At 48.7% G+C, this 62,614-nt stretch overlaps 1 protein-coding gene across 3 annotated transcripts; it reads right to left on the reverse strand.

Annotated features, from left to right (window-relative positions):
- Positions 1–1,265: 1,265 nt before the first annotated feature.
- On the reverse strand, positions 1,266–58,977 carry Eef2k (eukaryotic elongation factor 2 kinase). Of its 3 annotated transcripts, none has more exons than XM_021635673.2 (18): positions 58,671–58,975; positions 40,863–41,181; positions 27,261–27,361; positions 24,399–24,459; positions 21,686–21,723; positions 21,094–21,265; positions 16,950–17,099; positions 16,048–16,180; positions 15,641–15,768; positions 14,788–14,989; positions 13,490–13,557; positions 12,268–12,345; positions 11,287–11,349; positions 9,732–9,866; positions 9,402–9,590; positions 7,415–7,539; positions 5,145–5,323; positions 1,266–1,499 (listed from the first exon to the last, which is right to left on the reverse strand). In XM_021635673.2, exons 2-18 carry the CDS (start codon positions 41,103–41,105, stop codon positions 1,390–1,392), a joined length of 2,175 nt encoding a protein of 724 aa, XP_021491348.1. In that variant the 5' UTR covers positions 41,106–41,181; positions 58,671–58,975; the 3' UTR covers positions 1,266–1,389. The 3 variants fall into 3 exon arrangements, with proteins under 3 accessions (XP_021491348.1, XP_060222899.1, XP_060222900.1); XM_060366916.1 differs by lacking the exon at positions 58,671–58,975 and adding an exon at positions 48,319–48,449; XM_060366917.1 differs by lacking the exon at positions 9,732–9,866 and having other exon boundaries at positions 58,671–58,977.
- Positions 58,978–62,614: the final 3,637 nt, after the last annotated feature.

The raw sequence follows: 62,614 nt of genomic DNA on the forward strand, positions 1-62,614 counted from the left end.
TGAGATCCTTGAAAAGAAATGTCTTAATGAACAGGTAAGAATGTCTTGTTTGTCACTCTGCTTTTCTGTTTGTGTTGCAGGTAGGGTTTCTCTGTGTAGCCTTGGCTGGCCTAGACTTGCTTTGTAGACCAGGCTGGCTTTGAACTCTTACAAGCCCACCTGCTTCTGCCTCCCCGAGTGCTGGATTACATACAGGCTGCCGGAGCCCAGCCTCTGTCTTTTAAACAAAGTAGGGGGGTGCTCTACCATTCTTGGCAGATCAAAGTGGCCATTTCCTTGGCTGTTTGGGACACCAACTGAAATCACACTCCTGTTAAATCTGAACTTCTTTTAAGAGAAAGCTCGTTAAAGTCGGAGCCTGGCCTGGGGAAATGCCCAGTACCAGTGTGTGTTTACAGTCTTTATTTGCCCCACCCCCACCCCCGGTTCTCAAACATCTTCGACAAATCCTAGGGGGCTGCAGCTGAAAGCCACTTGCTGCAGATGACCACTGAAACCCAGCTTCAAGCGGAAAACGCCCAGGACAGCAGGCTGAGCCCAGGATCTTCAAAACGCCACAGTAAGAAACAACCATGGAATTTTGCACAGGAATGCTTCAGCCCTATATTGGGTGTGCCACAGCATGCAGAGGGCACTTCCGTTTGCAGGAAGGTCGCCCAGCTCCTAAGCCATGGTCTCTCTGTGAAAGCTTTGAGGTATATCTGCTTCCAAAGCCGGTGATGCAGGACTCAGAGGTAGTAAATACACCAGGTGTAAAGACCAAACCTGTTCTGTAAAATCTACAGTAGGAAGCGTGCTTAAACAAACAAACAAACAAACAAACAAAAAAAGGAATTTGGCTGTATGCCAAGAAATCAGGTGCACAGTGGTGGAACATTATAAAAAATTTACACAATAATTTCCCCATAATATAAAGGAGCCTAGCTGCTGAACAATCTCACATCCACTGAGTAAAAAAAATACCACCCACCCCTCTTGAAACTTAAAGAAAGACTCGTTATGGAGAGTTAATGGAAAGGTCTTCATTCTCCATCTGGATTCCCAACACATGGCTCGGAGACCCTGAGACGCGAGTCCAGCCTGCAAAGGCTGGGCAAGATAAGCCCTGACGCTGTCTGTTCCTCCAGGCAGAAAGATACTTCCTTACCTCTCAGGACAAAGAAAGAAAAATGGAACCTCAACAAACAAACAGAACAAGATACTGCCCCTAAAGGGCAGTAATAATGTCTCTGCCAATCGCAAAGACTTTGACAAGAGGCAAAAAATGAAATACAAAAGTGAATTTATAGTTTTGTAAAACTATCTGCCCCCTCCCAGAAGAAATGAGTCTCTCTCCCCTCTCCCCAGCCCTTCTCCTTGGGACCAGCTGGCAGTGATCTAATGGGAGCATCATTCCTCCATCTGAGCCCAGGCCTCTTCTGCTTTCTCATAGTATTGGTTGGCTAGCCGGCCCTTCATGGCCTCCATCGCTGCCTCGGCTGCCTGGGTGTACAAGTCTCCTGAAAGAGAGCAAAGCAGGGCACAAAGAGGTGAGCCACTTGTTTTCATCAAGCTAGCAAACCTCATCTCACCCAAAAGAGCATCTGAGGTGTCTATAGCAACCCAACCTGTATGTTATGATCCAAGTCTCTGGGGGGTAGCCTATGAGCAAACCTGGCCAGCCAGAGCAGTTTTCTATTCCCTCGTGTTGCTGTGGAAGGCAAGCGCTTGTAGGACACCCGAGAGTTCTACCACTGAGCCACACCCCAACCTGAAAAAAGAATTTCTGTTGTCCATAGCAACCAGTCTATATGGCAGCTCAAAACTGGAAGACGTATCTAATGGTGGGGGCTAGAGAGACAGATGGCTCGGCAATTAAGACTGCTTGCTTCCCTTCAAGGGACCCAAGCTCAGTTCCCAGTGTCCACATTGGGCAGCTCATCACTGCCTATAACTCCAGTTTTCAGGACCCAGAACCCTCTTCTGGCCTCCACAAGTATGTCTAAACACTCAGCAAACATTCACATATACACATACATTAAAGATAATTAAAATTTTTAAAGTTTAAAAGATATCTAACATGTCCATCAGATTACAGTAGTTAAAATGTGGTATAGTCACCGAGTGGCATATTATGTAGTAAAGGAATAACAGTAACAAAAGACAGAAATTACTAAATAATAGAATAAAAGTAATAAAAGAAAAGAAGTCAGCGTGCAAAGACAGATGTGCTGCCAGCTTGAGGCCCTGAGCTGAATCCCTGGGGCAGGGTAGAAGGAGAACAAATCCCCACAGGCTGCCCTCTGATATCCCCTTACACGTGCGTGCGCACACACACACACACACACACACACACACACACACATACACACACACACATACACACACACACACACCCACAGATGAGAAAAACGTTTTCTTTTACAAAAGGAATGAGCCAGGTAAGGAAGTGCATGCCTGTAGCTACGGCATAAGCTGAGGTATGTTTGTAACCAGCTGGATTACACAGACCTTGCCTCAAAACAGAGAGCAAGGAAGCCAGACACAAAAGGCCACATATTGTGTGATTCCGCCTGTAAAGTGAGTCCAGAACAGGCACATCCTTAAAGACAGAGAGTAGATCAGTGATTGCTGAGAAGTGGGGAAGGATGCTGAAAGCGATTGCTGACACAGGATTTCTTTCAGGGTGTGTACAGTTAGATAATCGTGATGAGAGACGAAATGTTATGAAGAGTTCAGCTGGTTGAGGGTTGGCCTGGTGCTATGTGGTTTGATGTTAAGTACTGGCCAACTAAGATCTTGTCCCTACTCAGCTGAGCACATTCTCATGTAAACCCGTCCTTGTGTAAACCTTGTTCCACCTAATTTAAAGCTGATTGGTTGATTAAAACAAACAAACAAACAAACAAAAACTGCTGAAATTTGGGATCTGGCAGAAGAAAGGGAGGTGGAGTTTGGGGTTCGCAGAAGGGGGTTGAGGGACCACCAGTAGAGAGGAGAAGGCAAGATAGGAGGAGAAGGCAATGGACTGGCACCATGGGTTAGCGTGGGAAAGGAGCACATGGCAGGATCAGCGTGGATGGAGGAGATGGAGAACATTAATAAGCTTTTTGGGACCATAGATGGGAGGTAGCTCAAGAATGGGGCTGGGAGGTAAAGTTAGTTTAGAGGGTTAACATCTGCAGTGCCCCAGGTAAAAGCTAGTTTATCAAATACAACAGGTGTCTGTGCCTTCATTTGATTGCTGGCGGGTTAGATAATACCGCCGGAATAATTAGAGCCTGATAATAAACATGTATTAGGCCACACCTTTTAAATTTACCACAACAGCAGCTTCATCTTTAAAACTGCAAAGCCTGCCCTCATGGGGGTTGGGGGAGGTTGGTTCCAGGATCTACCAAGGACAGCAAAACGTGCTTGAGTCAGAGAGAGTGTCGTGTTTACACCCGGCCTGCGCATCTTCTCCCATTTGCTCCAGTCATCTCTAGATGACTTGGAATGCCAAAATCGGTGCCGGTGCCACGAAGGGAGATGTGCTGTGCAGCTGGGGAACTGCTGTGGCTTGAATGAAATGTCTCCCGTAGGCTGGTGGGTTTGAACATTGGTCCTCAGCTGGTGATGCTATTTGGGAAGGGTGTGGGATATTTAGGAGGTAGAGCCTTACGGGAGGAGGTACGTCAGCTTTGAGGTTGTAGAGCCCGTGCCACTTCCTGTTTTCCCTCTCTGCTTCCTGTGTATGCTTCCTGACTGCTGGCCCAGCCTCTGGCTGTTGGTGCCAAACTTCACCACCACGACAGACTGGGAGCAAAATCAATCCCCTCTGGATGTGTAAACCAAAATAAGTCCTTTCTTCCTGAGGTTGTTTTCCTCAAGGTAGTCCATCACAACAATGGAAAAGTAACAAATATGGAGAAGGATAGCAAGAAAAGTCTATGTATAATAAGGAATGAACTGACTCCCACACACTGGTCCTCTGGTTTTCACATATGTGCAACGGTGTGGTCATGCATGCACAAACATACAAAACAAGTAAAGATTGTTAAGTCTCTGTCTATAGATGCAAAACTTGGGGAGACTGACTGCATTCTTATTTAATTTATATACATATATTTTGATGTGATGCCTTCATCTGTCTCTTCCCTTATTTATTTTTTTAAGTATTTGGGGTACCTGTGCTATAGTGTAGGTGTGGAGGTCAGAGGCCAATTCTGTGGAGTCAGTTCTCTTCTTCCACCTTTACATGGGTTTTGGTGACATAAACTTCGGTTATGAGGGTGACCTCAGCCCCCCCCTTCTGTTGTTCTCTTATTTTTTGAGGCAGAGTTGCTTTCCCATTGAACCTGGAGCTTGCTATTTCAGCTACACTGGTTGGCTAGCAGATCCCCAGGATCCACTTGTCTTTGCCAGGCCGAGACTGGGATTATAGATTATATGACTATAGATTATATGAATACCACATCCCGCTTTTTCCCCTTCCTTTGTAGCCTTGGCTGTCCTGATACTTGCTCTGTAGACCAGGCTGCCCTGAAACTCAGAGGTTGGCCTATCCCTGCCTCTGAGTGCTGGGATTAAAGGCGTGTGCCACCACCTCCCAGCCCACATCCTGCTTTTTACATTGGTGCTGGGGATCTGGATTCAGGTCCTCATGCTTGAGCTCATGCCTGTGATATTGGGACTCCTCTCCCCGCTACCGATCTCTAAAGTATATCTTGTTAATCATATGGCACATAACTCAAATCTGGACTCAGGAGGCAACAGCAGATCGATCTCTGTGAGCTCCAGGCCAGCCTGATCTATATAGTGAGCTCCAGGCCAGCCAAGGCTACACAGTCAGACCACCTAAAAAAAAAATAAAAAAATCAGGCTGGAGTATCTGCTGCTCTTGCAGAGGACCCAGGTTCAATTTCCAGCACCCACATGGCAGCTCACAACCACCTGTTAACTCCAGTTCCTGGCCTCCGAGGGTACCAGGCACATACATGTAGAGAAACACCCATACATATAAAATACGATAGAGTAAAATTAAAATGTTCGTCTGCAGGCCAGCTATATAAAACCCCCTACCGTAGAAAGGGACTTTTCTGATAACTTGTAATTCCAGTGGGATGAGAACAATAGCTCTTCACCAGCCCTCTCTTATCCCAGGGAAGGTCTGTGGGCCTCACCTGATCTCTGGGGGTTCTTGTCCAGCCCAAATCCACCAGTGAGCAGCATCTCTGCCTCCCTGGCCAACAGTGCATACTGGGGCTCATCCTGTATCCCATCGTACTCTCCACCTTCATCACAGTCCGTCGTCTCCAGGGCTGTGCTGTACCAGTGTAAGGCTTCTGACCAATCTTGACACCTTGCCAGGAGACAGAGAGGGGAGAGGGATTTTATTACGGTAATGGGGGAAGACAGAGGACCGCTGAGCTGGAGGGCAAGCCTGGGATCCCACTGTGACCACAACCTCTGATCCACCAACTATAGTACCAAAGGCCACCACATCTAAAGGACACCTTCATCTTGCAGACTTTTTATGTTTATATATATATTTTTAATTTGGATTCATGTGTCCCTGAGTGTATATGCAGCTGTACACGGAGGCCAAAAGAAGGCATGGGATCCCCTGGAGCTAGAGTTACATGTGGTTGTGAATTTCTTGTTGTAGGTGCTGGGAACAGAACTCAGATCCTCTGGAAGAGCAGCAAGGGCTCTTAACCTCCAAGTAAATTCTCTGGCCCCAGTTTCTTTCTTTTTTTCTTTTTCCTTTTTTCCTCCTCTTCCTCTTCTTCCTTCTTCTCTTCTTCTTCTTTTGGTCTTTCGAGACAGGGTTTCTCTTTGTAGCCCTGGCTGTCCTGGAGTTTTTTCTATACAGCAGGCTGGCCTCAAACTCAGAGATCCACCTTCCTCTGCTACCTGGAGTGCTGGGATTAAAGGCAGGTGCTGCCACCGCGGCCTTGTCAGTTTCTATAATTTTTAAGGGATCTTCCCTTAACAAAATTGGCATAATGGTCCAGGCATGGTGGCGCATGTCTTTGATCCCAGCAGAGGTGGGTGGATCTCTCTGAATTTGAGACCAGCCTGTTCTACAAATTGAGTCCAGGACAGCCAGGGCTATTACACAGAGAAACCCTGTCTGGGGGGGAAAAAAAGTGGTACAGTATGACAGCTCTTTCACCAATGGGAGGAGACTACCTTGGGGAAGGGTGACACCTATGACTCGGCACCCTGTGGGCTAGACATTGCATGGCCGGTGACCTTGCTATACCACCCTTTACCTGAGGAGCAGAAAGGGTGGGAGGCGAGGGCCGCTGCAGAAGCCCCCGGAGCCGTGGTTCTCAACCTTCTGATGCTGTGACCCTTTAGTACCGTTCCTCATGCCGTGGTGACCCCGATTATAAAATTATTTTTGTTGCTGCTTCGTAACTGTAATTTTGCCACTGTTATGAGCCATAAGGTAAATATCTGAGTTTTCTGATGGTCTTAGGTGACCCCGTGAAAAGGTTGTTCAGGTCCAAAGGGGTTGTGACCCACAGGTTGAGAACCACTGCTCTGGAACCATCTGAATTAACAGCAATAAACCAGACCCCTGTTTCTGTATTTGGTAACAAGGTCTAAGTAGGCAGACCTTGCTTATGGGAACTCAAGCTTCTGCCTCGGAATCCCAAGGGTTAGGCCTCCAGGCATCTACCACCACAGCCAGCCTCCTCAGGCTCTGCCTGTGACAGCCAGTCCTGCTCTCCACTGCCCATGGAGAAGGTCTCTCAGCCTAGTCACGGGATCTCCAGCTACTTCAGTAATGCACATGAGGTAAACCACCAAGGGGGTACCTACGCCCTATCCAAAGTTTCACAAACCACAGAACTAACACGGCAGCTGGCTGCTTCTCTCTGGTGTCAGCCAGCTGAGGTTTACAATAGATCGCCAGAGAGCAGAGAGAAGTCTGCCGGAAGGGCTCAGAGTGTCCTGAAGCATGTGGGAAACAGCAGCTCTAGGTGACTTTAGTCCTGACTGCCTAGCCTTGGCTTTCTCCACCCTCCACTCTTCAACACCGCGTTAAAAGAGAATCAAAACAAGAGCAGGAAAAATGCAGTAAAAAAATCACCCTGAATTCTATTTCTGTGGACTATCATACTGAACTACATAATCTTTCTGATTTTTCCCCCCTAAGCAAATCTTTACAGATACTGGCAAAATGGCTGTCATCTATTACATACTTTCTGTGTCAGGCACTGTAGGGAAGGTATTTAATCTTCATCGGACCATCACTAGCGATAGATAGATGCCATCATTATTCCTATTTCACCAAATGAAGAAACGGAGGCCAGGGAAGTAACTTGTTGAAGGTCACTGGATTGGTAAACAGGCAGAGCCAAGGCTAGAATCCATGTCTGTCCTGAATGCAAGGAACAGCATCCCCTGTAGCCCAGACTACCCCAGCATCACCCAGTACCTGTCTGGGCTGAGGTTCAGACCAGTGTCAAAAGCTCGGGCCACTAGGATCATGGACTGCCTGTCACCAGCTTCTGCCGCCTTCAGTAAGTACTCGAAGCCTTTCGTCTTGTTCTCGTCTGTCTCCTGCCAAAGAGCAAGGACACAAACAGCAAGTGGGTGTGCGTGTGAGGCTGCAGAGACTCCCTTGTCCATTTCCAGTTTCTTTAGTTCTGAGAGTTCTGGGCTGGGCCTGCCAGAGAACATGTCCACGGCTTTTAGATTATTGATGGACTTCTCCAGCCGTCCCCACCAGGGACTGAAGAAACTAAATTTCAGCAGAGCAGCAGCAGCACACACCTTTCATCCCAACACTCAGGAGGCAGAGGCAGGATATGTCTGAGATTGAGACTAGTCTGGTCAACAGAGAGAGTTCCAGGATAGCCAGGGCTACACAAAGACACCCTGTCTCATAAAACAAAACAAACCCTAAATTTTTATTATACTTACTTATTTATTGTGTGTGACTGTACATGTGTAAGGTCAGAGACACTTTGTGGGAGTTGGTTCTTTCTTTCTACCATGTCGGACCCAGGGATTGAACTCAGGCTGTCAGGCTTCGTGGCAAGTGCCTTTGCCCACTGGGCCATCTTGCTGGCCCAACGTCAGAATATCTTAAACAACCCCCCCCACACAAAAAAAGACCATATCCCACAACTTACAAACGTTCCCTATACCCCTTCCACCATCCTCCCCCAGCCAGAGGCAATGACTGGTCTGCTTTCTATCTCCATGGACTCTGGATGTGTCCTACATACATGGAATAGAACTACAGAACACACGCCCATTTGTGTCCAGCTGCTGCTTTGTCCAGCCGCCTATCCACGCACAGCCTCTACCACCGTGACAGGACAGAGAGGGACAGATGAGGACAGACAAATCCACCAAGGCCTCTCAGCCTCTCAGTCTCTCCCAGGAAGCTTTCCCAGTCCTTGTCCATTCAACTCTTTCCTCCTGTGCCCAAGGACCAGGAAAAGAGGGAGGAGGAGAACCCGACACCATTTCTGCCATGTCACCATCTTGTTGTTTCAGCTGCTACCTGCCTGGCTCTTCAGCCCCAGCTCCTGCACCGCCTCATCCCACATTCCAACACTAATGACCTCTGTGGCCATTTTGATTCTCACCTCTGGGCTTGAGTATGTATGATATCTATCTGGTATCTATCTCTAAGGGAATGGCTCGCCTCCCACACTCTGCCTACCTCATCCCCACACAGCCTTTCTGTCTCACATGGCCAGCCTTTGTCCATCCATCTCTGAATGAATGAGAAGCTACTGAGTGCCAGGCTCTGCTCCAGCTATAGTAATGTGGCCCAAAGCACTATCAAGAGGTTCACATAGACACATCAAAGACCCATACAGGCCTCTTTCTCACTTATTTCCACCAGGACTTCCGTTTCTCCTAGCATATCCTGTCATTTATTACCTGGACCCATAATTTGTTACCTCCACTAACTGGCCAAAGATAGAGATCAATTATACCTCTAAAGTGATTGATCCCAAACCAGAAGTCAGAATTCTTTATTTTGAGAGTCAGGTAATAATGAGTATAGTAGGGCTGGCCTTTCCTATACATGCCTGATGCCAACCATCACTGAGACACTTGCCATACACGTAGCCCAGGCTGGCCTAAAATTCATGATCTTCCTGCCTCAGCCTCCTGAGTGCTGGGATTACAAGAGGGAGCCACTAGGCCTGTCTACCCACGAAAATCCTCCAGCTGGGCATAGTAGGGCACACCTGTAATCCCAGCACTCAGGAGGCAGAGGTAGGCAGATCTCTGGGGATTCAAGGCCAGCCTGGTCTACATAATGAGTTCCAGGACAGCTAGAAAAACAACAAAAAACAGAACAGAACCAAATCCTCCAGTAGGTGACTTCCAGGATGGAGGCCATAAGAAATGGACTGGCTGAGCCCTTCACTTTAGCTTGGGTGCAAACATCCCCTCACCTTCAGAGAAACATTAGCCAGGATGTGGTGGGGCAGCTGAGAGTACATGAGGCCCAGGCCCACGATGGCCTCCAGTTCTCCCAGGTCGGCTGCATGCTCCAGGTGGAAGATGGCTGACTCTCGGTCCCATTCCTCGTCCTTCTCGCAGAAGCGCCCGCCCTCGTGGTACCGTACCATGGCCAGATGGACCTGTCACACAGACTTCAGTGTTGCTCTGGCTGCCTGGGAAGCCAAAGCCATGCCTGAGGGCAGCCCAACCAGCCTGCAGGAAGAAGCGATTAGTGGAGGAGGGGAGTGAGCCCTGGGCTCAGGAATGGGCATCACCCATACCTTCCCCAAAACAGACTTCCCGATTTTCCTCTCAAGGTCCAGGGCATTTAGCCTTTGCACTTCCAGGGCCACAGCCGAGGGCCTCGGCAGGTGCAGGCGGGAAGGATTGAGCAGGTTCCATGTCTCCACACAGACCTGATGGGAGAGACCAGGTGGATGGGGTTTAAAGGCTGGAGAAGTGAGGGGCTGGGAGTTTAAAGGCAGAGGAGTGAGTGGATGTGCTGTCACAGAAGTAAGCAGCCACAGCAACAGAAGCTGGCTGGTTAGGGACAGGTAGGAACCCCCTAATGCCATCCAACTCTACTGGACAAGCGTGGCTCTAATTCCTTTGGTTTGTTTCTGACAGTACAAACAAGAGTCTTGCTATGTATCCAGATGGACCTTGAACTCACAATGTAGTCTTGGCTGGCCTTGCATTCAGGATCTTCCTTTCTCAGCCTCTCAAGTGCTGGGATTACAAGTAACCACCCCCACCTCCCCACCCTACAGAGCTCCAATTCTAATTATCACTTGTCACCAGCTCAAAGGTATTACAGAGGGCATCAACAGGCAACAGCAGAACAGACCCCAGTGGCCCTGAGCCTGGAGCTGGATCATTGCTATGTCTTTTTTTTTTTTTTTTTTTTTGAGACAGGGTTTCTCTGTGTAGCCTTGGCTGTCCTGGTTTCACTCTGTAGACCAGGCTGGCCTCAAACTCATAGAGATCCACCTGCCTCTGCCTCCCTGAGTGCTGGGATCACAGGTGTGCGCCACCACACCCTTCTACGATGCTAAGCCTTCTAAGCGCTTTCTCACACCAGGCACACCAGGAAAATCTGACTCCCACAGACACACTTGCTTTCTCTGTGAGTCAACCCAGATGAGGTAGGAGGGCTACATCGATCAGACACTTCACAGAATACAGGCAGCTAAATGCCCTGCAGCCCTGAAGCAAGAAGGACTCAGCCCAGAATGCCAACGGTGACTCAGTGGAGCAACTCTGTCATACTCCAGGCCAAGAAGGTGTCACGTGACCATCAGCAGAGGACAAAGAATCCAGCTGCTGGCGTGGTTGGGGTTAGAAGGGGCCTCTGGGCTCCAGATTTCAGGGGTCAGGCTTTAGGGGAGGAAGGGTTCTGCAGGCAGGAGGACCTCTCAGCAAACACAGAGAGGTAACACAGAGAATAACAGGAACTGATGGCCAGCCTTTCCAAGGGATGCTTGACAGGAGCCAACGCTAAGACACCTATCACACACACAGTGGCCAAAAGACAAGTGCACCAAAAGTAGTACGTAAAATCACCCTCAGCCTTCATGTTTGAAGTATGTATTAAACACAATGGATTATGTGTTTAATATAATTATGTATGTACACAATGGATCTCATGGTTAGACTTTGGGCCCCTCTCAAGCTGTCAAATTGTGCATATGCAAGTCTCCCTTGCCCGGGACACGGCCCCCAACCTGATCTTTGCAGAACGAACATGCACGAGGTGGAGGGGCAGGCACTGTGTCAGGAGGAGGGCAGAACACAGTAAAAGCCAGAAGAGGCAGGCCGGTTCCTATCAGTGCATACCCGACCAGAGCTGCCCAGGCTGTCCTCATCTGATTCCGGCCTTCGGTTGCCATTGGAGTGGCCCTGCAAGGGAGCAGAGACTGAGTGATTGTAGGAGGAAGACCTTTCTCCCTCTCCTGGGGGGCAGGCCCAGTCACTCCCAGGACCCCTCCTCTAGGGTCACTAGTTCTCCACTAGCCCCTGGTGAAGCTGGACCCTTCGTTGGCAGAGCTCATGAGTTCATAGCCATCTTGTCTCTGTCTGTGTGAACAGACTGAAGTGACCCCTGGGTACCAGAGTCAGCATGAAGCCACTGGGGAAATAGTGGTTAGTTCTTTCTCTGGCCAAGCCTCCTCCTGCATGCCTTACATTCATAACGATATAGCAGGGACCAAGGCCTTGCGTATTACAGGCCTCACTCTACAGGTTCCATTTTGATGCATGGTGAAGTCTCTGAAGGGCTGACAGTATTGAAGTCATCTCCCATCCAGTGCTGGGAGGGAGACTGAGGAAGCAGGCCTGAGGACCTGCTCCCCAACCCAGGCCTGCCACCATTAGGCCCTAGAGCCACACACCCTCCTAGTTATACCAGCACCAGTGAGGCCCATTACCCAGCATCCTCTCTGCTCGGCAACCAAAGGTTCCAGCTTCAAAGGTTTCTCTGCCATTTTCTTGTCCTTGGATTTTGTTTGTTTGTTTTGTGGTTGTTGTTCTTTCTGAGACAGGGTATCCTTAGCGTAGTCTGGATATATTCCGGACCACTCAAGTGTGTCACCATGCCCAGCCTGCTTGTTATTTTTCAACCTTATATCTAAGCTGCTCTCTCTTCCCCCTCCTTGTCCATTTCAGCCCACTTCACCTTCTCCCCTGCACTGGACTTCATCTGAAACCTGGCTGGCTGTTTTAATTTTACATGTTCTCTCGTTCCCTTTAGCTTTTTATCGTTAAGGATAATGGGTGAGGTGATGAAGGTCTCTGGTCTCAGGGTCTGGGGGTGCTTACATGTTCTCGGGGCTCAGGGTCATCCAGGTCACTTCGCTTCTCGCTTGGGTATCCACTGTCCCCACTATTCTCAGAGTCCTGCAGAGAGAAGATGATCTTAGGGTTTGGTGGCGCTCCAAGTACCTGGAGGGACATCTGGACATCCTAGTCACCTGTTTTCTCTCCTTTGCTTTATTACCTTATTTCTTCCTGCCTCCTGCTGTCCGGGAGACCAGAGAGCAGTAAAAAGCAAAGAACTTAGGCACAAGCCCTGGCCTTGCTAGTCGCCAGCTAAGACCAGGCAACTGCTCAGCTTCTCTGCGTTTCAGTTTCCTTGGCTTGGGGATTCATTCTAGTACCTCCTTTGAAGAGCTGTTACGGTTTGGTATAAAATGTGCCCCCCCCAGGTCCCCAGCTAGTTGTGCTATTGAGAGGTGAAGGGATCATGAGAGTGCCAATCTCATCAATGGGGTAACCCCAGGTACGAGCTCATAGCTGAATGTATTATTAGGGTGTGGGCCCTGGTAGGAGAAAGCAGGTTCCTGGAACACACCTCAAAATACCTTTTATCCCCAGACCCTTCTGATCTCTTTGCTGCTCCCCACCTCCTGTTTCCTGGCCACCACCGGGCGAGGAATTTCTGCCACTGTGTTCTGCTTCATCACACAGTACTAAAGAAGCCAAATAACACAGGGCTGAAATCTAGGAAACAGTGAAAGAAATGTGCCTTTCCTCGCTTATTTTGGTAGTCTGTGTTTTTGTTTTGAGGCAGGGGTTCACATAGACCGGTCTGGCCTGAAACTTACTATGTCACCAAGGATGACCTTGAACTTGTGCTCCTTTTGCCTCCACGAGTGCTAGAATTACAGGTATATGTCGCCATACCTAGAATCTGTGGTACTAGGGATGGAACTCAGGGCTTCATGTATGCTAGGCAAACATTCTTTCTACCAGCTGAACACACATCTCAGGCCCCATCTAATTCTAGATTAAAATCTATTTGTAAAGGGAATAAGAAAAATCTATCTCATACATTTTGAGAATCAAGTGTGAAATCAGGGTTCTTTAAATACCATCTGGTCAAGGTGATAATTCCGAACAGCAGCCGAAAATGAACTTGAGCCTGTTGGGCAATCTGAGAGATGCCCACAGCAGACCTGGACTGGACTGCCCCTTTTAACCCAAAGCCCCCTTCCACATCACCCCGGGATGGCAGCCGGCAGCCTCCCTCCCCTCCACTCACCCGGTGATTGTCCACAGGGTCATGGTCTCTGGGGCCCATGTTATCGAGGTCACCAAACACTGGCCAGTCTGAGCAGGGACAAGCAAAGGTGATGTAGGACACACATGCCAGCAGCTGCACATGGCCTGTCTAAGGCACACGGCACCCAAACCAAACCTCAATACATATAGCCCAAACTCCTGGCAATCCCTCTGTCTCAGCCTACCAAGTGCTGGGGTCACAGGTGTGCACCAACACACCCAGAATTTTTACTTTTGATTTCTAAAGAGAAGCACGACATGGGAAAAGGAAACCGTCAACCCTGAAAAACTACAGTTCTTTCTTAAGTCTTTCCAAGTCTGCCGCTGGATAGGCACGGGATCTGTGCCTCTGCTGTGTGCACAGTTGGATATGTAATGTGCTAGTAGCACACCAGCGCCGAAGAAGCCACCTGAACAGTTACTGTTCTTGTCTCCTGTCCTAAGCAAGCTGCAGCCTGCCTGTCTGCCTGACCTGCTGCTGTTGTTGTTATTACTGCTTGGTTTCTGAGACAGGATCTGATCATGTAGCTCTGGTTGTTGCGGAACTCACTATATAGACTAAGCTGGTCTTGAACTCACAAGTGCCGGGATAAATGCATGGCCATCACACTCAGTGAGCTGACCATTTTGATTAAGTCTGCAGGCTGGGGAGAGCTCAATGGTAGAAAATAAGCCAAACAAGAGGGAGACCTGTGTTCAGCCCCCAGCGCATACCCATGGATACACAGGACAATTTTTTAAAAAGTATTTAATGCAAGTGCCTCTATCCAGTGAGCCACCTTGCCAGCCTCAGCTCTGCTCTTTTGACTTATTTGATATGTTAACAGGTTTCCTAATGCAGAATGATTCTCAGATTCTTTATTTGTTAGATTTTTTTTTAACTGTTTTTTGGAGGGTGGGGTTGTTTTTTTTTTTGTTTTTTTTTTTGAGAAAGAGTCTAACTAGGTAGCACTGGTTGGCCTCAAACTCATAGAGAATTCCCTGCCTCTATCTTAGTCATGGACCATAATAACTGGCTTATTCACAACGTTTCTGCGCTGTACATGGAACATTCTGCATTCTGTCAGATGCTGGCTTTGTTAGCTTCATCCAGCACACTGAGGTGGACTGTCTACCACAGAGGCTGTTTTAGCATACTGGATGGCTGCATCTTGAGAGTCTGTCCTGTGATCTCACCAGTATGGCCATCTGGGCTAAACTGTCTCATTTGCTACCACGGATGAAACCAGTTCAGCTCTGTTCTACCTGGTGCCTGCACCCTACGGTCACATGACTCACGGAGGTGGTCCAGTTTCTGGCTGTGTGGAGTGGCTGAAGACGGGGAGGAAGGCAGAGAGTCAAAGGTCACATCGCTCACGTTCTCATCCCCGGAGTTCTCCGAGAGGCGAAGGAGCAAGGGGGGCCTGCTGCCAGAGAGCGTCCTTATGCGGGGACTCCCGCACTTCTCCTCTGTCCCCCTCAAGATGGTCTTGGCTGATTGCTGGGGACATTAATGGGGATATTCATGTCATGCGAGAATGCTATAGGGCATGGAGGGTTCTTTCCATCCATAACTTTTTTTTTTCCCCTGAGACAGGGTTTCTCTGTGTAGCCTTGGCTGTCCTGGTTTCACTTTGTAGAGAAGGCTGGCCTCAAACTCACAGAGATCCACCTGCCTCTGCCTCCCCGAGTGTTGGGATCACAGGCATGAGTCACCACGCCCCCCCCCCAATCCATAACATTATACAGGCCTAACAGGAAATCTTGAAAAGAAAAATCAGATTAGGATTAACCCTACGGTATCCAAAAGGGGCCTGTGGATGGGGCTCAAAGGGGCTACTAGTCTGTTTCCTAAAACACTGGCTGTGCTCCACAGGCTGTGGAAGCATAGACCAATGTATACCCAGAGGCCAATAGTGAGCTGGGTGGATGGTCCCACTGTTCATACTTGGCAGGCCCAGACAGCCAGGTCTAGTCACCTATGTATGCGGGTATGCACTCATGTTTCCTGTCACTTCTGCTTCTTCCTGTTTTGCTCACTCAGGTCACAAACAGGCCAAAGCCAAGCTAATGCCATCCCAGAGGTAGCAAGGTCTGCCTTCTTGGCAACAGAAGAGCTGACCAGGTGAGCAGATTGCTGCTGCGTACTCACCAATAGCTTGGTGCTTTGATTCACCGCGTCCTGCTCCCGTGGCGAGAGGTCAAAGGGTGCAAGGCCCATGCTCTTGCAAATACGGTTGCAGGCATGAGAATAGAAGAAGAGAGCCATTCCCCGGACACCTGCAGGCAGAACAAGGGAAGGGTGTCTGGGGTCTTACTTTTGCTCAGGAATAAAGGACAGTGGGGACACTAAAAATATGGTTGGAACATGAAGGAAAAAAAACCCACTGAACTGGAGGGATGGTGGATCAGATAAGCTAAGTTCCCACTCCCGTAATCACAGGACCTACCAGTGTCTCAGTGTGTTCCCATGGATGTAGAAAGCACTAACAGCTTTTAGGGGCCACGGTCTCTGCAGACAGAGCCTAACCCCTCCACCCCCACCCCACACACACTTACCGAGATTCCCATCTCCAAAGTCAGTGCCTTTCTCCGTGTGGATCTGTGGGTCGGTATAGAGGTCACCCACACCCTGGATGTCCACCACAATTAGCTGATGGCCAGAACGCTCAAATGTGAAATGGCTGAAGGCCTGTGTGGGGCCAGGAAGAGAAGGTAGTTGTAACAGACCTGACTGTGGACGGGGCAGGTGCTGGCTAGCTGCTGTGCAGGTCTGCCCTGTTGGGGGCGCTCTCTGCAAGCGGAGCTTTATAGAGCAAAAGATGAAAGAAGGAAATCTGTTCAACTCTGCAAGGGCTTCCGGACTTATGGACATCTTGGGGCTGTTGGAAGAAACCAGCGGAGGGTGGCAGGTGTATTGCTTTAAAAAAAAAAAAATCTTGGGGGGGGGGATGGTAGGTGGTCAAACCATTAGCCATGCAAATATCAGGACCAGAACTTGATTCTCAAACCTACATAAATGCTGGGTGCAGATAGAGGCCCACCTTTTAAGTCCAGCCTTAGAAGGTGGGGATGTGATCATCTGAGCAAGGTGGCTAGAAAGACTAGCCACATCAGTGAGCTCTGGGTTTGATTGAGAGACCCTGCCTCAAAGAATAAGGTGGAAAATGATCAAGGATCATTCCCAACATCATGTAGGTGTATGTACACACCCATGCAGATACACACAAACACACCACGCACGGCTGACATACACATGGAAATGGGACATGGGAAGGGGTGAGGGAGTCTTCTTTAGGAGCTGGAAATGCTGTTCCGTGGCAGGGCACGCACCTGGTATCCTGGGATCCCACATGTTCGGATGGGCCTGAGGAGCCTTTGAGGATGTAACGCTCTACCCACAGGGATCTCCCAAGGGGCTGCAGGATAAGAGCATGGGCAGGGCAAGCCCAGGGCCTCACCTGTGGTGTCAGTCGGATGTTGTCATCACGGACAAAGCCTGAGTTGGAATTATACTTGATGTAATTGCCCTCAATGTAGTGCTCCAGGTGGAAGAGGGGCTGGCCTTGTCTGTCCTTCAACTCAATGATGCACATCTGCATGATGTCCACCTGGAGGAAGAGCAGGGAGCAGGGTCAAGCGGAAGGGCTGGGCTAGACGCTCCCCTGGGCACAGATCCTGGTCTCATCACTCTTGCAAGAAGTGCTACCTGTACCCAGAATCCACCATCCCTCCTTTCCTTTGAATGACTCACAGTCAGGATCACAAAGTCAGGATTCACATTGATTTGCAAGCCTCTCTTGCAGCTAGGTGTGACCATGTGGCCACACCTAGCCAATGGGAAATGAGGACTAGCAATCCCTTAACTGCATCCTTCCCTGCAAGGTGGACTGCTTGGGATCCATAACTGGAACCATGGTCAATGCAGTCCTAGGAGGTGATAGAGTAACAGGACAGAAGGAACCAGGTCTTTGGATGGCTTTAAGGACCCAAGGTATCAGCCCACTCAGAGCCACTTTTTACACAAATTAGAAAATTTTTGTGTATGTAAATTTACAGATCTGTTTGCTAGTAACTCAGACTGGGCATGGCACTAATACTAAAAGTTTGGGCAAGTTATCTCATGTCACTGTGTTTTATGGGGTTTTTTGTTTTGTTTTGTTTCCCTTGGTTTTTTTTAGACAGCTTTTTCTCTGTAGCCCTGGCTGTCCTAGAACTTGCTCTGCAGACCAGGCTGGCCTAGAACTCAAAGATCTGCCTGCCTCTGCCTCCCAAAAGCTGGGATTAAAGGCATGTGCTGCTGTGTTTTGGTTTTCTAGCATGCAGATACGAGGATGTCAAATCTTGGCACAAAGATTAAATCTACCGAAGCACAAAGAAGCCATTGTTCATGCTATTGTTATTGTAGGTCGATGTTAGACACGGAGTCCCAAACGGATGGTGCTATGGAACCTTTAGGAAGTGAAGCTTCACCAACGGAAGTGGGACACTGCAAAGCCCTTGGGGTTTTACAGCCCAGCCTCACTTCTTGTCTGCTTTGCCATCTGCCTCATGTTCCTGCTGACAGGCCTTTCCTATCAACTGTGAGCAAAAATCAGCCCTTCTTAAGTTGCTCCTTGTAACATATTTGGTTCCAATAACAAGGAAAATGTTTTGTTTTGTTTTTTTTTTTCTCTGAAATGGGGAATTTCAAGAAACGTCAATATTTTTGATTTTTATTTTATTTTTAATTGACTTATTTTGTTGGGGGGGGTGATTCAAGATAGGGTCTCACTATGTAGACCAGGACGGCTTCAAACTCACAGAGATCTACCTGCCTCTACCTCCCAAGTGCTGGGATTAAAGGTGTGTGCCACTAAGCTTAGCTGAGTTTTTATAAAGTGTGTGCTGAATGTTATGCACGGTTGGTAATGTACATACTATGTATGGGTTATATAGTGGAGTAAAAGAGACCTGTGACTTCTAATTTATTTATTTTTATTTCACATGCACTGATGTTTTGCTAGCATGTATGTGTTGGATCCTCTGAAAATGGGGTTACAGACAGTTGTGAGCTGCCGTGTGGGTGCTGGGAATTGAACTGAGTTCTTCGGAAGAGCAGCCGGTACTCTTAACCACTGAGCCTTCTCTCCCACCCTGACCTGCGGCTTCTAGTTACTGAGGACTCTGCATGGCACCTATCACTCTCAGTACCACCCACAACATGGAAAGACTTAGGCTTCAAAAGCAATGACCCTCTAGGGAGGAAGGTCACCAGACAGGCAGGCGACAGCTGTAGAAGCAACCTGAGCCCAGACGTGACAGCTGGGACCTTTAAGCAAAGAGAGCTGAAGTTCTGAGAACCTAAGGGGGAAGGGTAGTTCCTGGAAGAGTCCTATCCCCAGGGTGGCTCGGTCCCTCCAGGGATGGTGGGGTGGGGTAGCTGGAGGGCTTGCTGGGTAAATGGAAGCATATGGTTGAGTGGGCTGGATAACTACATCCATTCCCTCTCTCTAATTCAGCTTTGTTATTACTCACTTGATATCCAGACACTAGGGGGCGGAAACAAACAAGACACAAAATCCCTGGGGGTGCACATGTATGTTTGTGTGGGGGGGGGGCATTGAAATACCAGCTGAATGGATAGGGCTCGTTTAGATCACATTGCTTCAAAGACAGGAAAACAGACCAAACCAGAATAAGATGACAGTGGTGACTGGGTACGAGGGAGACCTCATTGATGATGAACCGATGGCCTCACTGTGGGGCTATCAACCGAGCCCTGGACTGTGGGAAGAGGCCCTCCATAAAAGTATTAGGGAAGTAGTGCGGCACAACCAGAACAAAGGTCCTGGGGCAGGAAATACGCAAGAAAGGAAGAGCATTGCGAATTGCTGAGGTCATAGTCTCCGAGAGTGGGGCTGTGGCTTTATTTTTTTGTCACTGGTTGTTTGTTGTTTTTGAGGCAGGGTCTCACTGTGTGGCACTGGCTAGTCTGGAACTTGCTTTGTAGCAGCTTTGAACTCACAGAAATCCACCTGCCTCTGCCTCCCGAGTGCTGGTATTAAGGACGTGTGCCTCTATGCCCAGTAGATTGTGGCCTCTTGACTTCACCCCAAGTGTGCTCAATCAGAGGCCCTTGTAAGCAGATGAGACCGATAAATTCTGCTGGCTGCCTGAAAGCGTGGCTTTGCTGAGGACACCCAGGGTCTGTGTCCAACAGGTACTCAGACAATGGATGAAGGACAGAGAGTGTTTGCTCAAATGCCCAAAAGACGAGGCGTTTTGATTAGCACCAGGTCATGTTATGACATAACGGGAGGAGGCAATCTGGCGGAGAACAGGCACTCCTGGATTGGAGCACAAGTTCCTTTTCTGCCTTCATGCTCAGGTTGGTTAGCCTCACTGAGCCCAGTTCTTCAGGAAGCCCACATCCACCCCCATACCTGCTGCTTCTGATTGGAAGCCATCATATTCCCAGCCCCAGCCCATATAGCCTAGGTAGAAAACCTTTCATTTGTGACTGAGGCTCAGCACAGGGCTCGGGCTGCCCCCCTCACATACCTTTTATGTATGTACATTCTATCCATCCATCTCATACTGCTCCACCTGAATACTTTGATTGGCTCAGACATATGCACCTGATAATCAGAGTCAATGGTGCCTAGCTCTGACACTCATTGGAACCTTTTGGGAACAAGGTACCGGCATCCCAATAAGGTTGGAGAGAAACGAGCCTGTAGCCACTGGGACCAACACGACACATGACAGAGTGATGCCAACCCAAACACCCAGCCAGAGTAGTAGAAGATCCCTGATAATCTCAGCACTGTCGGTAGCAGCCAAGCCTTAGAGCTGGATTTGTTTTCAAGTGCATAAAACTAGGACTTCCCTTCTTGGATCGAGCTGGTCTAGGCGGGTTTCTATGATCTGCAAACAAAACTCGGGAAAGAGGAGCTGCAACTCTCCAGGGTTGTCCCTGGGTGGTGGTGGTGGCGCATTCCTTTAATCCCAGCACTCAGGAGGCAGAGGCAGGAGGATTTCTATGAGTTTGAGGTTAGCCTGGTGTGCAGAGTAAGTTCCTGGACAGCCAGGGCTATACAGAGAAACCTGTCTTGAAAAAAAATTACTTCAATTGTTTTATAAAAACAGTAACAAACAGGTCCCATCTATGAACAGAAATAAAAATGCTCCAATCACATAGCTCTGTTTTTCAGGAATAAATGATTCATTTGCATATGTCCATGGCTTACTATGTCAAAAAAAAAAAAAAAAAAAAGATGACTTTAGCAACTGGTGAGAAGGCAAAGGGCTAGGTATGGTGCTATATGCCTTTAATCCCAAAATTCCAGAGTCTGAGGGAGGAGGACCGTAAGTTCAACGCCAGAGCAAGCCCCTGTCTCAAAACATCAGGGGCTTGTGATATGACTACATGGCACAACACTTCCCTGGCCAATGCAAAGCTCAGATTTCAATCTCCAGCACTGCAAAGAAGAGGTGAAACTAGGACCCTGCCTTTCACCATCACCCTCACAGCCAACCACTGGTGTGGCTAGGACCCTGTGTTTCACCATCACCTCACAGCCAACCACTGGTGTCACGGGGAGGCAGGGGGGGCTCACACACCTGTTTGGGGGGCTTGTGCCGATTGTATTCCTCTCCCCAGAGCTTCGCCTCCATCTGGAGCTGCACATCCTCAAAGTACACGCTCCTGTCCACAGGCTCGATGTAGCGTTTGGCCACGTAGTTGGAGGCCCCCTTCCATTGCTGGGCATGCAAAAAGTTGGAGAGTTTCTTCCTGGGGAGAAAGACAAGGGGGAGCCTGTCTAGAACTCAGGGGTTCACTGAGGACACGGCTTTGGGATGTCAGAACAGCCAAACCCTGTCTGATATGGCTAGGTGAAGGAAAAAACGGAGTATAGGAGGTACAGGAAAGGCAACATCCCTACTACTCCATCCAAAGCCAGAAGGGCTAAGGACTAGTGTGTGTGGCCTCCCATCCCACTCTCTGTACCTTCAAATACCCAAGCAGGGGAGTGGCACTCCCTTTCCTTCCAGAGTCCTGCAACTGGGCCAGTGTGGGGTCCAACAGACACTGGATAGAGAAGAACTTGGGCTACAAGGAGGCTTAGGCCACTTGTCTCCATCCTTTGCCTGGAAATACCCCAAAGTCTTAGCTTTCGAGTCTGCGAAAGGATCCCCTGGCCAAGTCACTTACGTCCTGAAGCACTCCCTCATGGCTCCACGGCCGAAGGGCTGAAAGACAGGACAGAGTCGTCAGTGTCCACACCCTGTGATCCCCTCTGGCACTGCCTGCCCATAGGTGTCCTGGGCTTTAACTCAATCCCAACAATCATAGATTGTCCCTCCTGGGCCTCAGTACCAAAGCCAGAGAGGCCTTTCAGCCTAGAGATTGCTGGGCAGAGGACTCCTGATAAACCATCTCAACCTGATGGAAGAACCCACAGCATGGGGCCAAGATGCTGGGGAGGGGCAGTGCACAACAGAGGTTCACAGTCTGCTTCCTGGCCACCATCGGGTGAACAGGCCTCCTCTGCCACATCCTCCGGCTGGGGTGTGCAGCGCTCACACAGGCCCAAAGCAACACGGTCAACAGACCACGAACCGGAAGTTCCGGAACCACAAGCCAAAATAACCCTTTTCTCTTTAAAATGATTACCTAAGCACTCAGAGGCAGAGACAGGAGGATTTCTGTGGGTTCAAGGCCAGTGTGGTCTACATAGCTAGTTCCAGAACAGCCGGGACTAGATAGATGGACCCAGTCTCAAAAAAACAAAACGAGACAAAAAAAAAAAAAAAAAAAAAAAAAAACGGTGACTGTGTAGGGAATTGTGTTGCAGGTGTGAGGGGCTGAACAATGCTGCCTCAGAACAGAAGGAGAGAGGCTAGAAAAAAGGCTCAGCAGTTAAGAGCGCTTTCTGCCCTGCAGAGGAGGGCATCTAGCATCCATGTCAGCAGCTCCCAAGCGCTACTAACTTCAGTTCAGGGCCCACTTCTGGCCCCTTGGGGAACGGTCCTCATTTGTACATGCGCGCGCGCGCGCGCGCACACACACACACACACACACACACACACACACACACAAAGCTGACAAGCACACACATGCCCACACACACTTAAAAATAAGGAAGAAAAGCAGTGGAAACAGATGGAAGGGAGGAGAGGCAACTAAAATGTCCATCGGTAATCTGCCACACAAACCAACTAGGTTTATTCATCCAATGAAGTATTACGCAGCAAAGAAAAGAAAATGAAAAAAATGTTGAGTGAAAGAAGCCACACTCAGAAGACGAAACGACAGAAGGATGAAAGTCTTAGGATGGGAAAGGCTCACCTGGGCTGAGAGGGTTTGAGAAAGTTGGATCTTGGTGGGTGAGCAGTGACCAGGAACAGACTGTGTGGACACTGGCCATGCTTGCTCTGCCTCTCTGGGTGCTGTGTCTACCCTGGGAACACTCCCCAAGAACTCGCTTGCTTCTTGGTGTGGGGATGGAGCCTAGCGCCTCCCGCATGCTGAGGACTGAGATATACACCAATGAGGAACAGCTCTAGCCCAACTGTGTGCTTTTGTGTGTGTGTGTGTGACGTTGTAAGGGGTCCCCTCACTCTGCAGGAGGAGTTCTTTTTCTCAGTTCTGCTTTTTTCTTTGCAGGAGGTAGTTGTAGCCACTGGATGTGCTTAGTAGCTTAAAAACAAAACCAGAAACAAAACGACAACAGAAGACAGGCAGTGCCACGTCAATCAGTCCATTGGCATTGACCTGCCGAGAAGCAAGCCTTCATGACATATGAGATGCCTAAAGCAGGGCAATCTACATTACAGAATGTGGGTTCCAGAAGTTAGGGTGATGAAGGAAAGGGGTGGGAAGGAAAAGTACAGATGTTCCGACAGCAGCTCCTCGGCGGGGAGTGGGCCATCCCCAGTCCCAGTTGGGATTTCGGTTGTCTTGAACTTGTGCAGATCCTGTGAGAGTGCCTGTGTATCTCAGGGATCTAACCCCTGATAGGCAGTCCGTGCTCCAGCAAGGCCTAGGCAAGCATGCTCCCCCTGACCTGCATCCCAAGCTGAACTGTGTAAATTCAGTGGGCACTTTGTAACTAACACACGTTAATGACGTATTATTTACGGACACAAAAACACAGGCCGCTGAGATGGCTCACTGAGTAAAGTGCTTCTCCAAGCCTGACAATATGAACACTCAGGATGGAAAGAAAACCAAGTTGGGGGGGGGGGAAAGTCAAGTGTGGTAGCACATGCCTTTAATTCCAGCTCTCGGCAGAGGCAGTTGGGTGTCCGAGTTTGAGGCTACCTCAGTCTACAGATCGAGTTATAGGATAGCCAGGGCTACACAGAGAAACCACCCTGTCTCAAAACACACACATACATACACCAAGAAAACAAAGAAAAGAGAACCAACTGTCCCAAGTTGTCCTCTGACTTCCACCTGCACCGCAGCATGCATGCCTTCACACACAAATAGATGTAGTAAATAAACACACAATACAGGGCCTCGGGGTGGCTCAGCAAGTAAAAGTGCTTGCCACCTAGCATGACAACATGAATTTGATCCTTGGGATCCACAGGGAGAAAAGAGAGAAACGAGTTGTTGACCTTCTGCAAACATTCTGTGGTCCAAGCATCCACACGCACACATGCACGCACAAATACAATTAAAAAACGTAACAGGTAAACGATAACACAGAGGGAAAAAAAATCCCAATGATAAAAAAGTTAAAGCGGGTTACAGCATACGCGGAGGAGGTGGAGGCAGGAAGGTCGTGAGCTTGAGGTCGTGAGAGTGAGCGCGATGCTGGCCAGCCTGGTGCGCACGTTCAAGGAGGGCACTATACAAACGGCTTGGGAAAGACCCTACTAGGCCCTGTGCCTTCACAGCTCCAGCTTCTGCTCACCTGAGACGCCATCTTGATCAGAACCTCGTCCTTCAGCCATTCCCCGGTGACAGCGTTGTACCTACAGAGATCAGAGCTCACCTAGGGCATCCTGGTCCTGCCCCTCACTAGCTAATCTCTCCCAGGCTGTCTATGGGTCTCAGGACACAGCCTGCTCTGCTCTGCTTGCTGACCCTTGGGGTGGGGGGTGGGTACCTCCTTCCCTCCTTTGAGGGGACTTGCCTCTCCTCAGACACATATTCCTTCTCCATGGTCTTGCCATTCTATGAGGACCAGCACTCCCTGCTGGGCTCCTGTCTGGCTTGCTCTGCTCTTTCATCAGGCCACAACTCCACGAAACAGGCCCATGTCTGTCTTTCTCACCACAGGGCCCTAGTGTGTATAGATGTTTAATGAACACACACTGGATGGATGACCGAAGATATAAATATCTTTATAGCTGGCCTATATCACTGTTAGGTCTCAGGCAGTCCAACAGGTAGTCCATATATCCAGAAACAAGTTTGGCTGACTGAAGGAAGAGCCCTGGATAGATGGCTACAACAGCAGGTCCCAGAGAGGAAGGGAAGCAGCAGTCCCTCAACTTCACCAAGCACCTGGGCTAGGCACAGCCCACAGGAGCAGGTATATCTCCCAATAGGTGAGGACTGTCACAGTGCACGTAGGGGACAGGGAGGGACTTGCCTCTGAGGCAAGATAAGAGCCTAGGAAAGAGTGTGGAGGGAACCTGGAGGAAGTGATAAAGGTGGAGATGAGAAAGAGATTGGGAGAGGGAGGGGACTGATTTAGAGATTGAAGTGCTGAGACAAGTAGAGTGAGATGGGGAGAAAGATGGGGGTGGGGGAGACAGGTGGCATGAGAGGAAGATGAAAAGAGAAACAGAGAGAAAGACGATGAGGAGTGATGGAACGAAGGAGGAAGAAAAAGTGGAAGGAGGGAGAAGGGAGAGATGGTTCCAGAATATTCCATTTCCCACTCCCAGCATCTTCTTTCCCCTGAGCACCTCTGGCAGCCCCAGGCCTGGTGGGCCCTAAACAGGTTTGCCCGGCCAGGTTCCTGGTCTCTGTGAGTCACTACCCTTATCTCTGGCTCCTGGCTCAAAACACGCAGACCTGGGAGAACAGGTTTTCAGAGCTGGAAACCTGGGCAGAGAGGAACAGATGCCTGGCAGGTTCCCTGAGTCTCTGAGGAGGAGGGCTCTGCCAGGCTGTCAGCGTGCTCGCAGCCCGTGGGAGGCAAGCACTGTGTTCTACAGTGGAGGTCACAGATGTTCCACTCCCTCACCTCTGCCCTGAGAGACACCCAGACACTGGGAACCCTGAAAGGGTCTTGCTTGCTGCTCATGACCGCTAACATCATAAAGGCAAGAGCCAGCCAGGAATGGTGAAACAGACCTGTAACCCTAGCTACCTTCAGATGAGAGGCAGAAGAACAGCCATGTTTGCGGTCCTTCTGGGCTACATAGTAAGTTCAAAGTCAGCCTAGGCAACTTAAGGGGACCCTATCAAAATAAAAATGAAGCCAAGGCTGACAATGTAGCTCACAGGTAGAAAGACCATTTGTCTAGTATATAGGAATCCCTAGGTTCAATCCCCAGTAACACAATAAGTAAATGAATGAATGAATGAATGAATGAATGACTAAATGTCTAGTGTTACTACAGTTCGGACAGCATTCACTATATGGTGGGTTATTTCTTTTTTTACATCATTTTTTGTTTGTTTGTTTTTCAAGATAGGGTTTCTCTTCGTAGCTTATGCTGGGTTCTTAAACAGGTGGTTTTGTTTACTCTTTGAAGAGACCCTGAGATGGTGACAATTATTGTGCCTGTTTTGCAGAAACTGGCTCAGAGGTGAGGTCTCCTGCCTGAGCATCAGGAATTCAAACCCAGGTCTGTTTAAAGCTGAATCTAGCTCTCAACCACTCTGGAAACAGGGACAGGAAACGCAAACAAAGGGCCAGCTTTAAGGCTTTCAGTCTTAAAAGTTACGGCCGGAGAAGGAAGCTTCTGATTTAGAAATTTCAGAATGTTCCAGACAGTCATGCTCGGTATCCTCTCACTGGCAGTCTGGGCAGCATAAACTCGGCCATTTAATTAGGAAATAAACGGCGATTCAGCCTGGTCTCCTATCCCTGCTAGGCTTCAAGACACAGAGCCAGGTCAGCATGGAGCCTGCTTTCCCTGGTGATTCCCAGGGCCTGGGCAGCTTGCTACCCCAGCACTGTCAGGAAGAAAAAGAAAGAGAACCTACTTATACTTCCCATGCTGGGCTCCCCACTTATCCTGCCCCAACACGGGGCGGTGGACCTCCAGTGGACAAGAGGAAGCACATGGGAGGCAACTCCTTGAAGCCAACTCCTTGAAGGATGGGAGCAGAAATGATGGAGTAGACAGAGTGCGCTGGCCAAGGGAAACTGATGCCGCTGCGGGGAACCAGGTACCGAAGCCTGCTGCGCTGTCTTGATATTGCCTGCCTCTACTGGTGTTTGCCAGGACAAGTGTTGATGGTGGTATCGAGATCCAGAAGAAACGTGGATCCCTTAGCTGCCCTACTCAACTCTCAACCAACTTCAAATAAAGGATGAACACACCTGTGCTGCACAATCCCTCCCCCCAATGCAAAACACTTAGGACCAAAAGTTTTCCTCATTTCAGATTGTTTCCAATTCTGAACATTCACCCAGACTTAACTGGTTGCGCCCCCCTAGTTCTAACAATCCAACATACTGTAGAACCTGAAATTGGGGTATTGTGTTAGTACCTTTTCTTCGACCCAATGTAGGACCCAAGATGCGACATGCCCCCGACCCCCACCTTCCACCCCAAAATTACTCCTCAAAGCCCTGGGGCAAACCGCCGACCTGTGCCGAGTGGCGTGTTCCGTGGCGATGTCCTCAAGATGGAACTCAGCCCAGGGGTCGGGCATGTGCTTGGCCTTCTCAATCGCGTGCTTCCAGGCTTCCTGCAGAAGGCAAAGGGAGCAAGCACTGGGTCGAGGCCAGGGGCAGCCAGCTGCCTCTTCCCCAGTTACATCCCCCTGGGGAGGACCACAGCATCCAAAAGAAAGGATTCCCATCCGCTGTCCTCCCAAGAACAGTCCCCGAGGGACCCAGTGCGTTCTCACGGGCTCAGCCTAGGGACAGAAGTGACTGACAGGTTAATTACATAATTCTTCCCTTGCTGCCAAAAAGCTGAAAGTGAAAATAAATTTTTTTTTTTTTTTTTGAGGGCTGGAGAGATGACTCAGTGGTTAAGAGCAGGCGCTGTTCTGGCAGAGGAGCTGACTCTGGTTCCCAGCATCACATACATAAGGGGATCTGCTGTCCTCTGCTAGCTTCTTCAGGCAACTAAGCGCATGTGCATATGTGTGCACACAAACACACACCAAAAAAAAAAAAAAAGGTGTTTGGTTTTTTAATAAAATATGAATGCGGGGCAGGTGGTCTTCTGAGAGTTCGACGTCAGCCTGGTCTAAAACGGGAATCCAGGACAGCCAAGGCTGCGCAGAGAAACCTGTCTTGAAAAACTAAACAATAAATAAATGAATAAGATAAGATGTGGTATGCTATTGTGTGGTATTGGGCCGGGACTCAGAGATGTCCCTCAGTGCCCTGGCCATCCTTGGAAGAAGCCCAGCTTCCCAGGCCTCAGCAGGGCTGCACAGTGCCCACCCTCCTACTATGGATCCCTCATGGGGACCCTGTTAAAAATAGTCTGGAAGCTAATCTAGGATTGATGAAACTACTTGGCAAATACAGAAAGGAACAGTCCGGTCCACCACAGTCCCTCTACCCAAGCGGCAACTGTCTGTGCCTCCAGTGAATTCTGGTCTATGCATTAACAAAAAAAAAAAAAGATTGGAATCACACAGCAAATACAAATCACATCCTTTCGGGGGGAGGAGACCACTGAGACCCCATTCTTTATTTAGGGGTCCTAAGCCTCTCCATGCTTTCGCATGAAAACCACAAGCACTCCAGAATTCTAAATTAGAAAGTGGAAGTCATCCCGGACCGGACTGACACTTGCTACAGACGCAGAGCAAGTCTCCTCTCTGCCTTTAAGAGGTGTGCCCCAAGAGTGGCATTGCCTCAGTTTCCTTCTGAAGCCTACTTTCTGCAGGTAACCCTCAGTCTTGGATGGGGGTACACACTGCTGGCTGACCTAGCGCCCTTCTCAGGGCTGTGGGATACAGAGCTGTGTACCCGACACACTTGCCTCCAGGAGATGGTCCTTGGATGCCTTCCAGGACGTCCCAGTACAAACAGTGCTGACTCAAACATTTTTTTGTCTCTGCAACTGTGCATACTTGTGCAAGACCTCAGCAGGATTTGTTTGTTTTCAAAGAAATGGTTGGATTGTATCTGAAGTCTGGGGGCCTGGGAAATAGGTCAGTGGAACAGACAGTTTTCCATCCTGGGCTCCGTCCTCAGCAGTGAAACAAAAGAATTAGAAATAGAGCCCTCCCCCCACCCCACCCCCCAAAAAAGTTTTTGTAAGCTACACTCCAAAGAGCAGTAAATACGTCACTCAAATTTTAATGGGAGAAGATGTCAAGGAAGTGTAAAGTTTACATGTCTGCAACAGTATAGAGTAATGCACTGTGTGAGCTTATTACTACAGAAATGGCCCCTCGCCCGTTCTCCATGGTTAGACTTTGAGCTTGCGCTCATTTTCCCCCCTCTTATGAATAACTCTCAGCAGATATGCTGACGTCCAACACCGTTCCTGAATTGCAATCCCTGTACTTTTAAAGGCAGGCGCATCACTGTCCGCTCTTCCATTCCAGCTGCTGGGAAAGGTTCATCTGTCTGCCTGGGGAGGCGGAGGCTGCCTGCCCTTCTGAACATGTCTATACCTGTGGAGACATGGTTCTCCGGCTGGGTCTATCTTGAGTGATGGCTCCACCACCGCCTAGAGCACCAACAGCAAGGGCTGTCCCACTCAATGCAGACAAGATTATCAACAGAAGTCACCTGACTAAACTCAGTAGCTCCAACCAAAGTGACAGTTGAAGGGTTGGGCTAGTCCTTTCACTGCATGCCTATCACACCTGAGACCCTAAGTTCAATCCCCAATACCACTAAAAACAAAAACAAACAACAAACACGGAAGGAGGTATTCTGTAGGTGAGTGGTTGGCATTTGGGGAGTAGGGGACAAAAAAAAAATCACCTTTTTCCAAACCCAGGCTTCATTCCAAACCTGACCAGCCACCGTTGAGGGTCTCAGTTCTCTGTCCTCTGGCCTCAGCCTCCCAAGGGCTGAATATAGGTGTTCACTACCATCCCTAGCTGCAAGTTACTCTTCTTTTTAAAGCACAGTATAAAAAGTCTAATACAGTGATAGTTCAGAGGGTAAAGACACCAACTGCCATCCTAACAACCTGAGTTCAATCCCTGGGACCCACATGGTAGACAGAAGGAGATAAACAGGGTCCTCATATTGACAAACTGTCTTCTCACCTCCACATATATGCTGGGTATACACACACACACACACACACACACACACACACACACACAAATAAATAAATAAATAAAAATTATTATTATTATTTTTTTTAAAAGTCTGGTGGTAGTGGCGGCACATACCTTTAATCCCAGCACTTTAGAGGCAGAGGCAGGCAGATCTCTGCGAGTTTGAAGCCAGCCTGGTCTACAGAGTGAATTCTGGGACAGCCAGGGCTACACAGAGAAACCCTGTCTCAAGAAACCAAAAATAAATAAAACTAAAAATAAATCAAAATAAAAGAGTCTGGCACTAACATCTGGGCCCCTTATTCTGGCTGCATCACCACTGGCTCTGTATAACCTTCACACCTTTGTTGGCAAATAAGGATAAAAATCTTGGGGCTAGTGCCCAATGTTTTTCGTGTCCCCTGCACCAGGGATAGACACTCCCACCAGAAAATGGTTCTCTGAAATGTCGCTCATCTAGGGTGACTCTGTCTGAGCTTGCTGCCACTGGTATGATGCATATTTTTTACAATAAAAACAGTACAGGGCTGCATGTACAGTCAGTCAGTCAGTCTGTGTGTGTGTGTGTATTACTGGGACTTGAACCTAGGGCCTTATGCATGCTAGGCAATCATCCTACCACTAAACTATATTCTTAGCCCTGCACTTATAAAACAAAGCCAACAATCAAAAATCAGCCCCCCGGCAGGAGGCTCCTGAGTTCACACACACACACACACACACACACACACACACACAAATAAGTTAAAAAGGGAATGGAATGGCTTGGTTCTTCTAAGAACACAAAACAAACGCAAATAAACAGAATCTCAACAATATGAATAATTTCCTGGAACAGGCAGAGTGACGCTAGGAAGAACATGTAAAGAGTCTGCATAGTCCTTGGCACAAGTGACAGCTGAGCTGGGGCTTTCTGTTCTTGGTTTGGTTTTTTCCTTTGTTTTTGTTTTTCAAGTCAGGGTTTCTGTGTAGCCTTGGCTGTCCTAGAACTCACTCTGTAGACCAGGCTGGCCTCGAACACTCAGAGATCTGCCTGCTTCTGCCTCCCTGAGTACTAGGATTACAGTCGTGCATCACTGCACCCAGCTTTTGGTTTGGTTTTTGAGACAGGGTCTCATGTATTCCAGGCTAGCCTCAAACTTGATATAGCCCAGGGTGACCTTCAACTTCTGATCACCCTGCCCCCACCTCTCCAAGTGCTGGAATTACAGGTGTGCACAAACAATTGGTTTACGCAGGGCTTGAACCCAGGACTTCATGCTTGCTAGGCAAGCACTCTGCCTTCTGAGCTACAGCTACAACCCTCCTTTTAACATATTCTTTCAACGAACACAGCAATCATTGCCTTTTATGAAGCATCCAGGGACCAACTGAGGCCTCCTTCGAAGATCAACTGTTCCATTATAAATGTTCTGTTTGACTGTTGTTCTGTAGATTCCAAGAAATACAACTCTGAGTCAGCCCAACTCTCCCTCCTGGAGGAAAAGGAGGGCTTACACCAGACTCCACAGAGAAATGCAAAGAGCAGGAAGAACTGAGGGATCACAGCCATGTTAGGATGGGAGGCGACCGACAGTGCTATATGGCTGCCTCACCACGCCACACACACCTAACAGCTTTATACACACATCCGGCCCTCCACACAGCAGCGAAATACTGGAAACTGTCAAAGCATCCCACAAATCCCAAGAAACCGAAGAAACTACGATATTAAAGTACATCCATGCCACAGTCCACTGCAGAGCAGAAAGGTGACTTTTTTCTTCCTCTAGTTCTGGGATGAACCTAGGGCCTCCCGTATGCTAGGAAACTATGTCCCCAGTGTTCTTTGAGCTTGTGTGTGTGCTTGGCCCACGCCTGCCAAAGGGAGCGTGATTCCCGTGAACCATATGGCAGAAGGAAAGAACTGACTCCACATACAGGCCCCAGCACGCGTGTGCCTTCCCACACACAATATATAAATAATCTTAAAAAGTAAAAAGCAGGCATGGTGGCAGGTGCCTTTAATCCCAGCACTCACGGGGTGTGAGCTCAAGGCCAGCTTGGTCTACACAGCAAATTCACGGCCACCCAATGCTACATTAATGAGGTCCTATCTCAAGATCAATAAATCAATCAAACCAAAAATCCAAAAGAAATTCCTGTTTGCAAAGAGTAGCTACAACTGGTCTCCCTAACTCCTGAGGTTCGGAGCCCTGGATGGGAAGGAAGGTAAAGATGCAGAGAATAAAAACCAAAGCAGTCATGTGATATAGGGTGACATAATGCCGTGGCCTCTTGGGAGGCCCGACCCAAATAGCATTCTACAAGCATCTCACGGCAGTTTGTGGGGACAGATAGATAGGTGGAAGAATTACAGGGTCAGAGGACAAGGGAAGTTTGGAAATGTGAGACTCAGACAGAAGGAAGCTTTGCCCCGGCAACAGAAGTTAAACGCAACTGCTCTCTGATCTACCCCAGCCACTCCTCAGCATGAATGCATGGACATAAAATGTCTAGGGGCCAGCAAGATGGTTCCGTGCGTAAGCGCACTTGCCATCAACCTGGATGCCCTGAGCTTGATCTTAGGATCCCTCCGTTCCATGAGTTCCTACAATTTGCCCTCTGACTTTTACATGCATAGTGTGGTACATAAATAAATAAACAAACAAATTAATTGATACACGGAAGTAATATTTTTTAAGTCTAGAAGAGGCAAAATCATGAAGGCAGAAAGTGGATTAGTGGTCATGAGGGCTGGATAGGCGAGCGAGGCGAGCGTTCCTCAGGGACACAGCTCTCGACAAAGTTAGCTATAGGTATGGATGCATAGTTTGACATACTGAAAGCCACTAGATTGTACAGTTACATGTGCAACTTGAATGGTATGTGGGTTATATTTTCTTAAAGCTGCTAGGAAAAAAGTGAAAATGAGAGAAAGGAGGTGAGCCCTTGTTAAAAAACACCCTTACACACTTTACCAAAACATTTCGGCATATTCCTTGATAAATATGAGCCCTTACAGCAGGGTTCCAACCTCCTCAAACTCCTCCTGTGGGCCAGACCCCAGGTCACCAGATAGCTTCCTTTCCTATGCTAGGGCTCTTTTTCAACAGGCCAGGGGGATTTCATCTTGCAGGAGATCAAAAGTTGTTGGTTTTGTTTGTTTGTTTGTTTGTTTGTTTAATCTCTTTATTATTTTAGGATGCTAGAGACTGAACCCAGGGCCTCAGGCTGGCTAGGAAAGCACTCCAGCCACTGAGCCACCAACCAAGCCCTTAAGCTTTGTTTTCTGACTACACTGCCAAAGCACACAAACTGCTTCTGGCTTACTTTCTATGGTCATGGTCTGTGGCCTGAGGCTGCCAGGGTGGAGCCTCCCAGGCTTTAGGCAGGGACGCCTCTCTGCTCAGTGAGTCATCACTCCCAGTAGCTTTCCGGAGTCACTGTACCAAGCTGCCGGAACCAAACTCAGAGCAGCAACGGCACTTACACAACTGAAGATGAGAGGGACGTACAAAGAAGGTGTGCCCACACACTAGGAGGGGCACTTAGCCGGTGAGGTCAGCCATTCCCACACAAGTTTAAATCCAAGGTTTTGCCCAAGCCACTCTATTCCTAGGAAGTACATTCTGGGGCAAGTGTATCCCTGTTCAGGCAAAACCCCACGTACAAGGAAACACTGTCCTCCAACAAAATGAAACTCAGCCACTGACGACAACAAACAAATAAATAAAACGCTGGATGCACGAAGCCCTGGGCTTGATTGCAAACACTAAAAAAAAATTAAAAACAAAACACAAAATACAGTGATACAAATTGCAGCATCGCTCTGAAACGGGATCTCCACGGAGGGTGCATGATCCTGTGGACTCCTAGGCGTGTGACTTCATTTCCATCTACCATCTGGCGAGCTTCCAGCTGTCTGGGGCTATAGGGATCACTGTGTACACTGTGCTGAGTAAGGCACGTACTGCAGAGCCAGCCCAGACCACAGCCAAGCTAAGGAAGTTAGATTTTGCGTCAGCTCCCAAGGGGATACAGGAAGATGGCCACCGGGGTGGAAACCCGTTAATGACCTCTCCGTGAAAACAAAAGAAGACAATCAACATACCCTCAACAGACCTGAGATGGAACGGGGGACACATTTTCACTTGTTTAATTTACATGGTCTAGATTTGCTTTACTTGTACACATATGATGCATAGATTACATGTATATTTGATAAAAATGTGTGCTTTAAGTCTGCATATAGGGGGGCTGCTGAGACAGCTCAGGTGAAGAGCATTGGCTGCTCTTGTAATGGACCCAGGTTTGATTCCCAGCCTGCACATGTCGGCTCAAAAGTAACTCCAGTTCTAAGGGGATCCCACATCTTCTTCTAGCCTCCAAGGCACAAAAATGATACACAGATGTACACGCAGGTAAAATACATTTGCATACCTCTGTATACATACAAAGGGTTCGTGAATACATATGCATATACTTAAAGTGTATCTGTATTATTATGCTATTTGCATTAAGGGGTTTGTTGACTTTTTTTCTCAAAGAGTTAGGGTTGCTGTTCAATGGTATGTACTGAATGTAACAGTGAGTTTCAATCCCTAGCATTGCAAGAAAAAAAAAGTTCTTCCAAAAGGCCTGAATAGGGCCGGCAAGACCGCTAAGTGGATAAGATCGCACTTGTCAAGCAAGCACCCACCGAATTCCTGGATCTTGAAGGAGGAAGGAGAGAACCCACTGTAGAAAGTTGTCCTGATCTCCACACAAGTGCTGGGGCGCACACACACACACACACACACACACACACACACACACACACACTAAATGAATAGATAAATAAATTTAAAATATAAAGATAAATAAAATTGGTAATGGGGGAGGGGAGAAGAAAATGTAGAAGGGCCCAGCGTGGCGGTGCACACTTTCAGTCCTGGTACTAGGGAGGTGGTCAGAGACAGAGTTCAAGGGACAGAGAGGGTTTGAGGCCATCCTGAGCTACATGAGACTCTTACAAAGAAAGCCCAAAATACACACCTTTAATTCTGGCACTCAAGAGACAGAGGCAGGTGAATTCTTGAGCGCAAGGCTAGCCTGGTCTACAGTGTGAGGTCCAGGACAGCCAGGGCTACAGAGGGAAGGCCCTGTCTCAACCCCCAACCCTCCCCCCTAACAAAAACCCAAACCACTGTACTGTGGGGAGGTTGGGTGAATGTGGGAAGAGATAACAGGAGGAACAAAAGTAAATACAATCAAAATTCTTGATAAGCACGAGATTCTCAAAGAATAAAAACTTTGTATTAAAAAAAAAGTTCACACTTAAACCAAACAAGCAAACCAGAAAGTGTAGAACTGTCCAAGGTGTGAAAAAGAATAGCCACCTTATCTGGTCCTGCCCTAAAGCAATCCCTCCCCAGGGTGATACTCTGCCTTAGTCAGTCAATCTCTCTTCCTCCCTCCCTCCCTCCCTCCCGCTCTCCCTCCCTCCCTCCCTCCCCCTCCCACACTCCTCTCATTTCAAAGCTGTACATTTAAACTGAACTCTGGGACTGAGGCCCTTTCTCACATAGGGTAAACCGCCTCTGAGGGAAGAGTGATATCTACCTAGAGGCCTTCTGCGTGATTCTGCCCTATCCCTTGCGAACAGGGACCCTGACAGAACCTGACATTTTGCAATACATACCCAGTAAGTACCTGCTGGGGCCAGATTTTTGGAGGAAGGCCAGATGGCCATCTTCGGTAAACAGCCCAGCTAACCATGTCAACAGTACAAAAAGGAAAATGTATATGTGTATATATATGTATATGTGTATATATATATATATATATATATATATATATACATATATACATGTCAACACATATGTGTGTGTGCCAAGGGAAATGAGGTTGGAAACTAAGCTTAGTCTTTCCTTGGACCCACTCCCATGGTAACAGTAAGTGAGCAATGAAGACTTAATCTGTCCCGTGCCTGGTTCAATGTTTTTATCAAGTGCCTCTTATCAGAAATATATCGCATATCAGAAATCCTGCATATCAGATATTGACATTATGATTCGTAACAGTAGCAAAATTACAGTTAAGAAGTAACAAAAATAATTTTATGGTTGGGAGACCCCACGACATAAGGAACTGTATGTTTTACAGAGTCCCAGCATTAGAAGGTAGGGAACCACTGGCTTTGGTCAACGAAAGGAAACTCTGTGGGGCTCCCTCAGTGTTCCCGGGGGCTCTTAGCTGACTCCTCACGTAACTGTTGAGTGTCACTCCATGAGTCAGCTCCTAACTGCAGGCTGGGGCTGTCTGAGGTGGAGCGTTGGGGCACTGGGAACACATTGCAAAGCTGCCTTGGGATGTGGAGCAGGATAAACTGGAACCTGCCCTTCAGGGGCCCCACAAACCCAGAGGAGACTGAGTTATTTCCGGAGCTATGCGCTGGAGAGTGAGTTAAGCCCTGAAATGGGGGAAACAAACAAACAAAAACCTACCCCAAAACAAAACAAAGCCTGGCTTGGTGGCACACTCCTGTAATCCCAGCACTCAGGGAGGCAGAGGCTGGAGGATCAGTGTAAATTTAAGACCAGCTTGGTCTACAGAGTCCAGGACAGCCAGAGCTATACAGAGAAACACTGTGTCGAAAAACTGACTAACCAATCAACCAACAAACCTAACCAGTGCCTTTAAGAACTAAAATGATAAAATTTTCTAAAAAAGAAATTCTAAAGTCACAGGAGGATGGTTTTAATTGGAAGTCTCAGTGCAGTAACAGGGATTTTGCTTATAATGCTAAGTCACTGTCTATAACGACAAATTAAACAAGGATAACAGCATTTTGTTCTAACCTTCCCTGTGTGTTATCAGATGATGCCCAGGAACACTCGCCTTCCTCACTCTCCTGACAACAGGCTGTCAGGGAGTGAAGAGAACTCTAATAACCTTTTCCTCAGTCCAGCACTCTAAGGAATGGCTTTCTGACCAAACCAAAATAAAGAACTACATTTTACACCACAAATCCCTTCACTTAGCTAGGCAAGGCAGGAGGATCTCTGATTTGGAGGGCAGCCTGGTCTACAGAGTGAGTTGCAGGATAGCCAGGGCTACACAGAGAAACCTGTCTCAAACTAGACAGATACATAGACAGACAGATGGATAAATAAATAAAATAAAAATAAACCCCTTCACTTAAATACACACATATAGCATGGAATTAAGATACTTAAAACTATACAAATAAGATTTTGAGGCAAGATAAAAAAAAAAAAAAGACAGGGAAACTCGGAGATGTGGAAAGGGAACAGAGTCTTCACTTAGGAGTGTTTCAAATGAAGTACTCATCAGCTAAGAGCTGGGGAGCAGCCCCCTCCCCAATAATTGACATTTCCTGTACAAGTTGCTCATGTAGACTTAATTTTCCTTTCATGCAGAGACATTTTGTACCAAGTAACAGTGACCCAGGCTCAGGCCTGAATGCATAGCATCTTGGGTAGATCCTCCATCCCTTCCTTAAACCACCACCAAAACATCTCCAACAAAACTGGTTTACAATGAAGAAGTCCTGCCTTCTGCACCCCTGTGAGGGAGACTTTTACATTTCCAACTGTAATCCTGCAGGTGCTCCTAAGGAAACACCCAGCGGTCTCATTTACATTTCTTTTCTTTTTTTTTTTTTTTTTTTTCTGACTGCCTCTGCTGGGATTAAAGGCTCCAAACCACCACGACCAGCTCTCATTTACATTTCTAAGCAACCCTTCAAACCTCACCAAAATCCAACATATGACTGCTGTTAAAACAAACAAGCAAACACCAAACACAGGGAGCTGAGCAGCAGGTAGGGAAGGCAGGGGTGCGCACTGTCTGTCCGCACTCTTCTCTGACAAGCCCACCACACACGAGCACACATAAACACACTCTGCGGAGTCTTGCCTTTCCCTCTGAGCCCCTCTCTTTCTCTCAGCCCTCGTGCCTATATTAAATCATCTTTATTGGGGCTGGGAGTGTGGCTCCTGAAAAAACACAAGAGGTCCAGAGTTGGGTCTCTCTACCCATGTCAAAAGGCAGGTGGACATGGCCGCCAGCTGTAATCCTAGAACAGAGGGGATCCCCAGGACAACCTGACTAGCCAGAATGAGCAGATTTTATAAAGAGACCCTGCCTCAATTTACAAAATAGATAGTGATGGAAGAAGCCATCCATGCCAACTCCTGGCTTACACACACATGCACACACACACACATTCATGTCAACGCCAAGCTTGCACATGCATATACATATACACATATACAATTACACACATACAAGCACCCACATGCGAACATGTATACTGCATACATATATGCCAAAAAAAAAAAAAGCCCTCTACAAAAACAAAAACCCAAACCTTTATTAAACCCCCAACTCTACTGGGCATGGTGGCTGATGCACGCCTTTAGTCTCCCAGCACTGGGAAGGCAGAGGCAGACTGATCTCTGGGATTTTGAGGCTAGCCTGGTCTACATGGTGAATTCCAGACCAGCCAGAGCTACATGGTGAAACCGTCTCTAAAAGCAAAAACCAAAATCAATCTTTGCATCATAAACTGGCTAGTCCTGAAGTTCTTCTCTACTCGGAAGTCATGAACCATGAGATAAAGTCTTTAAAGGTTTAGGGGAGGATTCCTCAGACTGAGGAGGACACTGGAGGGTTGCTTTCTGTCTCTGAACGCTGAGATACCCTGGATACACTGACAGGCAGAGAACTCCAAAAGTGAGTTTGTATCAGTCAACAAAGGACTTTTTTGTGTGTGCATGGTGGTGCTGGGAATGGAACCCAGGACCCCATAGGACACGGGAACATGCACTGTACCTCCAAAACCCAGTCATTAATGAGCGGTCAGGGCCACCTCCTGGAATGCAGAATCACAAAGGGAAGCGACAGAATTTAAGCACCTACGGTATGCATACGATCTGAGGTACCGTTTCAAAAAGGACGGTTAACAAGAATTCAGGCTGTCCCCGGTGAAGCCACAAAGCGAATGGCAGGCATCTGTTTGCTTCGCTGTACTCAGGGTTTAGCTAGTCTCAAAAACATTACATAAGTGTAACTGAATTAAAGCATGTAATTCAGTACCTAAGCTCATGCCCATTAAATGGTTTCCAATAAAAGCACAAGGTTCCATGCATAATTTTGTCTGTTTTGTCTTACTAAAAAATCTCTTTTTCCCAGCCTATTCTGTCATTTTTAAAAGATGGGGCCCCATGTCGCAGGCTGGTCTCAGCCTGAGGATGATCGTGAACTTGTAAAATAGGCACTATGCTGTTGCATTTGTGAAGGGTGTGGACAGTGGTCCTCTTTATCTGTGGCTTCCCATCCTATGGTTTCAGCTGCTTGTGGCCAATGAGAGACAGCACAGAAGTATCTACATGTACACAGTACAACATGCTATCTCGAGAGAACGAGAGCGCCCACGCACTCACAACCCAACCTTATAGTCTGTTCGCTCTGGCTTGCTTCTTTGCAGTGCTGGAGATGGAACCCAGGGCCTTGGATACAGGCAGCAGGTGCTTACCTGAGTGACACCCCCAGGACATAGCTCTTATTTTACTATGTTGTTATAATTGTTCTATTTTATTTTCAGTGACTGTCAATCTCTCTCTCTCTCTCTCTCTTTGAGACAGGTGTAGCCTTGGCTATCCTAAACACACTTTGTAGACCAGGATGGCCTCGAACTCACTGCCTCTGCCTCCCTGGGATTACAGGCGTGCATCACCATGCCTGGCTGTGACTTTTGATGTGTCTAATTTATGGCTTAAACCTCTATCACAGGTATGTGTGGATGGGAGGAAAGAGCACACAGAGGGTTAGCCACTCCTCATGTCTCACACATCCCCTACAGTTTTAGAACACGCCGTGCATGAATAAGGATGGATCAGCCAAGCACGGTGGTTCTCACCTATAGTCTCAGCACTTGGGAGGTGGAAGCAGAAAGATCAGGAGTTCAAAGTCATCCTTGGCAACACAGTGATCTAATGATTCTGAGGCTTCATGAGCCTATGTCTCAAAAAAAAAAACAAAGCAAGCAGTGGTGGCCCACACCTTTAGTCCCAATACTCAGGGAAGGCAGAGGCAAGCAGATCTCTACACCAGCTGGAGCTCCTGGACCCCTGCCGTAGACCTCAGCCTGGTCTACAGAGCTAGAGGTAGTTCTAGGACAGCCAATGCTATACCAAATAAATAAATAAATAAATAAATAAATAAATAACCTTGAGCCAGGCATGCTCCCAAGGCTGAGGCAGGAAGCTCATGAGTTCGTCATCAGTTTGGCCACTTCATGAGACCCTGTCTCGCCACCACCAACAAACCGAGAGAAATAAGATCCTTATACTTTTTAAATGCTCTTTAATATTTTCCATTCTTTCTTGAATGTCGGGATGCAATTAATCAGCTCACCAAAACCGTGCACACAGAATCGCATATACGAATTTCCAAGAAATGAGATGCTTGCAATCTACAGTGTCCTTCAATATTTTCTATTAAATCAATTTTGTCCTATTTCTCAAAAAAAACAAAAACAAAAACAAAAAAAACACTCATGAAAAGGTTTTCAAACAGCTATTCTAAACATCACGTTTGTTTATTTAATTGTGTGTGTGTGTGTGTGTGTGTGTGTGTGTGTGTTCGCCCATATATGGGGGCATGTAGGTTCCACAGCATAACCGCAGAGGCCAGAAAACCACCTCCAGGATTCTGTGTGGGTCCTGGGGGTCCAACATGAGTCGTTTGGTTACCGACAAGTGCCTTCACCTGCAGAGTCATCGCACCAGCCCCAAACGGTTTTCCATCTATTTAAAAAGCACTGCTATGTGTCGACAAATCTTAAGCCAGCAGTCACCTCCCAGATGAACAGGAACACCCTCCCGGGCAGAACGCGCTGCCGGGGTTCCGAAAGAATTAAGATCAGAGAATTAAGACACCGATCAGAGACCCCCAGGTCGGCAGGCCACACAGTGCAGAACCGGCGGCCACTCACCTTGAAGTGGAAGGAGCCGGCCGGTGACCCTGTGGGGCCGCACTCGCTTTTCGCTAGGTTGCTGTAGTAGCTCTGGGCCTTGGAGCTGACGTTCCGGTTGGACACGGGGTCATCAGTGATGGGGCAGATGAAGTAACCCTCGTCATCGTCACTGTCTGCGTCAGAATCGCCGTCGTGGCCAGCTCGGGAGGACCCGCCGCCGTCAACCCCTTCCAGGCGGAAGATGAGGTCTTCGTCTGCCATGTTGCAGCGGCGCCCGTGTTCCCCGGGGGCTCCGCTGTGCAGCCAGAGTTACTGCGCGCGTGCAGCGAGGACGGTCCTGTAAGGGAAGCAGAGCGGTGGGTGCCGGCGCCCGGGCGTGAGGGTCGTCCGGGGACCTGCATGACGATGGTGGTGACCACCCATCGGCCCAGTCATTTCACTTCCGAGAACTCTTGAGTGCTTGGAAACCAGAAATAGCAAGCAAACAACCAGAGCTATCACAAACCACTCCTCTCCTTGACGCCCTCCAGAACCCCCACAAATAAGGCCTACAATGCACGCTTTGCGAAGGCCACACCAGCTGGGGTGCCTGGACCCCTGCCGTAGACCTCACTCAGGCCTTGGCTGCTCCTCTAGGCGACGCATCAAGCGCATTCCTACCTCAAGGCTTTTGTATTTGCTTGTTCTCTGTGCCTGGACCAGCCTTCTGAACTGTGCCATTTCTCACTATTGGCATGGTAGCCCAAAGGATGCCACTTCAGAAAAATCTTATTTCCAAGTCAAAGACCCTGTTCTGTTTTCTTCTCGGTGATCTTCCTGAGTTGAAATTGTCCTGTGTACTTTCTACTCTTACTTCTATTTATTCTTTTTTTTTTTTAATTGAAAATAAGATTCTTGCTTGGTGGTGATGGCAAGCGACTTTAATCCCAGCACTCAGGGAGGCAGAGACTATGAGGGTGTTGGGGGTCAGCTTTATCTACAAAGTGAGTTTCATGACAGCCAAGGCTACACAGAGAAACCCTGTCTTGAAAAACAAAAATAAAAACAAACAAACAACGACAACAAAACAACAAGAAAATAGATTCTTAAAAAAAAAAAAAGAAAATAGATTCTTTTTTCACATAGTATATCCTGATTATGGCTTCCTCTCCGTCTACTCCTCCCACTTCCTCCTCACCTCCCACCTGGATCCACTCCTTTTCTGTCTCTCATTAGGAAAAACAGGCTTCTGAGGGATAGTAATGAAAATATAACAAAATAAAATATATAATAAAACCAAAACTATTACTTTGGAGTTGGACAAGACAGACAAAAGGAAAAGAACCCAAGAGAAGGCACAAGAGTCAGAAATCTTCTCATTTGCACACTCAGGAATCCCATAAAAAACACTACTCTGGAAGGCATAAGATATACACAGAGGCCCTGGTGCAGCCCAAGCAGGCCCTGTGCATAAGGCTCAGTCTCTGTGAGTTCCTATGAGCTTTGCTCACGTTGATTTACAGGGCCTTTTTTCTTGGCGTCCTCCATCCTCTCCGGCTCTTACACTCCTTCTGGTGTATTCCCTGAGGTCTCTTACTCTCTGAATAATGTCTGGCTGTGTGTCCCCATATTTGTCCCCATCTGCTTCAGGAGCGAGCTTCTCTGATGATGGTTGTGCAAGGCACTGATCTATGACAATAGCAGAATATCATTAGTAGCCATATTGCTACTTTTTTTTCTTTTTAATAACAGTAGTATTTGTTTTTACCCCAGGTCCCTGGGCTATCTATTCTCAGGTTCCTTATCACCCAAGCTGTGCTGGGTATGGGTTCCATCTCAAGGAGTGAACCTTACGCTTATTTTACATGCGTATACATGGTGTGTGATGCCACAGAGCGGGTATAGAAGTCAGGGAACAACTTGCAGGAGTTGGCTGACTCCCCTCCTACCATGTGGAGTCCCAGGATGGAGCAGGCCATCATACTTAGCAGCACCTGACTTTTATTGCTGAGCCATCTTGCAGGCCCTTTTTCCTTCTATTATCCACGAGCCCACTGACTGGCTTAGAAAGTGCCTGGCACAGACAAAACATTTAAGTGTTTCCCCTCAGTAAATGAACACCCTTACAATTGTCCTCTGAAGTTCCATCAGTGGAGGCCTGGTATATAAATTACAGCATTTCGTTCTGCCCAGTGAGGTACTGTGTGATGGCTAGAAACAAACGAGGAGGTCTAGAACCCAGGGACACACAAGGATGGTCAGCGGAGAGTCCACCGAGACTGAAAGATGGAAGTCTCACAATCACAACCGACTTTCAGCCGGATGCCGAAATGACTGAATCTGGCAAGAATAACCTTCAGCAAATGCGGCTGGCAGTCCCTGAATCCCTTCCTTAACACTGCATGCAAAAGTTACGTGAAAAATGGACTGAAAACCTAAGTAAGCATAACCTCAGGAAATACAGGACATCCTCATCGTCTTGGGTTAAGCGAAGACTTGGCTGCGGCAGTGGGGGTGGTGCCGGGGATGGAACCCAGGGCTTCGCATATCCAGCAGGTGCTCCAGCACTGAGCCTTGTGTGTCCTGGTTCTCTTTGACATAGTTTTACTGTATACAGCACAGGTTGTCCTTTAACTTGTGTACCTGAACTAGCCTTGAACTCCCCATCTCCTTGCTGCCTCCCAGGTGCCCAGATTACAGGCAATTTGCCACCACAGCCAACAAGATTTCTTCAACACGACAGCCAAAGTACCAGGAACAGAGGAATAAATAATTAAAGTAAAAAGCTTGCTCATGTTAAGGGACACCATTATAGAAGAGGGGGAGAGTTGGTGCGATGGCTCAGTAGTTAGAGCATTCTGCAGAGGACCAGGGTTCGGTTCCCAACACCCACACGGTAGCTCACAACCATCCATAACTCCAGTTCCAGGGGCCTGACCCCCTTTTCTGACCAGATACGCATGAGGATGCACATACCCAGAGGCAGGCAAAATGCTCACACACATGAAATAAAACGTAAATCTAATACAGAGAGAGAGAAAGAAAGTATTGCAAGTGGACACACAACACAGCTGATGTTCTCCTCAGATACAAACATAGAAACACACACACAAACAAATAAATAACGAAAGCGAAGAGGTAACCCACGAAATGGGAAAAAAAAATTTCAAAACATAAACTCAATAAGGGACTCTACAAAAAATTCTTACAACTTGATAATAAAACATGCACACAAAAAGCCGAACGGTGTGGACAGTTATTTGTCTGGAGCGGTAGAGCATGCCTCTGGAAATCTCTGTCCTCTAGAAACTGAGGCTAGAAACTTAAAGACTAGCTTGTAGGCATAAGGTTATCGTGTAATTCAAATGCTGACTTCTACACCGCTCCCCCCACCCCAACAGCTCCCTGCAATCTTTGTTCTGAAAATTTTTTGTCTCAATGTTGTGTAAACTCTGCTCCCCAATTGCCCTCTGATATGCCAATAAGGTGGCTTACAAGCAGTTACTGAGCAAGAGAGAGAATAGGGCTGGACTTCCTGCCAGTCAGGGGAGGAGAAGTTACAGGAGGAAATAGGCGATTGGGCCATGGGCAGATGTCCAAGAGGGAATCAGCCAGCCACAGGAGAGGGTGAAGGAAGGTCAGGAGAGGAGCTGGAGCAAGAAAGCTACAAAGTGCAAGTATCTCTGGGATGCACACTAGGAGTAGCTATTGGGTTAAGAATACTGACATGAACTCAGTGGCTGACTCTTTGATCGCCTCCCCCTGGAGGGTGCAGCCTTGCCAGGCCACAGAGGAAGATAATGCAACCAGCCCTGATGAGATAAGCTAGGATCAGGGAGAAGGGGAGGAGGTCCTCCCCTATCAGGGGACTAGGGAAAGGGGGAGAAGAGAGGGTGAGTGGGACTGGGAGGAGACAAGAGAGGGGGCTGCAGCAGGGATACAAAGTGAATAAATTGTAACAAATAAATATATAAATAAAATTAAATTAAATTAAAAAAAGAATAGAATAATAACTGATCAGTTGTTGTGTTGTGAAGCTTATTATTAAACAAATATAAAAGAGTCTCAATTACTTGCAATAACTGGGTTAAGAGAGAAACTGAGAAACAAACAGTTTTGTAAAAATAACCTTAACACTAGCTGAGCTAGACTGTCTCAAAAATAAAACAAAACAAAACACAAAAGCAAAACAATGTCTCATGGAGGTCTAAAGTTCAGTCCCCAGCCAGCACCCATTTTTGGCTCACAATCATCTGTAACTTCAGCTTCAGAGATCTGACAGCCTCATCTGGCCTCCACAGGCAAGTGTATACAAGTGCATTCATGCATGCACACACACAAATACAGGTGAAAAATAAATAAATAAAATTAACCCCCGATCTAGCTGATGTACACATGAAAAGATGTCATTAGGGAAATACAGCTGAAAGCCACACCCCACCACAATGGATAGGATTTTAAAACTGGGCAGTAATGTGAGTCAGCAAGGATGTTCACGAATTGGAACCCACAGCTGTTCACGCAACTGTAAAATGGTGCACCCGCTACACACAAACAGCCTGACAGTTCCTGAAAAATTTAAACACAGGGTTCCATAAGGCCCAGCAATTCTGCTCCTAGGAGACACTCAAAAGAAATGAAAACGTCCTCACAATCACGTATGACCAGGCTGGGTGTGGTGGATCACACCTGTCGGCTGAGATGAGAGGATTGTAGGTTCAATCCGGCATGGACTACACAGCCATGTTCCAGACGGGTCCACCTAGGCTACACAGTAAGACTCTGTCACACACACACACACACACACACACACACACACACACACACACCAAAGGGAGAAGGGGTTGGCAGGATGGCTCAGTGGTAAAGATGCTCCCTGCACAAGCCTGGCAATGATAATCATCCAAACCCACGTGGTAGAAAGAGAACTGACTCCTCAAACTGTCCTCTGACCTCTACAAGCTCACCCTGCCATGCATGTCCCCACACACACATCATGGAAGTACTTACTGGAACTCAAACTGTAGACCAGGCTGGCCTCAAGCTGAGAGATTCACCTGCCTCTGCCTCCTGAACGCTGGGATTAAAGGCGTGTGCCACCACTGCCTGAAAAGTTCCATTCTTGTTCTTCTTCTGTTTCTTCTTTCTTTTTTTTCTTTTTTAATTTTAGCTCTGGCTGGCTTAGAACTCACTATGTAGACCAGGCTGGCCTTGAACTCACACAGATCTGCCTGCCTCTGTGTGCTGGATTTGAGGTCAATTCTGGTCTACAGAGTGAGTGACAGGACAGCACACAGAAACCTTCTCTCTACATACTTAAAAAGACACACTCATATAATGGAATATGACTCAGCACTTAAAAAAAAAAAACTGAATGAAACTATACTTGAAATGACTTCTGATTTCTGTAAATGCCCAGAGAAGCAAAGCTATGGAAGCAGAAGTAGACCAGGGCTTGCCTGAGGCCGATGAGGAGAGAAGGCTGGGCAGGAGAAATGAGGAATGATGTACTAGTGAATGTTACGTACTAGTGGAAAGGTTCCAAGCTGATTGTATGTCTGTATTCTGTCATGATAGTAAGATCTGCCCACTTGAAATGAGCAGATTGTAAGGTGTAAATTACAATTCTTTCTTTCTTTTTTAGACTTATTTACTTTACATATATGAGTGCTCTATCTGCTTGTACACCTGCACGTCAGATCATGTTGTAAATGGTTGTGAGCCACCATGTGGTTGCTGGGAATCGAACTCAGCACCTCTGGAAGAGCAGGCAGTACTCTTAACCGCTGAGCCATCTCTCCAGCCCCCTGTATAAATTACATTTCAGTAAGACCATATCAGAAAGAAAAAGTCAGCCAAGAAAACCTGTGAAAGTCCGAAAGACATGGATGAGCGGGTTTGTTAGGGTAACCCTATTTCTGTCAAATGACAAAGGGAAAAAAATGTCTGTGTGTGCATTAAAGTTTCCCAGTAGGCAAGGCAGCACACGCCTGGAATCCCAGCCCCTGGGAGGCAAAGGCAGAAGAGTAGCCAGGAGTCAGCCTAGCCTAAGGAACTGAAGGGTTCTCTCTCTCTTCCTGCATTTCATTATTCAGTGTGGAAGGGGGAAGATGCTTGCCTCGGTATGTGTTTGTGTAGAGGTCAATGGACGACCTGCCGGAGTTGGTTTTCCTCTTCAACTATATGGATTCCCACAACCGAACTCAAGCTGCCAAGCTTGTGTGGTAAACTTACCCCACTGGCCATCTCTACAGCGGAGACACCTCTTTTCTGCGTTTTTGTTGTTGTTGTTGTTTTGAGACAGGGTCTTTCTATATATGTAGCCCTGGCTGTCCTGGAACTCACTCTGTAAACCAGGCTGGCCTCGCACTCAGAGACCCACCTGCTTCTGCCTCCCGAGCTCTAGGATTAAATGCGTGCACCACCACTATGCCTGGCCTAGTGTTTAGATTTTGTCTCAGCCACCTCTATCTTCTGAGGCTTCGGCACTTTCCTGACACCTACTGAAACAGGGCATACATTTATATTCTAAACCCGTACATGCTCCTAAAGTGCAAATTAAAAATCTCGAAACCCTGTACTTGGCTTCCCTTGACAAAACAAAAATGCACCCTTGCTATCTTCTGTTTGACTTGGGACTGTTGTTTTTTCCCTTTATCCTTTTCTTCTCCACTCCCAGTTTGAAACTTCCTGTCAGCTGCCAAATTTCTTCTTACCCTCAGGGCAGGACAAGTCATCAGCCTGGAACAGAGGCCAAAGCTACCTGATCCTTTTTGGGGCTTGCAGCTCCTAGCCCCAGAGCCTTGCTCTACCCCAGTCAGTCTTCCAGACCAGGACAGTGGGGTGCCGGTATCTGTCAGCATACTCAAAACCAGCTCAATGGCTCCGGGGGCCAGAACGATGCCATGCCCACAGCTTCAGCTCTGGCACCAGGAAGTGCAGCTGGGCTGATATGCAGAGCTTGGTCACTGAGGCAATTAGGGCTCTGTTGCCAGTGATCTGGCCAGACTCATCTCCCAACCCCTACCTGACCCTCCCTCCCCCTCACTCAGCGGCTGAGTAAGGAAGTAGCCTCACTGTGGTCCCAGGGCTAGCTCACGGAAGCCTTGAGATGGAACCACAGATAAACACCCTCCTGACCCTGGGAACCAGGAGCTGCTGTTGACACCAGCTGTGTCTTGCCTGGCCCTATGCCATTGTACCCAGCAGGCACTTGGTACACATCCAGAACCGAGCGAACCCGGTCTTATGGGTTTCAAATTGTCATGAAGCCCAGGCCAGCACCTGTCAACTGTCAAAACTGTTCACTAAGCACATAGTCTTTCAAATTAAGGGCTGCATTTTCCAAACTACTTTACTTTTCAGCTAGGCAAGACCACGAGCTGTGTGACTTCCTGGGGAGACCCGAACAACTGTCTATCCACTGATGACAGAACAAAGAAATGATCCTCCTACCCCCCAAGTCCAGCTTGGTGAACCAATGGGGCTTACTCACAGGAGCAGGGTTGACTCAAAGGCAGCTGCGTCATCTGAAGCCGGCCCCACCACGGTAAAAGCTGCAACCCTGAGCTGCTTCCCTACCTCATGGGGCTGTTCTGCTGGCTGCGGGGTCTGTTCCCCAGCAGCTGGTCCCTCTGGGGAACAGACTGGTTAATCGGGTAGCTTTCTGAGCTCCTCCCTCCAGAGGGGAGGCTCAGTTCTGTGGAAATGGTTTCACAACACCATTCATAAGGAAACAGAAGCAGAAAAGGCTGTGTACAACTTTAGGGAGGGGTCAGTGTGCTGTGTGGCTTTTAATATTTATTTGTGTGATGGGGGTTGGGGGCTCTCTACAAATCGAGGGTGGGGGTCAGGGGACACTAGTGGGAGTCTCCTTCCCCCACGTGGGTTCCAGGGACTGAGAACAGGTCATTAGGCTTGGCTGCAGGCGCCTCTCTACCTTAAGAGCCTTCTCCTCTGCCCATTAGGGGAAGCTTTTTAAATGGATAGAATGTGTCCTCTGGTCCCTTCCTTCAGGCTAGAACGCAGGTGTGGTTGCTGGAGTTTAGGCAGCTATGTTAGGCCATGAGGTACAAGCCACACCCTAGGCTGGGAGAGGTACAGCACACAGGTCTCATGTCATGGGACAGCATCCTAGCCATAGACTCACAAGCACCATACTTTGATATCAAAACCCATAAGATGATAATCAACTATGCTTTCCTTTTTTCCCCTCTTAATCCACATTGCTAATTATACTGGCTCCAGTAACACTTTCTCTTCCATGGCATAAAAATGTCCTAACTCCTTATGACAAGATGCCTTGGTGGGGACATATTAGGAAAACCAGCCTCAATGCAGAGGTGTAGCTTGGTGGCTGATCTCACTCTGCACACGAAGACAGGCACCTGAGCATGTCAGATCCCTCCAGATGCTATGGAACTCCAGTCGGCCTTCCCCTAGCTTCCCACTCTGGTTTTGACCCACAGCCTCTAGCAAGCTCAGTCTATTGCCGACTCCCCAAGGAAGGAGAGCGACTCAGGTTCACAAGACATGAGAACTCTCCAGAAGTCGCTCACTTAGGCACACACAACTTCCCCTCCCAGCCAAACGCACCTGTTGAGAAGTTTCTCCAGAGAGGCTTAAGTGCTATGTCCCTTCCTCTCTCACTGCCATCGACATGGGGTGTGCAATCACCATCAGTACAGGCCGAGACACGGGAGCAACATTCTGCATGTGTGTAAGTTGTGAGGCTGAGCCTTGGGTCCCAGCCATGTCTGGAAAGCAGCAAAGCCAAGATTCCTCAGGGGTCCTCAGGGAATAGCTATTCTCTTGAAGCCAGGACCACTCTCTCTCTGTCTTACTATGCTGGGAGCCTGTGGCAGCCTCGGACATAAGAGACTACGCTTGGAATGCCCAAAGCAAAGCCTACAGGTCAAGGGACAAACCACAGTGGCTGCTGGACCTCTTGGGCTCCCTCTCAGAGCCTGTGGCTGCCTTTCTATGGTAGCAAAGGCTTCAGCATCCTGGAGCCACAGCTATTGCTCTGTGCTGACCAGTGCCTGCACAGGATATGCCTGGCAGTACCTACCCACAACCTAGGAGACGCAGGCGATTACAATTACCTTGAAGAGTGCACCTGCTTCTCAGGACCTACTCGCCCCTACCTTTAAACACATCATTAGAGGAATTAAGACCCAAGCTGCTCCACCACACCGGAGCTTCTGCGTTCTGCGATTGATCGACATTGGGTGGCATCATTATGGCCCAGGCGTCTGCTCAGTGACTGGTTCAGAGGTGATCATGTGACTGGAGTCAGCACAATCCAGGTAAACCTTGAGCTTCTGCTGGAGTGACTGGAAGAAGGGCGGTGTCAAAAATTTCTGGTGGGGCAGAAATTTAGGGTTGAAGCTGGTACACTACTGAGGAAAAATGATGTGGAGTCAACCACGGAACAAGAAGCAAAGAGAAAAATAAAGAGCTATGACCTCACTTGACAGCTAGATAGGCCCTATCCATCCCTGGACCTGCAAATTACACGCTGCCTACAATAATCAGTTCTGCCTCTGTCCTCTCCCTCTCTCTCTCTGTGTGTTGCTGAGAGACTAGAAGTTAGACAGACTCCCTGGTAGGCAAAGAGCTAGTGAGAGCCCTAGGCCATAAGCTGGGTAAGTAAAGATGGTGAACTCCCAAGATGGTGGGCTTCTGCCTCACCCTCCTGACTTGAGACAAAAGCCTGGCAGCTCAAAATAAAAGCCTTGTTGGGGCTGGAGGGATGGAGCAGTGGTTAAGAGTGCTGGCTAACCAGGGTTCGATTCCCAGCTCTCACATGGCAGCTCATAACTGCCTGTGACGCCAATTCCAAGGGATCTGACATCTTCACACTAATGCACACAAAATAAAATTAAAATTCAACAAATTATTTTTTTAAAAAAGGCCTTGTTGGCTTTTGCCTCTCACCAGCGGGCCCCTTGCAGATGCACTGTCTCAACAAGTTCAAAGCCAGGCCAGGACTCAGGAGACTCTAAAACCCCCACCACTCGAAAAGAGACTGGATTTTCCTGGTACCCACCCTGCTTCCCAGAAGGTCTTTTTCTCTGTGTCGCTCTGTCTGTGCGTCTCCTCATCCCCCACAAACACCGTCCATCAACTGCTGGTTCTGTCTGCGGTGTTCGAGAGCTCCTCTACCTTTTAATTCAACTGGCAGAGAAAATTAACCCGCTCAAGACCTCCAGACTGTGTGATTGCGGCATGAGGCACGGGTGGGGGTGGGGTGACACAGGATGGGGACACGGACATGCTACACACCTGGGGCCAAATGGACTTTCTGTCTCCTGCAGTCCAAAACTGTTCCAGAACTCAGTGCTACAGGCATCATTTCTGTATGATTTGTGCGCCCACGTCTCAATGGAGGCCAGAAGAAGCGGGCGTCTTGCTCGGCTGCTCTCCGCCTTTTTTGGGACAGGGTTCTCACTGGAGCTCACTGACTGGTTAGGCTGGTGAAGCTGCGAGCCCAGGGATCCTCCTTGTCGATGCATTTTCCTCATCCCCAGCTCTTCCACTACAGGCCAAGATGGCTGTATCCAGTTCTGTTTTTTGATTAAAGTTTTATGTATGTGAGTATCTGTCTGCATGAATGTTTGTGCTTGGTGCCCACAAAAGTTCAGTCCCCTGGAACTGGAGTTACAGATGGTTGTGAGCTGCCATGTGGGTGCTGAGAACCGAACCCAGGTCTTCTGTAAGAGTAGCAAGTGCTCTTATTGCTGATCAGACTCCTGCACCCAGTTTTCATGTGGGTGATGAGGATTTGGACCCAAGTCCTAATTATCTCCCCAGCCCCTATTTACATATGATTTCAAAATACTAGGGAGCTCAGGGTACAGCTAGGAAGGAAACAAGTGTTGTCTAGCTTTCACGTGGCTCTGGGTCCCATCCCCAGGATCACAAAATGAATAAATAACAAGACTGGGCTAGAGAATTCTCAGTGATTAAGAGCACTTGTTGCTCTTACAGAAGACCCACACAGTGGCCTATAACTTGACTTCCAGGGGACCGGACACTCTCTTCTGACCTCCAAAGGCACCAGGCATTCATAGGCAGGCAAAACACTCAGACACACGAAGTACTTAAATTAAAAACTAAAAAAGCCGGGCACAGTGGCACATGCTTGTAATCCCAGCACTGAGGGAGGCAGAGAGAAGGCAGATCTCTGAGAATTTGAGGCCAGCCTGGTCTACAAAGTGAGTCCAGAACAGCCAAGGCTACACAGAGAAACCCTGTCTCAAAAAAAAAAAAAAAAACAACCCAAAAAATACCCCCCCCACACACAAACAAAAAAACTTAAAAACAAAAAGCCCTAAACAAAACAAGGCAGATGTGGGGAGACAGTATTAACTTGAGACCAATGGAGTGGAGAAAGAACTCTTTTGAGGGCCGGGGTTGTAGCTCTGTGACAGGGTCTTTGCCCAGTCTATGCAAGGCTCTGGGCTCCATCCCCAGCACTGGAGGAAAAAGAAAAAAAAAAAAAAAGACTTTTCCTAAAGCACATGGTTAAAAATAACACCCTTTCCTACCAGGGCCTCTTGTAATGCCACGCAGATCACGTGTTGTTCAACTCCTGTGAACAACCTTTGCAACTGAGCACAGGCTGCAAAGCTCCCCATATTTAGATGCAACTGTAATGTCTCCAACTATCCCCAGGGGTGCTCTTGGTGGGTATCACCGTAGGTCAGAATAATATACTTTCCCTTCCCTGTTGCTTCCCATTATATCCATTTCGAGAACTCTGGCTCTTCCTGCCTCCCTGGGTCCTCAGAGCTGGGCTCTCGGGTGCATTCCTCAGAGTCTAGCATGAACTCCTGTCCCAAAGTGACAGGGGGAAAATGGGGTTTTGATGCTGCAGATGGAGGGGAAAGAAGCGAAGACCTGGGCTCCGATGGTCCTCAATCAGACAGGTTTTCACAGTAATAAGATTAATCATTCATGGGAAGGGCTGGCTGCATGCCAGGTACTGAACTAAGCATTTTGGCAAGCATGTGATAATGAGAGGAGCCACTGAGCCACATGGACCTTTCCCAGCCACCTTACTTTGTCACTCCTTTCCTACCATGCTCTGCTTCCCTCTATGAGGTGAAATAAAGTCCACAAAGAAACTGAGGAACAGAAGAATTCAGTAACTGGCCAACACTGCTCAGCTAGCCATGTATGGCGGGCGAAGTTAAGACTTGAATTCAGATCCGTTCATCTCAAAGTTCTTGTTTTGATTTTTTTCATGACTTGGTTTTCCCTCTTGCCACCGGGCCACTGACTCCCCAGGTGATAACATTCAGTGTCCCATATACCAGCTGGAGATGGCCAGCCTTCTCTCTTCATTCCTGTGACCTGCACAGATGGTTTGTGCCAGGCTTGGGGCCCCGAGGTGTGGTTGGAGGAGTGAGACACCATTCTTCCTGTGTGAATATTCACACGGCCTGGCCACGAAGTGGGCTGTGTAAACACGTACTGCACCGTGAGAAGCGAGGCATGCTGTATCCTTAGTGCGACTAGCCAGGAGTACACTGTGTCCTGGACATGCCAAAGCAGTCCGAGCAGGTGATTAAGCGATAGAATCCAAAGCCTCCTTGGGCATGCTGATCATTGGAGACATAACGACGACCTTTTCTGCTCTGTACTCTAAAATGTCATTTGCTGATTTTAAAACAAAGAGCTCTTGCATAATGACAGATTTGATGAACAGAGTCCAGGTTGCAGTATTTGTATTTCGGCAGAAATGGAGGTTGACTTGGCCCCTCCTGTCCTTCCAGGCAGGTTGCTGTTCCTGCTAGCCAGGAAGCTGATGTCCGAGTGGAGAGTTGTTTCCAAAGAGAGGAGGGTCAGGGAAGACCTTATTCCTTTGAGATGGGGTCACTCATTGAGGGTGAAGCCAGGCTGGCAGCCAGCAAGCCCTAGGAATTCTCTTGTCATGCCTGGCTTTTTGTGTAGGGACTGGGATTTGAACCTGGACCCTCATGCTTACACAGCAAGCTCTCTTCCCCACTGAGCATGGTTTCTCTGTCTCTGTGCTGTGGACAATGAGCTGACACTTTTTGTTTTGTTTCTGAGACAGGGTTTTCTTCATGTAGCCCTGGCTGTCCTGGAACTTACTCTGTAGCCCAGGTTGGCCTTGAACTCACAGAGATCCACCTGCCTCTGCCTCCCAAGTGCTGAGAGTAAAGGTGTGTGCCATCACTGCCCAGCCAAGCCAGTACAATTCTTACCTACAGGGGAACAGGTCCTGTGGGATATCAAACACTTAGCAGCACCAGTGGTCTCTACCTACTATCTGTCAGATGCACTTGGACCAGGAGGACTAAAACTGACTCCAGGTGTTGCCATGAGTCAGGAGGGAGCGGAATGGCCGAAGGCTGGAGCCTGTTCCAGTTACATGAGCTCCTGGTTGCTGCTGATATAATGACCCAAGCTCTTGTCTTACAATTCTGGAGGCAGAAGTTCTGCGGGCTCCTCCTTCAGAGCCAGAAGCCAGAGTCTTCAAGTATCTGTGCCTGCTTGCTTTCTTATCTCCCCATCCTTCTTCCCTCTCCTCCCTTCTCTCCCAGTGCTGAGCCTGGTAGGTGCCAGGCAAGCCCTCTCACATGAGATAACCCCTAACCCTAAGTATTTCTGTCTAGAGTTCCTGCTTTCTTAGTCTCTTCCCTTCTCTACCCTTTCACCTCCTATTTGTTTGTTTGTTTTTCAAGATAGGGTTTTTCTCTGTAGCCCTGGCTGGTCTCAAACTCAGGAACCTGCTTGTCTCTGCCTACGGAGTGCTGGGACTAAAGGTGTGTGCCACCATGCCTGACTGCCACCTCTTCTTTAAATGGACCCCGAGATGTAGCAAGATAATCCAGGACAATGTCCCCATTACTCACCTCTAAGAAGTCCCCTTTGCTGTATAAGGCCCCACACACACAGATTCCCAGGGTTGGGACATGAACATCTTTGGCAGGGTTATTTCTTTTGGGCCTCTGGGTGTAATGAGAACTGTCATAAGGGGCCTAGGAAGAAGTGCTGGGATAGGGGTGGGAGTGGAGGAGAGTAGGGTGGAATAGGAGCTGGTATTTTCCAGCACCAATTCTCTGCCAGGCATGGTGGGGCAGAGGGACTGGTCTCCCCAGGTAACTGCTGTCTGCTAATTTACAGGCGAGGAGATGACCCGGGGAAGGTAAGAGCTGAGCTTGACGCTGAAGGGGACAGACAGGTTTGGCCCTGTGGGTCAGGCACTCTGAGCAGCAGCACCTGTGGCTGTGAGGGCAAGGAGATGAGTTATGCTGGGTCTGGAAAGTAGGAGGCATACAGTCTGACGGAGGAAGCCAGGGCGGACATCTTGGTCCTTTTACTTTGACATAAAACACTGTTTCTCCCAATAGTCATCACTTTGTCTGTGAGCCCTCAGTGCATGCTAACGCCCCGGAGAGCAACGAGACCCTCACTTGAGATGCTTCACTTCCCGATTCCTGGTGCTGTCCCCTCCCCCACTCAGAAATCCACAGAACAAAGCAGGAAAGTGTCTGAGTCACACCAACGGGCCACTGCACAGTAAAGGTGCCACAGGGGTAGAAGGTCCAGGCACAGGCCGTCACAGCCTGCTCCAATAAGTCTGTGGTTTAGGACAAGGTCTACTCCTAACAGCAGAACCTGCTTCCAAGCCATGGCCAAGGAAGGGGTACAGAGCTCAGCTTATCTTCTTCAGCTTTCTTTTCTTTTTTTCTGAGACAGGGTTTCTCTGTGTAGTCTTGGCTGTCCTGGAACTCACTCTGAAGACCAGGCTGACCTAGAATTCATAGATCCATCTGCCTTTGCCTCCTCTGGGCTGAGATTAGAGGCATGTGCTACCACTGAGCTTTCAATTAGGGGTTTGTCTGTGGTTTTTTTTTTTGTTTTGTTTTGTTTTTTGTTTTTTTGTTTTTGTTTTTTTGTTTTTCCTGGACTTGCTTTGTAGACCAGGCTGGCCTTGAACTCACAGAAGTCTGCCTGCCTCTGCCTCCCCTGAGTGCTGGGATCACTCACAGGCCTGTGCCATTACACCTGGCTCTGTCTCTGGTTTTTGTTTTTCTCTCGCACTCTTCCATAGACAGGCTGGGGACAGTGACCTTGAATGTCTGACTTTCTTGCCTCTTACCTCCTGAGTTTGGGGATTAGGCACACGGACCACCACACTTGGTTTTAGGAGGTGCAAAGGGCGAAACTCCGGGCTCCGTGCCTGTTTGGCAAGCACTCCACTGGACCACATCCCCAGTCCTGTTCTGTTGTTGCTCCAAAGAAAATGAGAAATGAGCCCAGTGCTCCTGACCTCACGGACCAGCTCGGTGCTGCCTAGAGCCACCTCAACTGATCGGCCCAGCCAGAGACGGGTATCTCCCAGCATCTCCTTCACCTCGCTAAGAGCATGTGATGGCATTTAGGCCAATGAAGTGTGGCCTAAATAACTTTGCACCAGGTCCAGGCCCATTCAGCCGCTCACTTTCCACACGTGGAGCAGGCCGATGTCATTTCCATGTCACCACAGAGCACCTGGTGTGTACCTTCTCTGAGCTTCAGGGAGGACACGGGCCTCCCTCACCTGACACAGGATTCCAGCACACCCGTGTCTTCCTTCAGTCACCTGCTCAGGCTATTGCTATTCAATCTATTGTCGTTTGTCTCCTGGCCAAGGGATCCACCCCTCCATCGTCTGTCGACATAACCCCTCCTTCAGAGCTGGCCCTGATTCCCAGGAGGCGGGTTCTATTTCTGTCATTCTACAGGTGAGAAAGCTGAGGAACAGAGAGGCTTAGTGACTTACCTATCGTCACACAGCCAGAAAGCTGGGAATGTTAACATAGTCCGCAGTTCCTCAACCCGGACACCCGGCAGCGGCCAGCGAGCAGCCTCTCCTGGGAACTTCTGAGAAATGCAAATTGGGAGCCTCGCTCCAGACCTCGGAAATGAAAACTGCAGTGTGGTCCAGCCATCAGGGGCAAGCCAGCCAGCCCTGCAGAGCCGGGCAACGTTTTCCAAAGTGAGTGTGCCGCAGCCTACACTCGCCTCTGACTCTTCGGCCTGTGAAAGGCTTTACTGCGGTACTGAGTTAGCGCCTAGTACCTCACCCTTTTCTCCCCGCAAAGCCTTGTGGTCTGCACCCATACATAGGCCTGGGCTGCAAGAGTTTAGTCAAATAGTCTTTATTTAATTTGTGTGGTGTGTGTGTACAAAGATGACTGTGGAAGCCGGGGAAGGACACTGGATCCCTGCAGACGATGCCACAAGCATGGGTGAGCCACCAGATACGGGGCCAGGGCCACCTAGTCCTCAAGATCTAGCATCTCTTTTGCCTTTTGCTTCAGGGTCAAATGCTTTCAATGGCTGAGCCACCCATGCTCCCCTCCCCACACAGACCCTCCACCACAAGCTTTAAGGCGCAAATCCAGGGCCATCCTAGGTGTAGACCCTGTAGCACCCTGGGATCCTGGGTAACTGACTCCTCAGCAGCTGACTCAACAGGACACCTCCTCCCCCTTCACCCAAAGCCTTCCTATTTTCATCAGTCTGCCCAGGGGTTACTGCTTGGCTTCTTTGCACTGATCCTGAAGTTTTTCTCCTTCATGATAGGACTCAGAGCAGAGAAGGTGCCAGAAACAGCTTGGTCCTGCTGGCACCCCCCAGGTTCCTCCATGCAGTTCTCAGGTGGAAATTAACAGCAGCCCCCTCCCGCCCCCACCCCGTGGAAGACAAGCCTTTTGGGGCGACTCTGACCAGGGCAGGATAAAAGGTTTGAAAATATCCTGTGTGTGGAACAGTGTGGCAGGAGCCATTCAGGAAAGGCACGGCCAACACGCTCAGGAACCCTCCAAAGAACGGAGCAGAACCCCATTCTTTGGAAGAGAAAAGGATCACCCCCCCAGGCGGTAATGGAAGCCCCCCATTTCCAGCTTCTGCCTGCCTTCCTCTCCCAGGAACTCTTGGCATCGCAGAGAAAGTGAAGAGCAGTGTCTAGGGTCGAGGTTTGAACACGGCCTGAGCCCTCTCCTCCCACTGGCTTCCTTCTCCACACTGCTCAACTACCACCTCTCCTGAGTCTTCCCAAAACTTCATTTTAAACTCCTGCACTCACAACCCTCGTTTATGTACTCTTACGTTCCTACCTAGCCTCTGGGGGTCTGGGAACTTCTCCAGACCTCGGTTTCCTCCTCGGTAAAATCTGCTTTCTTAGTTCAGTGGTCCCAAGCCAGGGAGGGAGTGCCCCATGATGGTGGAAGCAGAAATACGGCCCCAGGGAGCATCCCCAAATCAGATCTCACTCCTCCGCAACACACGCGATCAGTCGCGCTCAGGGCGCAGCTGGGCAGGTTTTCCCCGCAATCCCCTAGCCGACACAAGCCAGCCTTGGCCGGGCTTACCCGGGAGATCCCCGCCTCCGCGCTACCAGCTGCATATTAATACCCAGCCCCTTGGCGCACATGTCTCCAACGCCTGCCAACACCCCAACTCCCTCAACCAACAATGCAGCAAGGGCGTATGCTGCACAGTTCCAGGAACTGAGGCCCGCACAGGCCTCCGGAGTAGTGAACACCGTTAGGGGAATGCTGCTTGGGCGCTGCAGGGGGACAGATAGGTTCGACTCCTGGACTTTAGAGGAGACCCGGGTGGAGGCGGGCATGCGCCGCCTGGTGCAGCTCGAACGGCGCCCATCGCTGGCCATCGTCTTTCACCCCTTACTTTACAGGCGCAGGCACTGAGCCCCAGAGGAGCCTGGCAACCAGAGAAGCGCCCCAGTCGCCTTTCGGGGCGCCGCTGCAGCGGGGCGCGCGGGCCCGGCTCCTCCATCCAGCCCCGCACCACAGCGTCACCTACCTTCCGCCGGGGCACAGGCGCGGCAGCCGCTGCCCACGGCCGCAAGGATCCCGAGGAGCTGGCAGAGGCTCGCGGCCGGGCGCTCCAGGGTGCAGGGCGGGTGGAGGATCCCGGGGCACGAGCGCAGGCGACGGAGAGCCAGGCCCACAGCCACCGTGGGGCGCGTGGAGACGTCCGAGCTCAGGAGCCGAGCGCGCGCTGGAGCGGGGGATCCGGCCGGAGTTGAGGCTGCAGCTGGGGCTGAAGCCGGGGGCTGGGTCCAGAGCCGGGGCTGGGCTGGAGGCTGGAGCTGGGGCGGGACTGACGCACAGGGCGCACGCCAGGGCTCACGTGGCCGCCCCCGGTGGCCATCACCTCCCTGCAGCTGCCGCCTAGTCTCCTGGCTCCCCAGCCTGTAGATCGCCTCCTGAACTTCTGGGTAGGAAGCCGGTTACTCTGCTGCGTGAATATCCCGTCTGAACATAACCTAAAACGCCTTTATCAGAAAATCTTTGGGTTTTCTGACTTCTGCTTTGAAGAAACTTCAGACGCTTCACAAGAAAGGGACAGGAAATGAAAGAGAAGGGGACGAAACAACAAAAATTCTGTTGAAAAAATACAATGAAGCACAGCCATTGCGCTTAACTCTAAGCCAGTAGTTCTCAACCTGTGGGTCCTGACCCCTATGAAGGGGTCAAACACCCCTTTCACAGGGTTTGCCTAAGACCGTCTGAACATCAGATATTTATACTATGATCCATAACGGTAGCAAAATTACAGTTATGAAGCAGCAAGAAAAATGATTTTATAAATGAGGCTAGTTGGCACACACCTGCAATCCCAGCACTCCAGGAAGCAGAGGCAGGCGGATCTCTGTGAGTTCGAGGCCAGCCTGGTCTACAGAGCGAGTCCCGGACAGCCAAAGCTACACAGAGAACCTCTGTCTCAAAAAACCAAAATAATAATAATAATAGTTTTTTTTGTTTGGGGGTCACCACAACATGAGGGGCTGTTAAGGGGTCACAGCATTAGGAAGCTTGAGAACCACTGCTCTAAGCGGTCTCTCCACACTCCCCTCCATGTTTTGTTGAGATGAGCTGGCCTCTACCTCCCAGTGAGCTTCTGTGTGCTGAGCCTCCATCCTGATAACCCTTTTTATCTTTGGCAATAACTCCTCCCCCCCCCCCCCCCAGTTAGATTTGTCAATTCGACACATCGGGCCATCTGGAAAGAGTGAGAAAATGCCTCCGACAGATTGGGCGGTGGAGCATTCAGCTCACTGTAGGCTGTCTCACCCCTGGGCAGGTGGCCCAGGGTGCTGTAGAAAGCAGGCAGAGCAAGCCAGGAAGCAGTGTTTGCTCCCCTGTGTTCCTGCCTCCGGGTTCCTGCCCTGACTTTCCTTCGTGGTGGACTGTAAGCTGTGGGCTGAAATAAACCCAGGTTGCTTTTGGTCATGGTGTTTTACCAAGCAACAGAAGCCTGCCTCGCCAGGACAGTCTGTGGGAGTGTGTTCCTGGTAACAGAGAGGGACTAACACACAGGCCATAATACTCCTTATAATTCTCATCACGACCTTCTTACTCTTCTCCACTTTGCACACAGAACACTGGGACCAGGAAAGTGACTTTTCCAAGCTTACACAGCAAGTGGCAGAAGCACGCTTTGGCCAGACTTGAGTATATTCAGATCGCTTGTGTCCTGTGAGCCTTGGCTCTTTGGTTCGAGAGCAGTCAACACCGTTCTCCCTCAGGAAGTCAGCCCTTCAGGCCTGAGGACTGTTATCAGCATGAACATTTCCTGCTAAAAGTTTGACTTTCTTTTCTTTTCTCCTCTTTTCTTTCTTGTTTCTTTTCTTTTCTTTCTTTCTATTGAGATAGGGTCTCTGTACATAGCTCTGACTGTGGCAGAACTCACTGTGTAGACCAGACTGGCCTCTGCCTCTTGAGTGCTGGCATTAAAGGCATGTTCCAAAATACCAGGCAAGCTTGACCTTCTTGATTAAGATCCCCCCCCCCCGTAGCCACACGAACTCAGAAAGGCGAATGCTTGTGTCTGGAGCTGCCCAACCAGACAGCTCTTAGGACTTTTGCCCCAGTCTGGCCTGTGCTTCTGGAAGATCAGCCCCACAGCACAGGGAGCTGCACCGCTATTCCCGGCTAGATTTCCAGTTTTGATTCCCACTTTCCAAATGGATAATGATACTGAGTATATTTTCAGGTACCCCTTGGACACTTACATATGACTACAGAACCCAGCAATCCCACTCTCAGTTGTACGCCTAAGGGTAAAGAGAGTATGAACTACCCAAAGGAAATTAGGGGGAGGGGGTCGACAGGATGGCTCAGGAGGTAAAGGCGTTTGCCGAGCCTGACAAACAATCCTGGGACTCGCCTGGTAGGAGATAACTAATTCCTGCAGGACAGCCTCTGGCCTTGACATACGCACTGTAATGACTGTAATGCGTGTGTATACGCACATACATGCACACACACAAAGCAAATTACCGTAATTTAAAAAAGAAGTTAGAATAGATGCCTACCATCAAAACAACAACGACAAAACCCAAGGACGTATGGAGCTGGGTGTGGTGGCACATGCCTGTAATTCCAGAACTCAAGAAGCTGAGGCAGGAGAGATGCTCAGCCATTAAGAACACAGGCTACCCCTCCACAGGATCCACGTTCAGTTTCCCAGCACCCACATAACGGCTGACAACTGTAACTCCAGTCCCAGGGGATCTGACATCCTGTTCTGGCCTCTGCCGACGACACCAGCCACGCACTTTGGTACACAGACATACATGCAAACAAAAGCATGCATATAAAGTAAAATAGATACTTAAAAAGAAAAGTTCACAAGTGTTTGCCTCACTGTGTAGAAAATAACCAAATACATAAAAAAACAAGTAAGTTAAAAATTAAAAGGCTAAGCCCGGTGCGGTGGCACACGCCTGTAATCCCAGCACTCAGGGACACAGAGGCAGGTGGATCTCTGTGAGTTTGAGGCCAGCCTGGTATACAAAGTGAGTCCAGGTCAGCCAGGGCTACACAGAAAAACTGTCTCAAACAACAAACAAATAATAAAATATTAAAAGGCTAATGCTGCAGAAGGATTGTTAGTTCAAGACCAGCCTGAGCTGTGTGGCTATAGCAGGTTGATTTGTTTGTTTGTTTAAGATAATTTACTTCATGGGTGTTTACCTGCACACCTGTTGCCTGTGGAGGTCAGAGAGTGTTGGGTCTCCTGGGGCTGGAGTGTTTTCGTAATTATGAACCACCACATGGGTGCTGAGAATTGAGCCAGGACCCTCTGCAAGAGCTACAGGTGTTCCTAGCACCTCAATCAGCTCTGTGGCCCTGAGACAGTTTTTATAAAAAGACTTGCAGAGTCCATGAAATTACTCCTCTCCTGTCATAGGGTATTCTGAGAGCAAGGCCTATTTGCCTATATATTTGCATAGGAAAAGGTCTGGAAGAATCAGGGACAGTTTTTTGGTCTTTTTCCTTCTGTTTTAATGTGATGGGCCTCACTGGTAAATGAAGCCTTTCTCTTTTAACTTTACACATAGGATTGGGCATTAAAAAAAAAAAAAAAAAAAAAAATATATATATATATATATATATATATATGGTCATGCTTGCAGTACAATTCAAACTTAGATAGAACCCAGGGATTCATGAGGCAGGGACACGAACAATGACTTCATCTTACTTGTGCTTTTCTTTCTTTGCTCCAGTTTCACTAAGGAATACTGATGACTTTTACAACAGTTAAAAGTCACTTAGAAACAGAAATCCCCACAAAAACTAAACAGCCTGGTTGCTCTGGCATCTATGGCCTCCCCGCCCTTCCCTGCTGTGGCTGGCTTTGCATTTGATCTGCCCTGGTTGTGTCCCACAGGCATAAATCAGCAGAGGAGCATGGCCAGCGGTCGTGGGGGGGCCAGCCTGGAGACAGGCTGCTGG

The sequence above is a fragment of the Meriones unguiculatus genome, chromosome 14 (assembly GCF_030254825.1).
Source record: "Meriones unguiculatus strain TT.TT164.6M chromosome 14, Bangor_MerUng_6.1, whole genome shotgun sequence".
Classification (NCBI taxonomy): Eukaryota; Metazoa; Chordata; class Mammalia; order Rodentia; family Muridae; genus Meriones; species Meriones unguiculatus.

Bases quoted from the DNA above. Each gene is read 5' to 3' on its own strand.
- Eef2k (XM_021635673.2), bottom strand. From the start codon at position 41,105: ATGGCAGACGAAGACCTCATCTTCCGCCTGGAAGGGGTTGACGGCGGC. The intron at 21,266-21,685 runs GTAAGTGACTTG...CTTTCTCCCCAG, and splicing joins ATGAGGGAGTGCTTCAGGAC to GAAGAAACTCTCCAACTTTT. The intron at 17,100-21,093 runs GTGTGTGAGCCC...CTCTTCCTCCAG, and splicing joins GGCACAAGCCCCCCAAACAG to GTGGACATCATGCAGATGTG.